The following is a 72,089-nucleotide window of genomic DNA, read 5'->3' on the forward strand; positions in this document are numbered from 1 at the left end:
TGCAGTTTAGAATGTACTGTGTGTCCATCTACACAACGGCATACTGGGCATGTTCACACACTTAGCAGTTGCAAAGGGCCGTCTTGCGTGCACACGGATTCTAAACACGGAAGGGCACAGTATGGTGTTACTGTCCCCACGTACAAGAAGGCCACTCACATGTACTGACCAGTACACACTCAGTAGCCATCACAGATGTCTCAGGTGCAGATCACAGAGGTACAAACCGCAGTCTACAATGTAGCCCTCAGACATCACCATGTCATTGGACCAGCAATACACAGCCATACATTGCCACAACACTGTGTGACTCATGACCAGTGGACTGTACATAGGTCTACAGCAACTGTGCAGACTACACATGTACCGGCAGGGTTCCATCATGTGTTATGCATTGCAATGATACCACTGTAATAACCAGGTCGGCTCTACACATACCAGGGGCTCTGGGTCTTACACAGCTGTGACAGATGACTGTCGCTGTACACCCAAGAACACACATGTTTGGATATGACATACATGTAATCGCAGTGGATATGTGCATGGACCACACACACAACACATATGTACATAGCATAGCTTTTGCTGTCCTTCGTGCAGACAAGTGGCTACAGCAATCATATGCACACAAATGGAAGGTGGGTCCATGGCTGTTGAATGCTAACAGTACATGAGTTAGCAATGTTGACCAAGGACATATTCCCTCTGTACTAGTTACCCATGACACCCATCTTATCATACAACAGTCCATGTGTTATGTATGTCATCACACATGTCCACCAATTGCAATGCATACAAACATGGCTACATGACAGGCATGTAGGACCAACACACATGTACAACTTGTAGTGCACATGCAGCTACCATGCATGTGCAGTAGCTGATGTTTGTAACTCATCTGTGCCTAACTACAACATGCAGTTGTAATACAGCCCCATCATTGACACCTGTATATGGTGACATACTGACAGTATGGTAGGATGTACATCAGGTATGGATGGATGTGTACATAAAGTGGTGATCCACCTGTGCAGATGGATGTTTGCCGGGGACAGATCACAGGTGTGTCACACACCGTCCTACTATTACATGTGCAAACAGTACGCTATGTTACTGTTACTTGATGGTGAAGACATAAAACCAACACAGCGGTCAGGTGTTACTGACTGTATGCCACTTGACACCTGTAACACTTACATCCTCCCATGTGCATATAGCAGCACAATTGCCGGATGTAGCGCTGGTACACATAATGCGGCCAATACTGCTGCGTGTCTGTCAGACACATCATCATATAGCAGGTGCATCATTCACAGTACTGCCATGTGTGTTTGCTTGTATGACCATATATGCCACATATGGTGGGGAATACATCCCAATTGTTACACACCCCTGTACACTGTTGTAGAGATCTGTACATACTGCAGTGTGGAAAGCATGACGTAGGCAGTGGTGGTGTGTGTATCACATGCATCAGCTATCCGTATGTGTATGACATTTGTGGTCTCCACAGTGTGTGTGTGTGTGTGTGTGTGTGTGTGTGTGTGTGTGTGTGTGTGTGTGTGTGTGTGTGTGTGTGTGTGTGTATGGCTGTCTGGTGCATAGAGTGAGGGTGTATGCTACCATACAGAACACATAGGATCCCTAACCCCTCATGGTGATGCAGTCTGATACCCTGTTGATGCCATCGGTCTCAGCCATACTGGCTACCTGTACATGTTCTTACTCTGTGTCGCATCATGTGGGTGCACAGTACTGTGAGGGTGATGACCACATAGGCAGGGGTCCTCACCTCAACACTATGGGGTGTGCATTATAGTGTTGTTGACCCCATGAGTGTGGGCATGTTCCTGTAATGTGACAGGGTAATACTGCCACACAGTGAGGCCTCATGCTATCAAGTGGCCTCTAATGTTATCATCGGCCAGACCGCTGTGTACAACCCCTGCACCATGTCAACATACCTGTGATGTTACCTGGTATGGATGTCACGTCTCTAGCCAGTGTAGCCTATTAAACTGCCCACATGCCTCTGGATCAGTATATGTGTGGACATCTGTGGTATGTTAGCCTTTCCAACAGTCAGGTTGAGGCTACGTATAGCATGCTGATATTGCCATACATGCCTGTGAGTACTCCACAGTTACACATAGGAGACTGCAAACATTGCTACCTGTAGGCACATGCAAGTAGACCATAAGGAGGGAACCAGGGTATCATTACCAACATGCTGTTACTGTTGTTACAGAGACACATACTGTGAACATATAACAATGCCTGTTAAACCTGTACTACATGGTATGTCTGGTGCGTGTTACCAGTACACAACTAATGTAATATACATTTCTCTCACTATTCTGTTCACCTTGTGCATCAGACCATTTGAGCATGTTCCTGCACCAATGGTGTGGATGACAGGGATGTGGCACAGGCTTCATCATATGCACAGGGTGATAATGTTTGCCAGGGGCATAGGCTGCACCAATGGATGACATCATGTGTGTGGGTAAGGGCCGGTGATATGATTGGACATGTCTGTTCAGTATGCATGTGGGTGTTGTGGTGCCCTACAGATGTGTTTTCTGTGTGTGTGTATGTGTGCACACAGTTCTGCCTTTTGTGAGGCCTACACAGGGGTATTATTGACAGCTCCAGATTGTACAGACCAGGTTGTACAGCTCACTGTGTCCAGCCACGGCCATGTGACCTGTGCCTGCCAGGGGTTGCATGGGCGCTACCAGGCGGAGGTACAGATTGGCTACTGTCTGACGACACATGTCCACTGGAACCATGTCCCCACTGGGAACATCCAGGGCCACGTCCACATGGCCTGCTGTGTCCAGGTGTGGACAGCGCAACACCAGCTGCACTGCTACTGCTACCGGCACTATGGGAGCGGGCATGTGAGGTGGGACACTCATGTTGACCTGCACTGGGTGGTGTAGCTGGCCTACGTCCACATGGCCTACACCTCACTCCTACCAGATGTTCCAGCACAGACAGCTCACACTCGCGGATTGCCATGCCATGGTCAAGGATTCCGACCATGTCACCCAATCGCCTGTCCAGAACATCAGCAATCTGCTGTTAAGCATTTGCCAATGCCTGGATGTTGTCGTTTACGGTACGGCTAGCAGCCCTCTGCAGCCTCTGCCCTTATCTGTTCTGCCGTTCAGCATGTATGTGCCTGTGCCGCCATTACAGTCTGGAACATGCATCTGGTGATACCAGCTGCTGCACTCTGTCCTGCAGGTGCATGTCTGCCAGAGGTCCTAATACGAGCAGCAACGGCCACATGCCTGTGTGGCACATCTGCAGTCATTACACTGACACCATGGTGTGGAGACACACCTTCTGTAGCCACCACACGTTCCTGTTCCACACTAACAGATGCTGACTGTTCTTCCTCTATGGCCACTGGTGATGCGGTATGTGTTGGCAGCAGAACTGTGTGTGGGAAAGAGGGGGACATAGCTGGGATGGCAACCATTGGCACAGATTCTGCCCCTGACAACCCTGCCTGTACCTCATGCATATGTTCATCACTGCTAGTATCTGTGGGGACACTAACATCAGATGGACCGCAGGAGGGTAACACACCTACATCACCTGTGAATGCAAAGAAAGACTCTAAATTACAATAGACACACACACACAGACACACACACAGACACGCAGACACACCATGCATGTGATTTGACAGACGGCATGCAGCATGCCTGTGATACAGCAGATGGCATGCAGCTCAGACGTTAATAGTGTTAGTTAGCATACCTCCCTGGGGTGCACACTGCAGCAAGCAGGTGTCATATCAATAGCCATGCAGTTCACACAATCATGGTAGTATGCATGCATCCTCGTGATACACCATGTGGACCAGAACAGGATAACAGTACATGTGGCTGACGTGACCTTGACATGTAATCTGCTGATGTGTGCATTAACATGCATACATGTCTGACACAATGGTGTCCTGACACATGTACAGCATCATAATGGGCATCACACTGTGGTGTTGCCTGTATGCCCTACAGATAGAATGCATGTTTAGCAAATGTGCATGAGCATGGAAGGGTAGTGTGAGCCATCTACATTGCTATACAGTGTGAGGTACAGACACTGTGCCACTGCATGGCATCATGAGGCATCTATATTGCTATACAGTGCATAATATGTACACATTGCATAGCCATAACTGCATGCATACCCATGACATAACTGTGGATTGTGACCCACGCTGCTGAGGTGTATACACACCAAACCATGCTGTGTCATGTGACAGGTCACTGGAGGACCTACAGATGACACCCCTGCACAACTACTACAGAGTCTTAGCTGTCTGGCAACCATGTCCACACAATAGCAGACCTGTCAATTCACCATGTCCCACATGACATTGATGTACCACACACACGAGGTGCACAGCTAATGGTGATGTCCTACAGCAGCAAGGGAAATGTACTGTATCTGAGGCCTGATGTGGTGTCAATGTCTGTGGAAGCTGTAGAGGTGACTACTGTCATGCTATGACACAGTCGTGATGTTCAACACATCTTATATGGTAGACTTCAGTGACACCTCCACTAACTATGCACAGGCTTTTAGGATGTCCAGTGTACCACATCAACTGTATAATCAGTCAACTAAGGCTATAATTGGACCATGTGTGGACAATGTGCAACAGGGTGTATACACATCACATCTACTTTGTGGCTACATGTCTCAGGCCATCCCCCATGGCCATGTGTGCACATGTGTTGCCCAAATGTGTGTGATGGCCATCAATCTCACATGTCTGTGTTGTCCCATATGACAAGCACCCATAGATGTTGGATATGTCACCATCCACAGGGCTATGCAGACAACGGGTTGTATGTTTGGTATGTGGGGTATGGGTTATGGGATAGTGTGGCAATATTGCAGCCAGAACACTATGTGTCTGGGACATGTCAGATGGCACATCACAATGTGTGCACCCATTGCAGGGACATATAACACAATGGTGACTCCTGTGGGCTGCCCATATCACAGCTCACTGTGTGGTACTGTTTGAGTACCACACGTGTTGTTCCAATGTATAGTACATATGCCTACATTGTACAACACCTCCACCGTTGTATGCACAGCTGTCCACACATGTAGCAATGATGAATACTGTGGTGTTATGTCGGTGTATCATTTCGTTTGTATATATTGCACATGGGTGGCCAGTGTGAATAATGGGTGATGCGACCTGTATATCGTGACTGTACCAAACATCATGTGTACAGGTGTTAACTGGCCACATGGCGAATAGATCTATGCTTTAACATGCCTGATACTGATGACAGTCTCACCTGCAACGGACTGATGTCTGTGCGGCATGCCAGAGGTACCTGTATAGAGGTGACACAGCAGTTTGAACATTATCCATGACTGTATGACAGCCACAGGGTGCATACACAGGGTAACATATTGTAGTATGCAGCATGTGTGTAAAGAGACCTTGCATATGATGTTACATTACATAATGTACAGTGACACATGCAACTAAATGGGATATAATAGCCATATGTGCAGTAGTGACTTACCAGGCAACTCCAGGCTCATTGGTTGGGAGACACCCAACTCCATGATGGCAGCTAGTGTTTGAGGATGCTGTTCTGAAGGTGTCCCCAGATTGGCCAGTAGCTCCTCAGTGTGTGTGAGTGGGGTCTGGGTTGGTGGCCCACCACCTATTCCACCTTGTTCCCTGGCGATTGCAGTGGCACGCTGTTTTGCATGTCATATCAAGTCTGTGCAGTGTCTGCGCACCTGTTGGTAGGTGCGGTTATGGCCATCCACATCATTCATCCTCCTGCAAAGATCCTGCCACAGGTCGTCACGCTGCTGGGCATGCTATGGCACATGGCTGAACAACACCTTGTAGTTCTCATGGAGGTACGGGATGAGGACATCATCCTCCTGGTGGCTGTACGCTGGCAGGCATGTATGAGGCATTACCTGTAAGACATAATGATGGTGACAAGTCACAGTATCAGAGATGTACAGAGATATTGCTGCACATACATTTCTAGGTTCATAGGTTCATACTAGGCTATCTGCCCGAGGGCATTTATAAGCCTAGCCCATAGTTTTGTGGCTTACGCCACCCCTTTTGTATGGGGAACTATACCCATTATTTTGCTGTGCCTCTGTCTAGCAGTGACACTGAGGTAATCCCTGGAGTATATCTGCGATCTCCCATCCATTGGTCAAGATTTCTCTTGAACAAGGCCAGTGAGGTGCTCTGCCTCACATATACCGGGATTTTGTTCCACAGCATAGGGAGTCTTTGGGTGATGAATCTATCCCTCCAGCATGTCCTATTAATAGCCGTGTCGAGGTTTAAGTCTCCCGCCCTTGTGGCTCTGACGGATCTAGATTTTTTGAGGTGAAGCATATTCATCAAATCTGGGTTTGACATGGCCTTGTATGTCAGGCAAAGGTCACCTCTGAGCAAGCGGTAAGTGACTGAATAGAGCTGGAGTTCTTTCAGTCGGGCAGCATAGGACAGATTTTTGAGACCCTTTATCCTTTTGGTGAGGAACTTGTGGCCTCTCCAGCTGCTGCAAGTGTCGGGTCAGATACATTCCGAATGGGGCATTGTACTCAATCATTGGTCTGATGAGTGATGAGTATAGGGAGACTATGACCTCCCTTGATCTAGATGTGAATCCCTTCATGATAAGGTGGGCAATGTAGAAGGTTTTCCTAACTACTTTAGCTACATGGGTGTCGAATGACAGGCTACTGTCAACCTGGGTCCCCAGGTCCCTGATAACTTCTTCTGTGCTCAGAGGATTACCACCTATATGGTAGCTAGGGGTAACCTTGTTTTTCCCAAAGGGTATGACTATGCATTTTTTGGCATTTAACTTTAGGCCATGGCTCTGGCACCAGTCATCCATTTCTGTGAGACCCTTCTGAAGGATATCTGTGTCAGATGTGTTTTCGACGGCGCCCAGTTTGCAGTCATCTGCAAACTTTGTCAGCCATAACCCTCCTGTGTTTGCTTGTACTTTGGAAAAGTAGATGCCAAACAAGAGTGGGCCCAGGACTGAGCCCTGTGGGACACCACTTGTGACAGGCTTTGAGTCTGACATGGCGCCAGCAACTCTGACCCTGTGGGTTCTGTCACTCAGCCAGTTTGCAACCCATCTTGTGATGTATGGGTTAACATTTAAGCTGATGAGTTTTTCAATGATACCCGAGTGGGGTATTGTATCGAAGGCCTTCGCCAGATCGAGGTAGGCTGTATGGACTGCCTTTCCCTCATCAATGGCTTTGGTGACTGTTTCGAAAAAGTCAACCAAGTTTAAAAGGCATGATCTGCCTTTGACAAAGCCAAACTGGGTTGGATCCAAAGTCTGCAAATTCCCTATGTCTTTATTTATGAAGTCCATTATGATTATCTCCATAGCTTTGCAGATAAGGCTTGTCAAGCTAATGGGCCGGTAATTTCCAGGGTCTGTGGAGGCACCGCCTTTGTGAAGTGGGACCACAGTCAGTGCCACCCCTGGGTACGTATCCAGAGGTGAGACTATGATTAAACAGCTGTCCTAGCTGTGGGTTTAATTCCTTGTTGAGTTCGTGGAGCACACAGCCTGGGACACCATCAGGTCCCATGGATGCTGTGTTTTTTGCTTTGGAGAGAGCAGTACTCACTTGGGCGTTTGAGATGTTTGTGGGGCTGCAACCATTTGGTATAGATATGTCTCCTTTTGGGGGGGAGGGGGGAGAAGTTTGCACTGAACCTGTCAGCCAGTATGTTGGCAATGTCTGTAGGATCAGTAATCTTCACATCATTTTGAACCAGTTCTGAGCATATCTGGGAGTTTCCTCCCAGGTTTCTAACATAGCTAAAGAAGGCCTTATGATTGTCTTTTGAGTCTTTAGCTATTTTTCTCTCAAAATTTGCTTTGGATGATTTTATGAGAGCTCTTAGTTTTTTACTTATAGTGATCAAAGGTGTCTTACCTTTTAAGGATTTTGCTCTATCTTGTAGTAGCTTCCTCCTTTTGTTGTAGAGTTTGTTTATGGCTGGGGTCCACCAGACTGGACGCTTGCCCTTGGTACAAAGAGTCTTTGTTTTGCTTGGGATTGCCTTATCCATGCAGTCCTGCAGGTGCTGGTAGAAGGCATTTGTAAGTGATTCAGCGGCTTGAGTACTGTTTTCCACCGTTGGACCTTAAAGGAGACCACACTAGTCTTTAGAAGTGTGAAGTCGGCTTTCGAGAAGTTTTTTACTGTGGTCTTTTTTATTTCAGGTGGGGGTGGGATGAGGACCTCCAGCAAGATTAGTTTGTGATCAGATCTCACGAGTGAGGGGTATACTTCCGGTGTTGAACATAAATCTAGTACATCTGCACAGTTATCTTTGCAACTCATCATGACACTGACATGACTGACATGTTTGTGTCACACACATGTAACAACCGTTATGCATTGGATATCATCACCATATATGTGTGTCACCTCATTACATTGTTCATACTCCATGTGAATGCTGTCTTGATGTGGGCATGTCTGTTTGCCTGCACTGGTGTTCTTACCTATCAGCACATGCCTGGATGTGTCCACGGTAATGCTGTTGACCTTGATGCTGTGTATATATCACATATCAACACATACACTGCCTTAATGTGTTTTGCCATATACATCTACACGGCACTGTACAGCTGTTAAACATCCTGCCACAGATCGCCTGTGTTGCACATGTGATAGACATGGGGCAATGGCTAGTCAGACGTCATTTGCAGGGATGGTTATCAACTACAGCATGTACGGGCAAGGTTTTCTAGCTGTATCCAACAGCCATTTTGCACCACGAGGTGCATTAGTGCCACATTACTGATCCAGACAGTTGATACTACATCTACCATGTGTCCATCACACCATGTATGACAGGGATGACATGTGCAGCTTTGATGGACAGGGCTGCATGGTATGGCGGAAGTATGTTGCAGCTTTGATGGACAGGGCTGCATGGTATGGCGGAAGTATGTCACATGTATGGTACAGGGATCTGTCCAGCATGTGGCGATCCTAGTAGTAGGACGGTGGCAGTTCATGACATATGTCTTTTAGATCAGGATATGGACATGTAGCATGTCCAACATCATAGTGTAGCACATGTCTTTTTGCAAGCTAGACAGCATGCTGCATAGTAGAGGTGAGGATTGTGAAGGCTGGTATCGCCCATCCATGCATGGCCAATACCCCTTAAAGGTGATATGTGATCCAATATTGGTCACCCAAGTGCTGTGTATGCCTGTCCAATGCTCTCCATGCTCATGGATGGCACCCTGTCATGACATGGGTACCTTGTATGACTACCTAAGAGGCCTTGAGATGTCACCAACTAAGGGAGGTGAACTGCACAGCACCATCCCTTACACAGTGTCCATAATGTTGACCGCAGCCTAGGTGGTAGTTAATGGGTACAGGGATATTCACCTAGCGGTGACAATGCTGATATCATCCGTCAGAATGTGCACATATGTCACACACCTCACTCACAAAGCCCATTCTGTATGTTGTTCACAGCACTGAGACAGCTATTGCTCATAGGTCATGGCCATTCACATCCTTACATACACAGATGCTTCACATTTGTCTGTGTGGTATGGGCTACAATGAGGGTGGAGTACAACACATTAACCCTGTTTTACTGTAGCTGGCACTGGTGTTATATGCACATGTCACTCTGGCACCTTTTGTAGTGTTGATTCTGTCAACAGGCCACTGATAGAACACTCCTGTGACATACAAAGGTATATGTAGTCAAACATCCGTACTGTCATGTACATCTGTACTGCTAACATATACATTGATAATGGTTCATGGACTTGCAGACCATACTCAGCAGGGTTATTGTGCGGTGCCACCAATTATGACTGTTGTCACCACTTGTGGGTTGATATTATCCAACACCCTATCTGTATTGTATTTCCATGCTCAGCTCTTGTTCAGAACTTGTGAGCACTTCATGAGCTACTGATTAATATAGCACCTATTCCACAACATTTCTCACAAGTACACTGTCTGTCCTTACATTTCCAGATTGCTTACAGTACAACAGCTGTTGTACACACGTAACTCACATATCTTGTGAGACATGTTTGTATATACAGGCATGTCCAACTGTCACGTACCAGTGCTATTGCCTGTCTATATGATGAATATGTCGTACATGTGGCAATAGAGCAATTGTCTCATGTACACAGTCAATGCTCACCTCCTAACATATGACACTACAGTCTGTGGGAGATGCACATATGCAGCCCTGCTGGGGGTAATGCTGTCACTAACCCTGACTGCACCTGACAATCATGTGGGGGTGTGTAACATTCACAACACACTCCACTCATCACATAGTCTCACAAGATCTCCACCACCACAGGCCACACATACAAGTACAACTTGTGCAGTACCTCTCCATACTCTGTGTAGGCACCAAAGGCAGCCCCCATCACCAAACACAACAACAATAACTTATAGCCCACAGACTCATGTGTGCCCATTACATACAGCCAATAAGGTAATATAACATACACAACACACCTGTCATAGGTGACTCTGTAGGTGGTCACACTGATGTTCCACTCAGCAGGCTACACAAGGCGATAGTCACTTACATCTTGCTGTCGGGTAACTGGTTTTGCAACATAACCTATGCACCCATGCCATACCTCACCAGGTACAATTTGACTGTCATTCTCCATGTTAGTGTGACTGCCCTGAGATGCAACTTCACAGACTACGTGTGTAGGGACAGGCAATAGCTCACCAGTTTTGTAGCCCTGAAGGTATGGGCCAAGCCCTGGGGAGCATTATGCATTCATCCGGACCTGATACCACTGTACAATGACTGACTGTGTCACTTCAACAGTTGCTTATGCTTCTGCTGTCATTCCACAGGCATCTGGTATCTGTCCGCTTTGACTGACATGGTCAACAAAACACGATGCTTTGGCACAGCTGACCTGCACCTGTCAGCCCTGGGAGTACAGATAACATGTAAGGCTCTTGCTGCTTCTATACTGCCTGTCTTGCACAGTTTCCAATAACATTCACCGCCAGAACGGGAACAGGCAAGCAGAACATGGGGTCATGTGATGCAATGCTTGACATCTTCATCTCTGATGCACGCAAGCAAGGCACTCCTTACAATGGACCACTTCAATATCTCTGCAGTGACTGGGACCTGCCTCTAGGCTCTGCAGAGCACACCTGCAATGACAGGTTATACACAGACCATACCTTTCAGTCATGTAACCTGGACCGGCACACCCACGGCTGAGGTGTTCCCATATTCCACTATGTTGTACACACATCCTGGCTAGTTACTTAGCACAATGCCTCAGAGGTGCTCCACGTGCAACTAACTGTAGCCAGAACTGCTATTCACATTGTAACAAGCTACGGATTCAACAACATACCCCACGGTTACCAGACCTCATTTCTTGGTGTACTGGACAGTAGGGCTCAGACAGGTACTACTGATGTGAGACTGACACTACCCCACACTTAACTGGGATAGCCACTCATGTACCGACACATTAGGCCAAAGCTGTCCGGGATTCATAACCTCCACTCGGCTGGATCAACCCATACACACCACCTCCAAGACCAACAATATCCTTGACATGGACACTACCAACATGTGACTGGTGTTCCACACCTGGGGTTATCCCCTCATTGGTGGATTCCGAACATATGCTAATCCCCCTTGTTATCCACATCCCGGCACCACACCCTTCACGGCATACACAGTACAAGAGTACTACAACACCTACTACAGACATCTTATGACAGCAGTAGTTAACGTCATGACACCAGTGCAGATGGACAATGCACATACAAATGCTGAAACATACCCCAGTGCACTTCATTAGCACTTACACGACTGCATGGATCATGCTATTCCACACAGAGCCATGATGGTACCCACCAGATAATGGACGCCACTCTGGGGGTCCAGTTCCATGGACATAATTTACAACAGGTGGAGGCTGTTGCAAAGTGGAGTACAATCCCATGTGTGGGGTAGCTCACTGGTCAGCCTCAGTAAGGCTACAGGATCCCTCATCACATACTCCAAAACTAGCTACATAAACATTACTGTGACACATTCCAGGGTGTACCACAAGGCATTATGGTGGTATGTCAGTAGTCAATGGCAATACCACATTTGCTCTGATATACAGCTGTTACTCAGAACATTACAGAACCAGGTGATGCTGGCAACATGCTGGCAGATGGGTTCACTGCTAACATTACAACCTCTCACTCCCTACAGGGCAACAATCCATGCATGATCATTGCGGTGTCCCTGCGGTCACACCTACACAGTACTAACCTGCACTCTATATGGCCTGGAACACTGGCCCCATGCGACCGTCCAACATCCCTGGCTGTGATTTACACAAACATCTGAATGACATATCTCCCCACTTGGCCACCATATTTAGTAATAGCCTTGTATCAGATATTGTGGCCCCTGAATGGCACACAGCAACAGTTATCACACTCCACACAGGTGGTGCCACAATGCACGAGGGCGACTACTGCCCTACACACCTGACTGGACTGTTCTGCAAGGCTATGGGGCACATCATCATGGAAGTCATTCACAGAGACATTGGTGGGCTCCGGTCCTTTGATGCCTCCCAGGTTGGACTTATTAGGGCCAGAGTATGGCTCCTACACCTGGTGGACTCCTTTCGTACAGTTACCAGGGTAGTTAATAACAGTAAGGGGACAACACAGCCTACATTGTCCTCTCATTGCCTTGCAGCATCATTCTCCATTCTGGTATAGACAACATACACATCCTCCTGCACATCGACCCCTATGTCTCGGGATGTTATGCAAAGTGGTTCATGGACAGGACACATGCAATGAGGGTAGCATACCATGGTATCTACTGTATTTCAGTTACACTTGGCGTACCACAGTCCTCAGTCATAGGGCCCTTCATGTTCAGTATATGCTTCCCTGAGGTACAGGCTAACACAGAGGGACATTCCCTGCCTAGCTTTACAGACAACTACATACAAAGCACCATGATTGATCCTCCAGCTGATACTGACCCCCTCCATAAGGGTGTCACTGTGACAGATACCTGATATCAATATCATGGCCTCAAGCTGCATGACACAAGGTGCATGAACATCCCCTTTGCATTACACCATTCACCCACTGACTATCACATAGGTGGTAGTCTCCTACATACATGTCTCATTGTACGTGCTCGTAGTACACACGTATGTTGCACCCACTGCTTTGATAACCATATTGCTACTGTAGCATGGATATCCTTCTACGTGGCCGCACTTATCTGTACTGGGTTTGTAGCTGGAACATAGGCACCCATTGTACCTCTGAACCCCAGATGTATACACACATTCAAGGGTACAACACCCCATTTAGGGTGTACATTACACAACAGCTACGGCTTTAAATACCACAACATTAACATGCCATGATGTTTATTGAGCTCCGATGGTTGAAGTATGCGGCAGACCTATGGACACCACATCTGTACACATTTGCATACTACATACTTAGGAGTGACCTCTGCTGAACAGACAGGGCCCATGTCCACAACAATATTCATGGATATACTCCACATAAGCGACGTAAGCAAAAGCCACTGTGAGCAACATGCTCATGGATATGTGCACACACACAATGATGAGTGGGATGTGCTTGAGGGTTACATTCCCAAACCAAACACTCACCATGCTTTGGAACATGATTGTTATGTACATCACGCAGGGACACTCAGTAGCAATGTTCATGTGATACCTCACTTGGTGGATGGGAGACACATGTACGCCAGGGATCACTGCAGTGGCTGTACTGTGCAGAGGTGCAGGTAACACATGGCTCTGCTGTTCACAGACAGGACACTACCCTAGAGAGGTGCCGCTGGTGTGAACACTGTAGTTGTGCTTACACAGACTTGCCAGACTGCATAGTACCCCACTATGAACCTGTGAAGCTATTACATGTCCTTTGTGCATGGTTAATTGAGTAGCCCTTCCATTTAGATTAGCTATCATGCTATTACAGTGTCCCATGACTACAAGCCATATGTATCCTGTTATTGTATATTGTACATGCCAATAGACGATACCTTTGGTATGCATGATATGCCTGTTATACTGTGTAGAATATCTGACATATCTACCTACAATACTGTACATTACACATATTTTACATAGTATCCCATAATGCAAAGCAGACTTGCACAGCGGGACCACCTTCAACATGTCATTGTCATTATATGCCTATACACATGCCTACTGTGATGGTATATCAACATATACTATCCCCTGCTATGGCACATACTTGTTGGACATACCCTACCACTGATGGCGGGTGGTATGGAATTGTTCTGTTTAAAGCCCTCATGTAGCATCCCTTGTGGTGTCTGTGATGTTTACCGTGTGGCCCACTGCAGAACACACAATTTCTATAAGCGTTACTATGCTCAGCAAGACATCACTGCATAATACCTTTTCCCACTTTATGCATTGCGGACTCTTTTAATTAATACAAAACAGGCTATACATATACTAACATAATCAATACAAAACAGGCTATACATACACTTACATACCGAGTGTTCTACATACCTTGTTATCATTCTGGACTTTCGTAACTATCTCTCTTATACTGTTTAAACAGTTCTATGGTATGAGCATACGGTTTGAATGTCTGGCAAGTCATCCTTATATACGTCGATACCTGTAACATGTAGTTTCCTGCCGCCAATTGGTGTTCCTGAGTGACTTATTACTTGCACATCAGCTGTGCAGCTACTCTATTCACCTATTACGTGGAAACAGTGGGGTATAGGTTCATAGGTTCATAGGTTGGTACTAGGTTATCAGCCCTAGGGCCTATACAAGCCTAGCCATAACAATTCCCTGGCTATTTCTTCCCACATTATTTACTTTCCTGGACCCCTGTCTAGCAGGGCGACTGACGTGATCCCTGGGGTGAATTTCCTTTCTCCCATCCAATCGTCAAGGTTCCTCTTGAAGAGGTCCAAAGAGGCACTCTGCTTGACATGTATGGGCAATCTATTCCAGAGTCTGGGGAGTCTCTGGGTCAGGAACCTATCCCTCCAGCATGTTTTGTTTATTGTGATGACAAGGTTTAGATCCCTGGAGCGTGTAGCTCTGAGGGATTGGGATTTCTTTAAGTGTAGCATGTCCAACAGCTCGGGTTTGACATGGCCTTGTATGTTAAGCAGAGATCGCCTCTGAGTAGACGATATGCGACAGAGTATAGCTGGAGTTTTTTTAAGGCGGTCAGCGTGGGGCATCTGCTTTAGGCCTGTGATTCTTTTAGTGAGGTATTTCTGAGGCCTTTCCAGTTGTTGCAGATGTCTTGAGAGGTACATATCAAATGGGGCGTTGTATTCTATAATGGGTCTAATGAGGGATGAGTACAGTGGGACAATGACCTCCTTTTTTCTGGATGAAAAGCCCTTCATGATGAGGTGTGCCACATAGAAGGATTTCCTGACTGTTGTGGCGATGTGGTTATCGAAGGTGAGACCACTGTCCACCTGTGTCCCTAAGTCTCTTATCACACTTTCTGTGTTTAGTGTACTGCCATCTATATGGTAATTCATGGATACATGTTTTTCCCAAAGGGGATAACAATACATTTCTTGGCATTGCGCTTGAGCCCATGGCTCTGGCACCAAGCATCTGTTTCTGTAAGGCCCTTTTGTAGAGTATCCACATCATTTGGGGATTCAATAATGGCTCCCAGTTTGCAGTCATCTGCAAACTTTGTTAGCCAGAGTCCCTTAGTGTTGACCTGTACTTCAGAGAAGTAGATGCCAAACAAGAGCGGCCCCAGGACTGAACCCTGAGGTACTCCACTTGTCACTTGTTTGGAGCTGGATTTGGAGTCGGCTACTTTTACAGTGTGGGTTCTATCAGTAAGCCATTTAGCAACCCATTTGGTGACATAGGGATTAATGCCCAACTTAGTAAGTTTATCTATGATTCCAGAGTGTGGGATGGTGTCAAAGACCTTGGCAAGGTCTAGATAGGCTGTGTGGACCACCTTACCCTTGTCCATGGCTCTGGAGACTGATTCAAAGAAGTCAATCAGGTTCAGGAGACAAGATCGGCCCTTCACAAACCCAAACTGGGTGGGGTCCAGTGTTTGAAGGTTGCCAATGTCTTTGTTTATAAGTTCCATGATAATACGCTCCATGGCCTTGCAGATAAGGCTTGTCAGACTGATGGGACGGTAGTTTCTGGGATCCAAGGTGGATCCCCCCTTGTGGATTGGGATAACTGTAGCTCTGCGCCACTTAGTGGGCACGAAACCTGAGGTGAGGCTATGATTAAACATGACACTTAGGTGAGGTGCCAGTTCATATTGTAGTTCATGTAGTACACAGCCCGGGATGTCATCTGGTCCCATGGATGCTGTATTCTTGGCTTTAGAGAGTGCGTTTTGTACCTGTGTGGCCGTTATTACTGGAATTTGGCAATCTTCCGGTATTGAGATGGGCCATTTAAGGGGTGAGAGGGGGATGAAGTTGGCACTGATTCGATCTGCCAGGGTATTGGCAATATCCTTTGGATCAGTATATTTAATGCCATTCTGTTTTAGCTCAGAGCAGATCTGAGCATTGCCATTTAGATTCTTGACATAGTTATAGAATGCTTTGTGGTTGTCTTTGGAATCTTTGGCAATTTTATTTTCGTAACTAGCTTTGGAGGATTTTATGAGGCATCTCAGTTTCTTACTGAGGCTAGTAAGGGAGATTTTTGCATCCTGGGATTTTCCTCTTTTCTGCAAAATTGAATAATTGTATAATTGTATAATTGAATTCTCCACTTGGGTGTTACCCATTTACCCTACCTTCGGGGAGACGGCCTGTATTGTGTTTTGTTCTGTGTAATTGCAACTGCTATGTGTAGAGACATGTATAGTTTGGATTCATGTCCCCCATGGATTGTGTGTGATGGCTAGAGTATGTGGTTCTACATGTGAGTGTACCTGTCATCCCAACCATCTGATAAGGGACTATTGCAAACAAAACCTGTAACATCGCCGTTTGTTCCATTATACAACGGCTACGATTTCACATGGTGCCTTTAAATGTGTCTCTCACAAGGCATGTTAACGCTTCTGCAGATGTAGTTGACTCACTGGATGTTTGTGCTATTATTACAGTCTGTATTGCTATAGTTACATGTGTGGGGGATGTAGGTGGGTGTACATAGCATATACAGGTTTGTGGGGCTTGCATTTCTACATATTCCATATATGTGTGTGGGCTCCTTCCCTAATTAAAGAGCTATCAGTTAGTAGACTTTTGTTATCGGATTATACATTGGGCTGTTGTTAATTGGTTTCTATATAGTATGCAGGTGAGGTTGATACTCCCATACCTCCGGAATTTCAGCGATATGTAAAGGGATGTTACTAACTGACAGCTGTCCCGTGTATTTCTGTCCCAGATATTTGCAGTCATTGCAGTTGTGTTGGTAACTGAACCTCTTTGGCATGGGTTGCCACCTTTTCAAATGGACGTTGTGGGGCACTTGCGGGACACACATCGGAGTTTATAGGCTTACACATACCCATGATCAGTATACAGGATAGCACATACTTTTATCCTCAATACATACTTATTGTTGTAGGACTTTGGCTACTTATCATATTGCATGTAACATTTATGTTTCTTACATACAGGCATAACTATTTAATGTAACTATTGCATAATATATGGGACATAATAATGTCCTACAATCTTGGACAGTTGCCCTTTGTAATGTTTTATGTCAGGACACAACTTCCCAGGGAGGGACTGTCCCTCCTAATGTGGGACAGGTGGCACCCGTATGCCTATGGCTAGCTATAACCACACCAACTGTAATGATCTACCTCTGAGTTGGCACTAGCAGACACAAGATGCAGACACACACACACACACACACACACACACACACACACACACACATTACAGTCACACGGAAATGCACACGGCACCCTCAACACACACATACACAGACTACGGAAATCACAAACACAGTTGAACACAGTACCTACGTGGACCGCAACACTGGCAGCGGTAACTAAATGTCCCTTCTTATCCTGATAATATTACTTGTGGTTCTACTGTTCCGGTACTGTGTTCTTTCTGTCTTTCAGCCTCGTGGTTACGCGTGTCGGTATGTGACACATTCCATAATTGGCGGTGTCCTATTTATTTGTACCTCAAAGGTTTTGTGAATGTCGTTGACCTGTCTATATATTTGCAGATATCGGTGAATCCGTATATACATATCTGACAGGGAAAGTGACAGGCAAACTACACCTTTCATTGTGTACTTGTCGGTGTATACTGTTTCCTGGACTCCGCATGTTTGTGTCTGAACCTGTCACATTACACACCTGCCGTAGGTACATCTTGGCTACCATAGTGTTAGATGATTGTATACATGATTGTGTGTTCTACTCCTGGTGGTTGTTTTACCCCTCAGAGCAGGCACTATTAGTACAGGGGTGAATAATGCTGGTTTCACCTGTTCTGGACATCATTGACCATGATCTGCGCGATATTCAGAGACGTTTAGCCCTGTTTTGCGCATATCCGTATACTCATATTTAAATGACGCTTACCAGCACTGAGCAACGCATATTCCCGCTAACGTGTGCTAAACATGATCTGATGACCTGCATCCGACATGCATTATTCGTGCCTTCGGGATTATGTTACATCCCTTGCAGGACGTGGGACCGGGAACATGCACGACGGTCACTGCATTTACCACTTGGCCATCTGGGATTTGTACACGTGTTATGGCATTTTATATGTGGAGTACACTATGGCTGTTACTCCATACTGCACTCACATGGGTAACTCAGTTAGTTTACATATGGATGAGTCCCATTACTGGTATGTCCATGTGATGTTTACTGGATGTGCTCCAGCATTGGGTATGTATATCACAGTGACCCACACACGATAATGTGCCACACCTTCAAACGAACGTAGGTGGAGCATGCTGGGGTGATGAATACCTGTCATGGGTACACCCCATGCCTTGACACAACATCCATGATTACATTATGTGGAGCCCCTCATTAACGCAGCAGGGAATCCGTGCAGAGTGTGTGCCGAACAGTGCTTACAAACATGTGATCCCGTGATTGCCTCTGCTCCACTGAGCGACAGTTGGTTACTCATTGTTGTGGCGACAGCAGACACTGTTTGCCTCATTTGGTGTATGGCCTCTGACAATCGGGCGTGTACCTACCGATGTACCTAGGAACCTATACACACAGCACCAACATCTGCTGATAGGCGCATGTACTGTTCAGGTGTTGACATTCCTTGTTCCAATAGCTGTTGTGTTTACAATGTTTGAAAGCTGTCTATCTAGGATTCACACAGTAGGCCACCTATACATTACAATTTACAGGTGGTCGTGTGTGTGTGCCATCCATTTTACTGTGTGTGCAGGTGGAGAGTTATGTCAGTCCATAGGGGCCTACACTGTCAGAGTATGTGCTATACGTTCCCTCTTTTCCAAGGCGTAGGCTTATTGGGCACGCCTCCGTCTACCTACTGGGGCTGGCACAGGGTGTTCGTGGTCTGAATCCCTCTGTGCCTGTGATGGCCTTGGAAATTGCGGTGGGCGATGAGTGCCTTCACCATTTTGTCCCTGCTGCAGCTGTTTCCACAGGATCATATTATGTAGCATGGCACATACTATGAAGATGTGGGCACACGTGCCTGGAGAGTACTGCAAGGCTCCACCAGATGTGTCCAAGCAATGGAACCATGATTTCAGCATCCCAAACACATGCTCTATGATGATTCTGGTCTGTGCGTGTCCTTCATTATGGCGTTCTTGCATGGGTGTGTGTGCATTTCTGATGGGTGTCATCATCCATGGCTCCAGTGCATAGCCAGCATCCCCTGCAAGGTGGCTATGTGGGATGTCCCCCCTGACAAATAAATGATACAGCTGTGAGGCATGCCAGATGTGAGAGTCATGGTAGCTTCTTGGGCTGCAAGCACACACATCCATGATAATGCCCTGGGCATTGCACACGACCTGGCAGTTGATAGAGTAGAATCCCTTGCGGTTTATGTAGTGCCTACCATGCTCAGCGGGTGGTGACTTGATATGTATGTGAGTGCAGTCTATCGCACCCAGTACCTTTGGGTAGTGTGCCACATGGTGGAAGTGACGCATATTGCTGGCCAACTCCTCCTGAGTTCGTAGGAAGTATATATGCTCATTGGCATGTAGTAATATGGCATCCAGGAACTGGTATAGTACCCTGGATGCTGATGCCTGTGAGATCCCCATTATATCTCCAGTTGGCCTTTGAAAGGTACCTGTGGCTAGTATTTGCAAGCTTACACATACCTTTGTGTCCACTGGGATGGGTTCCCCTCTGTTGTTTCCAGTTCTCAGGCGTGGCTGGCACAGCTCAACTATTTGCTGTAAGATGTCCCTGTCCACCCTGTAATGCTCTACTATCTCCAGATCATGTAGCCCCTGATAGGTTACCCTTGGTCTGAACACTCTTCTCCTCCTCCAGGGCCTGCGGTGGTTGTCAGCATCATCCTCCACAACACCGTCAGTCTCTAACACATGGTGATGAATCACAGATATGGCAGCTCCCAACATGTACATTTTAAAAGTTCCCCATGTGTTTACACCTATGATGCAGTGTTTGGGAATTCAAAGGTGTGTGTAGGGTGCTTTCACACTTTATATTATTGTGCTGTGAACACCGATGATGTCATAGGGTGTGTATGTACGATCATAGCTACAGGGTATCTTATGTGTTTTACTACAGGAACTACTAGTGTGGTGCCTTTGGTGTTGAATTACATTTGGCTGCCGTGGATTACCTCTTGCCCTTCCCTTTACATTTCTTCACGTTTCACCTACAATTTTCTGGCATGCATCCAGCAGCCTGCTTTCATTTGTACTTTCCTAGACCTGGCTTATCTTGCGTAATGTGTTCTATTGCCGGTCTACTATAGGTTTGCTTTGCTCTGCTATCACAGTTCTCCTTTCTTTGCAATCCGATGCCACCCCTATCCTGTTTTGCAGGTTTCTGCGAGCAGACTTGTCAGCTGCCGTCGATTGCCCTCTGTGAGTTAATAGGTGTTAATTGCTCAGTTGTACTCCAATTACCCTACTGCGGCATTTCCTTATTTTCTTCCCCTGACCTTCCTGTTTGTGCTATGGTTCACGGTGCATGCATCCGCTTACCGGGTTTTGGGCACGTTTTCATCCCCATACACATGTGCTTTCGGGCACCATGTGTGCTCTCAGCTAAATGATTCTATACACACCTCCCCACCCCTGTCCTGTAGCTTTGCTTAGCAATGGCCTGGCCAGATTTGCATTGCTCCAATGTGCTTACAGCTACGGTGGCACACCCCACTGCTGATGTCATGTATACCTCTGAGCCACTCCTCGGTGTTATAGTGCTGCGCCGTATGGTACATCCTTAATCCGGCAGGACATTTGTGATTCAGTATTCCCTGCCTCATTTGCATGGCACTGACTACTAATTCATAGTTACTGTGCCAAACATTGTCACAGACCCTTAGCAACCCTTGCAGCTTGGTTGTGGTGTACCATGCATACCATTGCGTATTATGGTGAAATCCTGATTTGTATTACATTGCGATTTTATGACACTTGTATATATTTTCTTTGTGTTCCAGTTTGCGCACACATGCCCTCCGGTTGTACTTTGCGTTACTGTGGACATGACATTAAATGTTTTTTTTAGGTGTTGTGCATCTTTTCTTATGCCATTGGCTGTGTATTTAGCCATTGGCATATGTTAACTTTGTAATACATGAGTCTGGTCCACTTCCATAGCTCCGATGTTCTGTTTGGAAAAATGTAAACCGTGTTTTTTAGTTTACATTTCCGTGGGCTTACGCTATGCCTGCACCACTTCATGAATCGCTATTTACCTTCATTTGCATGGTGTGGCACTGTGCATGGGGTGATTAGCATACCTAAGCCGAGGGCTGCACAGTTCTGGCGTACGCTGGTAGTGCACGTGGAATTGGATCGTACCTGAATCGCTCGACAGCCATATTTGGCATTATACCACCTACGCTACTCCTGCATCTGGCGCAAGCTTCATGAATCCCAGGGTTAGTCTAGTTTACAAACTTAGTATTAAACTAATGCCTGCTAATTAAACATTAATTGAAACATTAAAGTGTATTTATGGTATGTTTGTCTTACTACAGTACATGTTGATGATACCCTAATTACTTAATGGGAATAAAAAAGCATGGTTATCTTTCAATAATTACTGAATCATTACCACAGACCAATATGTTTTTTCTTGTACCTTTATTTTAGTCCCTTCTGAAGTACTGTTTACACAGTCAGTGTAGGATAGTGCCCTTCCCCCTGTAGTATGCAGTATTTTATTGTAGTATTGTTTATTTGCTTTATGCTGTGAGAATTGAAAAGACATTCACTACTACTAGTAGGTATTTGTACTCTCCCTTTGTTGTCAAGGTATCTGCATAATTTAACTGAGATTTTTAGTATTTACTTGGAAACAGATTATTAATGACATGTATGCACAATTGTGATGTTTTATTACAATTACCAAATAGGGTTTCTCTAGAATCTCTTGCTTTTTGCTTAGTGCTGCACGTGAATACTTAACAATTATGTTTTAGTAACAATAATGTTTTAGAAAAACATAAGCCAACCTGGCCTGGCAACCAGTATTGTTTTTGACCTTATAACTTTCAGTACCAGGAACATTTTATCTTTTCAACATTTCTTATAACTACCCATCTCTGCCTGGGAAGATTTGAGCTCACATAAAACAAAATGTCTTACTTTTTTTCCCTTTCTGCACATTTCAGACTCTGTAGACTATAGTACATTTCTTAATCCCTTCAGCACTATTTTTACCTTCAGTCATTTGCTAATATTCTTGCAACTTGATATTAGAATACAGCTGTAAAACTCTTAAGTATTTGTAATTTGCCTAACTATATTTTAAATGTGGGTTTTAGTTGTAGTATTATGTACTCAGTAGAACCTTGTATTACTAACCTTGCTTTTGAATACTGTTTTTGCTGGAGTCTCTGCTATTTCATAATGCTATTATACAATTACAAAATATTGTAAGAAACAAAATTGATATTGGCTTAACTAACACATGCTTAAAATGGATATATTTACATTTGCTGTTGTTTGCCTTTTGTTCTTGTGCATTTTAAACTGATGCAGTTTAGAAGAAAAGAAAATATATGCATGTCAGTTTTGTGACCCCATGTCTTTACTGCTTTTAATTACTTTTTTTGATTGCTATGCCCTAGAACTGTTCTGTTATTTGAAACGGTGATTTTACATTATTGTTTAACTAATAAGTGTGCTGCTTTAACTGAATGAAAGTTACATTAGATCCTGCTGTATATGCTAACCATTTTCTAGATGTAGAATAGTATGTCATAAATTATTTTTTATTTGCATAGCTAACTGCAGTTGTTTTAACTCTTTACTAACCAATTTCTTTTGTCTTGTGATTCTGCATGGGTTGTCTGATATGTCTTAGTATTCTGTTGTGCTGAATCTAAAGCTCTTATGCACTTCTGAAAAAGCATTTTCATATGTTGTCTAAACTTTCTGAACTCACTCTGTTTCTTAGAAGTTTATTAAATCTTTTTGTCAGTCCACCATGAACCTCGTCTCTGTTCATATTTGTTTTGTACGGTGTAGTGGTTTTATGCCACTTTTGTCTAACAAGATGTACAGGAGATTTTGTCAATAACTGACTTGACTGCTATTATAGCTCTGAAATTAACATTTCACATCTGGTGACAGGACAAGATGCAAGTGTATGACCCTTATCTGGTTATTTACCATTACTTTTATGACATTGCACACAGAAAGCAGTTTTATAGGATTTGCTCAATAAACATTTACTGTATACTGTCAAGTTGCCCCAATAAGGTTTTACATTTGCTAATATGCTCTTTATACAACTTCTGTAGTTTATCTAAAATTGCCACGATACTGTGTTTACTACCTTAACTCAATGCATGTACAGTTACCTGCCCTAAGATATGTTTACATTTCTTACTATACTGATTTACGACATTCATGAGAAATCAAGAATCAAGAACATTTTCTTACCAAAGTTAGACTTCAGCTGGCCAGTTATGAGCACCTGTTTTCTTAAGATGTGATTTCTGTGTGCTTTTGAAACTATCGTGTGTGTTTGTTTCTTGACTTTAGATGGCAGATGGTTCCATGCAACAATCAAACAATGAATGTAATGTGAGGAAGTATAAAAAAATAGCCATGCGCAACATGAGGTAAAGAATGTAGTTCAAAGAGATGAGATAAAGAATATAGTTCAAAGAGGCAAGTCAGCTAATGACAGCATTTTAAGTAATGCCTTATACTAAGCTATTACTAATGCCCAGCTGCTAGACTCGTATTAATAACTTATTCTAATGCTAGTATTCATGTTCATTCCTAGGCCTTAGAAATAAAAAATACACCAGCTTCAGGAATCCCCATGGGACCTGGCTAATCTCCACTTTGGCATCTATAATCCTGCTTTAACTGCTACTTTTCTGTTTCAGGGGCTCTTCAGTCTGTGTCATCACCAGCTGTTTGAATCAACACCCAAATAACCTATATGGTGTCACTCCTCTTTCCATCCCTCCAGTTTCCTTTAGCCCAACTCATTATATATAGTTTGCTTCACTAAGACATCTTTTGATGTTATGCTGACTTCTTTCCCCATTTCTGCAGTGCATGTACATACTTCTTTTGCTTACTTGTTGATGTGCAGTCAGTTCTAGCAATACTGGCTAAGATACAAGGTTACTGATCAGGCTTTTTCCCAAGTCTGAAGCATAGACTTTGGTACAATCATCCCTTATCAGCAAATAAAAAAATAAAGTAAGCTTTAGTGGCTGTTCTCTTTATATGGCTGTTTAAACTCTGCACTGTCTTCAGCCTCCCATAACCAAGGGGATAGAAATGTTTATTATTTCACTTCGTCTGGGACCTGTTAACAGCTAGGTATTGCCTATATAAATGTATTTTCACTTTACTAGTATAACACATTTCTATAGATTTCTATCTACATTAAAACTGAACTGAAACTTTGGGTCACTAATACAAAATGGATGGGAAACATTAAAAAATGTTATTATCTGAGATCTACCACAATAGCATGCCTGTATACTTGTTGGGCTTTTTTTAAACAATAAAAATAAGTGTATGTGACTGAATACTCTGCAACATTATTTTGGGTATACTGTTCTGTAATACTATGTAAGATTCCACAAACATTAATATGCTGACTTTTGCTATCTGGAAATTTTGGTGGGTATAGAGTACAATGAAAATAAAGATGTTCCTTAAGAAGGGACATTCAAAATGGGCTGTAGAAAGAAACTAAATAAACATTCTGGGTAAACAACAGGGGCACTTCTACATATCTGCACAATAATTTAATTTAAAGAAAAACAAATAAGAAATCTCATATTTAAAACAAATATAAAAATAAAGCTTTACTACATTACATACTGAAGAAAACAAAATGGTGCATACTGCCTACCTTGACCTAGCTAAGACTTTTGATACCTCATTTGGGCATTGTAAACAAACTCATGGAATTAGGCATTAACCCTTATGTAACTTGTTGGATAGCCAGCTGGCTCATAGACAGGACCCAGGAAGTTAGGATTGGAGAGACCACCTCCACAAAGAAACCAATCATTGGTGTCCCCGTGGGTTCTGTGCTGGGTCCACTCCTTTTTGGCATATATTTTTCATAGCTCAAGACCAATGTCAGGGGGCCTCTGGCTCACCAAGTTTGCAGATTATTGCAATCAGAGAAGCCCCCAAGCACGGCTGGCCTTAAGCATAGGTGAACTAGCCAACCGCCTAGGGCACCATCCAGGCCAGCCTTGTAAAGGGCGTGTTATCTATTTATTTATTTTAATCAATATAAAGTTTGGGCTCTTCTTGGCGCTACAACCAGAGAGCAGAGGGTGAAGTGCAGAGGGTGGAGGTTGGGAGGTGAGCACTCTTCCACTTACAGCTGCAGCTGCAGGTTAGCCAGGAAACTTAAAAAAATGTTTACTTTGCATTGCAAGAGTCTTCTCCTTTAAAGAGACACTTGCATGCATTATAACGCCAACATCATCCAAATGCATTCTGCAGTTCCAAAGTTAAGTCTGTGTCTCCGTGTGTGGCTGTTCATAGGTTCATAGGTAGGTACTAAGCTATCAGCCCAAGGGCCTACGTAAGCCTAGCCAACAAGATTCCCTGGCTTACTCCACCCAAGAAAGTTATTTTCCTGTGCCACTGTTGAGCAGAGACACAGAAGTGATCCTCGGGGTGTATTTCCTATTTCCCATCCACTCATTTTCTTGAAGAATGCTAATGAAGAACTTTGCTTGACATAGATGGATAGCCTGTTGCAGAGTATGGGAAGTCTCTGGGACAGGAATCTATCCCTCCGGCATGTCCTGTTTATTGTGGTGACAAGGTTTAGGTCCCTAGAGCGTGTAGCTCAGATGGATTGGGATTTCTTTAGGTGTAGCACGTCCAACAGCTCTGGGTTTGACATACCTTTATATGTTAGGCAGAGATCACCTTGGAGTAGGTGATATGCTATGTAGTAAAGCTGGAGTTTTTTGAGACGGTCAGTGTAGGGCATTTGTTGGATGCCAGTAATCCTCTTTGTGAGGTACTTCTGTGGCCTTTCCAGCTGCTGCAGATGTCTTGTGAGGTACATTCCAAAAGGGGAGTTGTACTCTTTAATGGGTCTAATGAGTGTCTAGTAGAGGGGAACAATGACCTCTTTTTTCCTGGATGAGAACCCTTTCATGATGAGGTGTGCCATGTAGAAGGACTTCCTGACTACTGTGGAGATGTGACTATCAATGGAGAGACCACTGTCCACCTGGGTCCCAAGGTCTCTTATCATTCATTCATCATTAAGTAAATTGCTGCCTATGTGGTAGTTCATGGGTACAGAATTTTTTACCAAAGGGGATGACACTGCACTTTTTGGCATTGAGCTTGAGGCCATGGCACTGACACCAGGCATCTGTCTCAGCGAGGCCCTTCTGTAGGATGTCCACATCATTTGGGGACTTGACTATGGCTCCTAGTTTGCAGTCATCTGCAAACTTCATTAGCCAGAGGCCTTCTGTGTTAGCCTGTACTTCAGAAAAGTAGACACCAAACAGGAGAGGTCCCAGGATGGAACCCTGTGGTACTCCACTTGTCACTGCTTTGAGGTCAGATTTGGAATCTGCAACTTTTACAGTATGAGTGCTGTCAGTGAGGCAGTTGGCAACCCATCTTGTGATGTAGAGATTTATACCTAGTTTAGTGAGTTTAGCTATAACTCCAGAATGGGGGATGGTGTTGAAGCCTTGGTGAGGTCAAGATAGGCTGTGTGAACCACCTTACCCTCATCTTCAGCTTTGGGGACTGCCTCAAAGAAGTCAATCTGGTTCAGGAGGCATGATCTGCCTTTCACAAACCTGAATTGGGTGGGATCCAGAGTTTGGAGGTTACCAATGTCTTTGTTTATGAGTTCAGTGATGATACATTCCATGGCCTTGCAGACCAGGCGTGTCAGGCTAATAGGTCGATAGTTCCAGGGATCAGTGGTGGCTCCCCCTTTGTGGAGTGGGATAACTGTTGCTGTGTGCCATTCACTAGGCACAAAGCCTGATACGAGGCTATTATTGAACATGGTGCTTAAGTGGGGAGCCAGTTCGTTCTGAAGTTCATGCAAAACGCAGCCTGGGATGTTGTCCAATCCCATGGATGCTGTGTTTTTGGCTTTAGAGAGTGCAGCTTTTACCTGCATAGTTGCGATTACAGGGACTCTGCATTCTTCTTGTATAGATATGGGCCCTTTAGGGGGTCAGAGGGGGGTAAAGTTAGTACTGAACCTATCTGCCAGGATGTTGGCAATATCAGTTGGTTCTGTAATTATCGTGCCTTTGTGTTGTAACTCAGAGCAGATCTGGGTGTTGCCATCAAGATTCTTGACATAGCTATAGAATGCTTTGTGGTTGTCCTTGGAATTAGTGGTGATTTTGTTTTCGTAGCTAGCTTTAGAGGATCTTATAAGGGATCTCAGCTTCTTACTGAGGCTGGCCAGGGAGCTCCTCCCCTCATGGGATCTTTTGCAACAGTTTCTTCCTTCTGTTGTACAGTTTGTTTATGGCAGGGGACCACCAGATTGGCCTCCTTTTTTTTGGAGGATAGCGTCTTGGTTCTGTTTGGGATAGCATAATCCATGCACTTGTATAAGTGCTTATAGAGTGCTTTTGTGTAGTATTCAGCAGTTGTAACTGTATTGTCCATCTGCATGTGTGTCATGAAGTTCACCACTTCTGTCTTAAGAAGCATGAAGTTGGCTTTGGAGAAATGTTTTACTGTGGTTTCCTTAATGGGGTGGGGGTGGGGGCAGGATGTGGATATCAAGGGTGATTAGCTTATGGTCAGATCAGACCAACGAAGAGTTGACTTAAGGTGTGGAACACCAGTCACTCATGTCTGTAATGACTAGGTCTAGGATATTGTTGCCCCTGGTGGGGGTGTGGATAAGTTGATCCAGGGCATTGGAGTTTAGGAATTCCAGAAAGCGTTGAGCTAAGGAGTTGGTACATGAGTAGTTTTCCCAGTTAATGGTGGGGTAGTTGAAGTCGATCATTATTAGGGTGTTTGGTTGAACCCTAATATTTTCCAGTATATCAAGAAAAGAGGAGTTGGAATCCTGGGGCATGGTGGGGGATCTGTAGCAAGCTACAATCTGGATTGCAGTTTTGCCCAGAGTTAGTTGCACTTGGATAACCTTGGATGCATTGTGCTGAGCAACTAGCCTGGAGGTGTGGATATCCTTAATGAATATGGACACACCTCTGCCTTTGGTGTTTCGGTCCAGGTTACATGGCCGAAAAGTTTGGTATGAGTTATAGCTTGGTAGTGCAGGGGTGCTCTCTGGAGCCTTGAACCAGGTCTCAGTCACTGCACAGATATCGATGTTCTCCATTTTAAGGAGTGCCTCAAGTGAGTGCATTTTGAGATTTAGACTTCTAGCATTAAGTAGCATTACCATCAGTTTTTTCTTGCCTGTTTCTGTTATGGTGGTGAATGTGTTATTTGAACCTTGCCTAAAAGGCACTATAAGGGCAGCAAGAGCCTTAGCCAGTATCCGGAATGCCAGGGGTGACAGGTGCAGGCCATATGTGGCAAAGCATCGTGGTCTGTCGTCCGTGGCATCTCAAGCAGACAGATACTGGATCCCCTTAGAATGACACCAGAAGCTTAGCCAATTGTTGAAGTCAATCATTTTGTCCTTGTACTGCGGTATCATTCAGGGCAATGGCAGAATGGTACTCAGGGCTAGAGTCATACCTGCTTGGGCTACAAGATCGGAGAACTCTTCCATGTCTCTTTTCATGTAGTCCAGAGAGGTACATCTCAGGTCATTCACACCAATGTGGACAATGACAGAGTCATATTGGTACTTGTTGTGGAGTGACCTGAGTGCATGGGTTATGTGGCAGATCCTGGCACCCAACAGGCAGCTGACAGTAACCTTCTCCTTGTTTAGCCTGGTGAGTGGGACATCAGTGTGCCTGACTATAGAGTCACTTATGACTAGTGTGTTGGGTACATTGTTTTGCCTTATTGGCTGTGGTTGAGTGGCACACTGAGTCTGTGGGCTATGTGTCATTTTGGTTGTGTTGGGGGATGGAGGTTGCATGTGTTTCTGCTTTGGAGGTCTCTGTTGCTTAAACAGATTATTATTGAGAGCCTCTGCGAATGTTTTTGTGTTACTATGTGTGGATTTTGGTGGTGTAGATTTAGTGAGACTATGTGATGAGTGTGGTGTGGTGCAAATGTTTACCTTCTCCTCATGACTGTCAAGTTCAGTCTTGTTTTGAGAGAGCTTTGCCTCCAGTTTGGCTAGATAAGTGCATCTCTCACAGGTTGTAGTGTTAGGTGGTAGGAGAAGAGGGCTGTCTGTGTACATGAGGCAATTTCTAAATTGCCTCAAGATGCCCAGATTCATCAGATAGACAGGAGAGAACACTGGGAGCTGACCCTTGGACATCCATCAATAAAAAGCTATTTTCCTCTAGATAAGTGAGGAAAGTGAGTACAAGAGCTGTTTTTCTCTAAGCAAGTGAGAAAAGTAAGTACAAAAACTGTTTTCCCCTAGGTAATGAGGAAGGTTGAGTGCTATAGTAATTAGTAGCTTATTTAGTGCTTACAAGTTCTGAACAAGTGCTGAGCATGAATAAGCAAATTTAAGTGCTAAAACTAAGAAGCTGTATCTGCACTAGACGAGTTACAGGAAAGAAACAAGTGCAAATGCAGGCTTTCAAATCAGAAAGTTGAGAGAGATGGAAGAGATTGCCCAAACGGCCAATAACTACAATTTCTGGGCCAGAACCACTCCTTATGTGGTAGACAGGTTACCTAGTGCTTACCACTCCCACTGATAAGCTAGAAGACTTCCCTCCAACACAGAAAGGCTTGGGGAGCTCAGAAGCTTACATACAGTCCTGGATACAGCAAATCTGTATCTCGAACACTAGTTACAGAAAAGGTAGGAAACAGGATACAGTTTTTTTTTAACCTTAAGCTTTTGACTTAAGAATATAAGTGTATGTGTGTCTCTATGTGTAACTTAAACTGTTCATTTTTGTATGAGAGAGAATGTGTGTGGGTATGTATGTATGTGTATGACATTTAAATTTGCTGTTCTGTTTGCATGAGATATAAAATATGTGTGTGTGTTACTGTGTGAGAGTAGGTGCGTGTATGGAATTTAAACTAGCCATTTGTTCCTTTGAAAGAGACTGACTTTGTGTTGCTGTGCAAGAGAATCAGTGTGTGTACGTGTGTGTGTTGCTTTATAAGAGAGTCACTGTATGCATGTGCTGCTGATGCTGTGGCAGAACAGAGAGAAGGAAGGTGTGTGTGTGTGTGTGTGTGTGTGTGTGTGTGTGTGTGTGTGTGTGTGTGTGTGTGTGTGTGTGTGTGTGTGCATAATTTAAACTAGCTGTTTTGCTAATTTCTGTATGAGAGAGAAAAGTGCGTGTCTGTGTGTTGTATGAGAGCAAAGTTGGAGTGCGTGGAATTTAAACTAGTCGTTAGTTGCTGTATGAAAGAGAAGATGTGTATTGCTATGTGAGAGAGTAGGTGTGTGTGTGTGTGTGTGTGTGTGTGTGTGTGTGTGTGTGTGTGTGTGTGTGTGTGTGTGTGTGTGTGTGTGTGTGTGTGTGTGTGTGTGTTGTCATACCTGATACCTCTCAACCTCTTAGAGCAAGAAATCTGGACAAAGCCATAAATAAGTGGGATAAAGGCCCTAAAATAGGGACACCTTCAAAATACTGCTCTTAAAAACTTAGAAAGTTGATAGAATAACAGGTTTTGCATTAGTGCTGAATTTTATAAAGGGTACGGTCTGAAACTCAATTCTCTGACATTATTTTCTAACTTCAGTCTTGAAAGATTTACCAGTAATTTGGCAGAAAACCAGAACTGACCAAAAATATGAGGTCCCTCTCAAGTGTCCAGATTTAGCATTATAGTTCATCTGTTTCTCATAATTTGTGTTTTTCTGGCAAATCAGGGAGGACTGAAGTCACGTGTTAGAAAAATATGTACTTAAACATATATAAACTGTTAGAAAAATATGTACTTAAACATATATATAGTGCAAGTTTAGAAACAGTATAATATGTAATGCATTTGATTCTATTTAACAATATGGCAGTAGAAATGATCTTGCATGTAATTGCTTGAAACTTAGCTGCAGTGTGGTTAACCTCTGACCCTGGCAGTATCCAGCTCAGCAGGCTTATGTCTTTCAGCAATTATTATCTGCTGGGTTAGAGAGAAATAAATATGTATGCATGTATATCTTTCTTCCTTCCACCGAGAAGGATGGCCTTGTGAACACTATCAAAGATAGAGTGCAGCTGCTTACCAGAGAGACAAAGGAACATATTAAGAGATGAACTGACTATTGTATTCAAACTGGCCTGAAACCTTGGAAGAAGCAACATTTACAGGAAGACATTGTAATTGACCAGGTGCCTTGCAAGGCTGTATTATTCTCATGGGAAAGTTTTTAAAAAGTATAACCTCAGCACTTTTTATGAATAGAATATTGTAGACTGTTATGATGTAGGTGCCCTGTGACTGACCACGTCAGTAAGGTGGGCACAGCTTGAATGTATAGTGTATTTAAAGAAGTTTACTTCCTGTATCATGTCAGTCAAAACTCTATACTTGTTTTGTATAGTTTTTTGCCTCCTAATGTACATTAGTAAAAAAACGTTATTTGAACCTGAGCATCCTGTGTTATTGACTGTCATTTTGAAAAGCCTAATGATTTTTACAGTCTGATTTTAACAATTTATTTGACATTTTGGTCCTTCGGACCGGAATTCCCTTGGTAAGCTGCAGGTCAGAGTGCATGGGTGGTAATAAATCTGCACAGGGGAAGCTGCCAAAACAAATGGTTCTTCTTGAGTGAAAAAGACCTCCGACTGAATTGTTGTGTGTAAAGAGGCTGTCCACTTTCTGATCTGTGGCTGAAAAGCGGAAAACTGGATCCCAAGAAGAAAACGTGCAGTCATAAATGGGAGGCTCAGGTAAGGAGAATTTCCCTCTTTGTCTTTGTTTTAGATCAGGGACCAGGTTACACTGTACTGTTATTGAGATTTGTGACAGCAGGACGAGAACGTATTGAAGTACTGTACGTTTGGTCATAGATCAGGGGAAAAAAACAAAGCAAAGTAAACAGTCATTCTAGACACTACTGTGGATACAGGGAAGAAGATACCACGTGGTACAAGAGAAGGGTTACGTAACAGTCTTTTTAAGACATGGGAAGTCAGTGCACGAAAAGATCGCGAGATCCGCCTTTGACGGATGATGCGAAGTATATGCAATTGCAGAGAGCAGATAATGTGAGATATTTTGCAAAATGGGTTAATAAATATGAATTTGATGGTAAATTAGACAAGGTTTCGTTGGTGAAACTTTTGAAACAGTTACAATCTGATGCAGAAGGTCAGGCGAAAAAACAGCGACAGTTGGGTATTCCTCAAGCACACAGGTGGATTGAGGAAGTAAACCGAAGGGAACAAAAGGTTAAAAATGCAAAAGCATTATTCTTAGATAAAAAAGATAATAATACAGTAATAGCGACGGCCCCTCCCCCTCCACCCCCTTCGATACTTTACCCAGGATATGAAGCGGGAGGACAGGCTGGTCCCTCCCCCACGCTATCCCGAGGCAACAGGGGCATTAAAACAACCATTTGTAAGAGAACCTATTGAGACTAGATCCCGAACACGTAAAACACTTAGGGACACTCAATTGAGGGATTCACTAGAAGAGAGTGAGGAAATCTGTCCATTAATTGAAGTACCGAACCCTCAGGCAGGACAGAAAGGCCAGGACCCAACCCTCTTAGTGTATAGACCATGGACACCGGAAGATATCCGGAAGGCTACAGAGGGAATTCCCCATCCGAAAATTAATCATGAAAAGTTTATACAAGATTTACAAGGTATGCGATTGAGTTACCACTTAAATGGGGAAGAAGTAGAGAAAGTCATTAGACAAATTATAGGCCCAGACTGGCACATGGTTTGTGGCACCTGGAGTGCGCGTGACGCGCAACTTAAACCCCTCCTACATAGTGACGCAGAGTTAGACACTAGGTTAAAGGGTCTTACGGACCGAATTACTAAAAAATGGAAACCTAGAGCAGATTGGACCTGTATTAATCAGTGCATACAACAAGACAATGAAACTGTGGATGGGTACTTTGGTAGATTATTAGAATGTTTTAATAACCATAGTGGTATGCCTATTCCTGAAAGTCAGAAAAATGATAGCTCATATGAACAACAATTGAAAAATGCATTTTTGAAAGGTTGCATTGCCACTATTAGTAGCTTTATTACGAAGCATATGATAGATCATCGAACGAGTAGGCTACAAGACTTACTGGAGTATGCTAGGCATGCTGAAAGACACTTTAACAGTAAGAAGAAAAAGAAGACGCAGGTCTTCACAGCTGAAGATGGAGCAGAAGTCTTTGTAGTACAGTCAGGTAAAAAGGGGAGGAGAAACGCTCAGAGCAATAAGCGCTCTGACAGAGACTCAGAGGTTTTTGAGGAAAGAAAGAGAAAAGGTGAGTGCTTCAAGTGCGGAAAGAAGGGACATTTAGCAAGGGATTGCAGATCAAATAAAAAAACGTCTACAGAAGGGAAGGATAGGAGTGATGAGGATTGACTATATGATAGTCATAACGTTCAACAGTCATCAGGAGAAAGTAATGGGCAGGGAGAAAATGTAAGTACAGTAGTAGGAATAGAGGAAATGCAAGTAGATAATGAGGAAAGTGAAGTTTTAGATTTAGCCTTATTGAGCTTGGAGCTCTATTTGGCGGACACTAAACCAGAAGTTACACTTCTGGTGGAGGGGAGGGAAGTGAGATTTTTGTGTGATTCAGGAGCATCGTGGACTTTGATACATCCTTCAAAGTTACCGGAACACTCTGAATCACCTGATTACATATTAGTGAAATCAGCAAACGGACAGCTATACAGGGAACCACTTTCCCATGATATAGCAATAACTGACCCTGTTTCAGGTATGACCCAGAGAAGTAAAATAGTACTTTCTGCAAAATGTCCAGTGAATTTACTGGGAAGAGACCTTATGCAGCTTTTTGGCATAGCAGTATTTCCTACCATGAAGAGTATGGAGGCACAAAGACAAATGGATACTTTTGTGATGCGATCGGAGGGTGAAGCCTACTATTGGTACAGCTAGGTCCTAGTTACGACTGGTCCAGGGGCAGTAACCGAAGAACTGATAAACGTAGCCATCAGTAAGGTACCCTCCCTTCACATCGATCAACAGCATTTGTTACATTGTACTCTGTACTATTGTAGTACACCAGGACCTGATAAGGAATATGAGGAAAAATTGTTCAAAAATCCTGCAAATAGGCTAGTATTACGAACCCTGTATTGGGATACTGAGGGTAATAGTGTGGTGAGTTGTTCATTACCTCAGGAATTCACGGGACTGTATAAATCCCACTGGCTACCACATGTCAGTTTAACCAAACATAAGAATGCCAGATGGGTAGACCTAGGTAAAAAAGTGACAAGATGGAAAAGGCAAACCGACTTAGAGTTGACAGAACAAGAAATACAAAAGCAAAAACTGAATTGGTTAACGCAAGCACGTCCAGCTGTACATTTACAGCAAAGTGAGGGCAGCTGATTGATGTTCTTACTAGAAGAAGATGAAAAAGCCTTGTGTGATATACCAAGCACTCTTTGGTCAACAGGGAAATCAAATGTAGGGCTTATTCGGACAGCAGGTCCAGTAACTATCACACCGAAGTCAGCATTTAGACCACAAAAGAAACAGTACCCTTTGAGAAAAGATGCAGAGCAGGGAATTAAGCCTATAATAGCAGCATTACTAAAGAAAGGAGTACTGGTAGAATCTTTGGATTCACCATGTAATACCCCTCTATTTCCTGTTAGGAAAGCAAACGGGGAATGGCGGATGGTACAGGATTTACAAGCTGTAAATGATGCAATAATACCTAGGGCACCTACGGTGCCAGACCCGCACACTTTATTGAATGATTTAAAGCCACAACAGAAGTATTTTACCGTGGTAGATATAAGCAATGCTTTCTTTTCAATACCTATACATCCAGATAGTCAGTATTGGTTTGCTTTTACATTTCAAGGTAACAGATACACCTATACTCGACTACCACAGGGATACTGTGAAAGTCCAACAATATTCGCACAGGAGATGGCTAGCAACCTGGTGGGATTTACTCCACCAGGGGGCAGTCAAGTTCTACTTTATGTGGATGATATCCTGCTTGCGGCCCCTACCCAGCAGCAATGTAGGGAAGATACGATAGCATTATTGAGATTTTTAGCAGAACAGGGACATAAAGTAAACAAGCATAAATTGCAACTTTGGAGAACACAGGTCAAGTACCTGGGATATGTGATATCCAAGGGGGGTAGAACATTAGATGAAGATAGAAAGGCAGCAATTTTACAAGCACCCAAGCCAACTACCAAAAAGGAAATGATGTCCTTCCTGGGGACAACTAATTTTTGTCGAAGTTGGATACCAAACTATGCTTTGGAGTCAGCTCCATTGGCTGATTTAATATTTAAAACACCTATGGCAGCACAAGATATATTACATTGGACTCCAGTGGCAGAAGCAGCCTTCTGCAGGCTAAAACGATTGTTAGCTTCATCATCAGTTTTGGGGCTCCCGAATTACCATAAGAGATTTTTTCAGACTGTGGATTGTAAGCAGGGATATATGACGTCAGTCTTGACGCAACAGCATGGAAGTAAGCAACGCCCCATAGCTTACTATTCTTCACAGCTGGACCCAGTGGCACGGTCATTGCCACATTGTGTACAGGCAGTTGTTGCAGCTGCCATGGCAGTACAGGCTTCGGCCTCAATGGTATTATTCCACCCTCTCACCTTGAGGGTGCCTCATGCAGTTGCGATAATTTTCCTGCAAGAGAAAATAGCATTTTTGTCTCCTGCTAGACATCTTTCTTGTATAACCATACTGCTGAGTCAACCTCACATGGTGATTGAACGTTGTACGACATTAAATCCATCAATGTTACTTCTGACTCCTGTGGATGGCACACCACATAGTTGCCTACAGGAAATGGAACAAATAACTTTACCTAGACAGGATCTTACTGATATACCCCTGGCTGATGCAGAGGTGACATTTTATGTGGACGGATCATGTAGGAAGGGTCCTACAGGGAAAAATCTAGTAGGCTATGCAGTAGTTACTGATGTCGGGATTGTAGAAGCCTGACCTCTGCAGCCTAACTTATCTGCTCAAGCAGCAGAGTTGATAGCTTTGACACGAGCTTGCACTTTAGCAAAAGACAGATGTGTGAACATATATACTGATAGTCAGTATGCCTTCTCCACAGTGCATGTTTTTGCGCAGCAGTGGAAAAATAGGGGAATGATAACATCCACTGGTAAACCGATTAATCATGCGCAACTAATCTTGAATTTATTAGATTCCATTCAGTTACCTACTAAAGTAGCTATTTGTAAATGTGCAGCTCATACAAAGCAACAGGATAAGATTTCAAAAGGTAATGCACGAGCTGATGCAGCTGCAAAGCAAGCAGCCTCAGACTCAGAAACTTTACTTTTGAATGAGGAATTACAACCCTCTGAGATTTTAGATTTAGAAATGTTAAAAACAATGCAAACATTAACTACAAAAGCAGAAAAACAGAAGTGGGTAAGACGAGGAGCAATCCTTGAAGACGGATTGTACATCTCTAAGGAGAAAAAGCCAACATTACCGTCTAATTTATTTAGATATGCGGCTTTGTTGAGCCATGGGCAGAGCCATGTCTCAACAGGGGGGATGGTACAGTTAGTTAACAGAATATTCCAGACATACGGATTTATGAACTACACACAAAAATTTTGTGCAGCATGTCATATTTGCAGTAAACATCATGCACAGGGAGCATTCAAACCGAAGCAAGGGAGTTTCCCTACACCACCATATCTGTTCCATACTATTTGTATGGACTTCATAGAGCTGAATAAATGTGAGGGAAGGAAATACTGCTTAGTGATCATAGATATGTTTTCAAAATGGGTAGAAGCTTTTCCAACCAGGAATCCGGATGCAGCAACAGTGGCAAAGGCCCTAGTAAAGGAAATAATTCCTAGATTTGGCATACCGGAAAGAATCTATAGTGACAATGGGACACATTTTGTCAATCAGACAATTCAGCAACTTGGAAGATTTTTTGGGATTTCCTTGAGGAATCACTGTGCTTACCACCCACAGTCAGCAGGACTGGTGGAGAGGTACAATGGGATTTTGAAAAACAAGTTAAGGAAGTTGATGAGTGAGACTCAGAAGAATTGGATTTGCTGTTTACCTCTAGCATTGCTGAGCATGAGAACAGTTCCAAATGTAAAGGGTTTGACCCCCTTTAAAGTAGTATTTGGAAGGGCATATTATGTACCACAGTGGAAAGCTCTTATGCCTGCAGAGCTGGAGGTTGATGGCTCATTAGCCAGCTATATAAAAAGATTGTTAACCAATAAGACTGTTTTGCAGTTAAACTCTTTTTCAGATAAAAAACAGATGAAGCCAGACGCAGTGCTAGCCCCAGGATCCTGGGTGTGGTTAAAAGTCATCAAGAAGAAAAACTGGACAAGTCCTAAGTGGGAAAGTCCGTACCAAGTACTGTTGGCAATGCCTACTGCAGTAAAGGTTGCGGAGAGGTCGTCCTGGGTTCACCTGACCCACTGCAAGCCGGTAAAGAATTTCCAGTTAGACAAACATTTTGTAGCTGATATACCACAGAGACAAAATGACCAGGGGCAGAGTGTATAAAAGTACAAAGCAACCTCAAAGACATTGGTTTGCTGTCTTACTGATCATACACTTATTAACCATGTTGGTGGTGACTTTTCTTTTGCTGGGGGTTTTCCTGCAAATAACTACACAAATAAAAATAACGAAACGTGATGGGCTGGCCACAGATTGGCATCCAAACTTTAACACGTACCTAGCTATGAAACATGTGTATGTAGAGACTATAAACATTTCAAATTGTTGGGTATGTACAGCCATACCTACAGCATATGGAGGACTTTTGATGTCCGCTGTCCCCTTGGGGATAAATGAGACTTGGGAGAATCTACTTTTTGATACAGGTTCTGTGAGATCACAGGACAAAGTGGCACTGTACTTACCTGTTACACAAAAGGGAATTGTTTGTTTTTACAAAAATGATACGCTCCAAGTTGGTTGGAGTAATTGTAATATAACTGTGTCTTATAAGTGCTATATAAAAGCAAAAGATCAGAGTATTAGTTGTAGCACGAATTATGATTCGTATTTAAGCTTAATGAAAACAACATTGAAAGATGTACAGAAAAATCCTGAATTGTATAAACAGTTGTCTGTTATAGACAGGAAAATGTTTCATTCAGAGTTAACCCGCATCAGTACTAAAGTAGAAAATTGTTATTTTGTTTGTGGGAAAAAAGCATATAAGTGGTTACCTGAGAATTGGTCCGGCAGTTGTTTTTTGGGTTATCTGGTTCCAGCAATAAGACATACTGCAGAATTGCCTCTGGGTAAGATACGGAATGTAAGAGATATAGCTCAGAGAACTGGGAACTCAGTCAAGAAACCTGCTAATCCAGTGGGTAAAATCAAAGCTGGTTGGAAAGATCATTCATCCGTAAAAGATAAAGAAAAATTGACTCATATGGACTTGAGTGACAGTGTTATATCCTGGGCTGGAATAATCCCAGCCTATGGAGCAGTCAAATCGATCTGGAAACTGAGGAAATTGTCGAAACTTCTCGAAGTAATGAGCAATGCGACTTTTTCTGCTCTCGAACTTGTGACTAATAAACTGAATGCAATGAGAACTGTTGTACTACAAAACCGAATGGCTCTTGACTTCACCCTAGTGGCGAGAGGTGGTACGTGCATGCTTATCAAAGAAGAATGCTGTGCGTATATCCCAGATAATGAGCACAAAATCAATGACCACCTAGAGGTAATTCAGCAAGTATCAGCAATGGCGGAACCAGGCCCAAACCCACTGACGAACTTTTTCCAGAATCTTTTTGGGGGGTGGGGTTCAATCCTAATAAATATTTTGATAGCTATTTGTGTAGTTTTGCTCATATTGGGAGCATGTGTTTGTTGCGGGATACCTTGTGTGAAAAGATTAGTTAGGGACTTCGTTGATGTATCTGTAACTGAGACTATGTATCAAGACCTGGAGTTAAATATGTTGATACCAAATGAAATTCTTTCTGAAATATAAAACAAATGACTTGCCTAGTTAAAAGTTCCAGAGAGGAAGAGACTAGGGAATGAAATAATGTTGTTTATGTTTCTGAATAGAATAAAAAGCATTAAAAGGAGGGAGAATGTTAGAAAAATATGTACTTAAACATATATAAACTGTTAGAAAAATATGTACTTAAACATATATATAGTGCAAGTTTAGAAACAGTATAATATGTAATGCATTTGATTCTATTTAACAATATGGCAGTAGAAATGATCTTGCATGTAATTGCTTGAAACTTAGCTGCAGTGTGGTTAACCTCTGACCCTGGCAGTAGCCAGCTCAGCAGGCTTATGTCTTTCAGCAATTATTATCTGCTGGGTTAGAGAGAAATAAATATGTATGCATGTATATCTTTCTTCCTTCCACCGAGAAGGATGGCCTTGTGAACACTATCAAAGATAGAGTGCAGCTGCTTACCAGAGAGACAAAGGAACGTATTAAGAGATGAACTGACTATTGTATTCGAACTGGCCTGAAACCTTGGAAGAAGCAACATTTACAGGAAGACATTGTAATTGACCAGGTGCCTTGCAAGGCTGTATTATTCTCATGGGAAAGTTTTTAAAAAGTATAACCTCAGCATTTTTTATGAATAGAATATTGTAGACTGTTATGATGTAGGTGCCCTGTGACTGACCACGTCAGTAAGGTGGGCACAGCTTGAATGTATAGTGTATTTAAAGAAGTTTACTTCTTGTATCATGTCAGTCAAAACTCTATACTTGTTTTGTATAGTTTTTTGCCTCCTAATGTACATTAGTAAAAAAACGTTATTTGAACCTGAGCATCCTGTGTTATTGACTGTCATTTTGAAAAGCCTAATGATTTTTACAGTCTGATTTTAACAATTTATTTGACATCACGAAATAGCACTACAAGCCATGAAGGCATGTGTTGTTAACTTCAGTTCCATAAGTGTATCAAAAGACATTGGGAACTTCCAAACACTTGACCCGACCCAGTTCGGCTTTGTTAAGGGCAGATCATGCCTCCTAAACCAGGTTGACTTCTTTGAGACAGTCACCAAGGCCATAGATGAGGGAAAGGTAGTTCATACTGCCTACCTTGACCTCGCCAAGGCTTTTGACACCATTCCCCACTTGGGTATTACAGAAAAACTCCCCAGCCTAAACATAAACCGCTACATCATGAGATGGGTTGCCAACTGGCTTACAGACAGAACTCACACGGTAAGAATAGCGGGCTCCAGGTCCGACTCTAAACCAGTCACAAGTGGTGTCCCACAAGGTTCAGTCCTGGGACCCCTACTGTTTGGCATATACTTCTCAGAAGTACAGGCAAACACAGGAGGACTATAGCTAACCAAGTTTGCCAATGACTGCAAACTGGGAGCGATAATTGACTCTCCGGGTGACACGAACATCCTCCAAAAGGTCCTTACTGAGACGGACACCTGGTGTCAAAGTCATGGCCCCAAGCTAAATGCCAAAAAATGCATAGTCATCCCGTATGGGAAAAACAAAATACCCATGATAGGTGGCTGCCACCTTAATACAGAAGTAATAAGAGATCTAGGGACCCAGGTAGATAGTAATCTCTTCTTTGACAATCATATTGCCAAAGTAGTTAGGAACTCCTTCTATGTGGCCCATCTAATTACTAAAGGGTTCACATCTAGAAATAAAGAGGTTATAGTGCCCCTCTACTCGTCACTCATTAAACCCATCATAGAGTACAATGCCCCATTTGGGATGTACCTCACAAGACACTTCCAACAGCTGGAAAGACCACAAAAGTACCTCACCAAGAGGATTACTGGCCTCAAACATATGTCCTATGCAGCCTGACCGAAAAAACTCCGGCTGTACTCAGTGGCATATCGCTTACTCAGAGGTAATGTCTGCTTGACTTACAAAGCCATGTCCAACTCAGAATTGATGGACACGTTCCACCTAAAGAAATTGAAGTCACTGCAAGCCATGCTCTCTAGTGAGCTAAACCTCGCCACAACAATAAATAGAACATGCTGGAGGGATAGGTTCCTATCACAGAGACTCCCCATACTTAGGAACAAAATTCCAAACTACATCAGGCAGCGCTCCTCACTAGCACTCTTCAAGAGAAACCTTGACGAGTTGATGGGTAACAGAAAATACACCCCTGGGATCACTTCATTGGCTCTGCTTGACAGAGGATCAGTTAATTAATCAATGGGGCAGTGAAAGCCGACACACTCTGGCTAGGTTTATGAATGCCCTTGGGCAGATAGCCTAGTACCTACCTATGAACCTAATATCTAGTCTGTGTATGCCTCACAATGTTTTATTATGCCTATAAAATTTGCCATGTGCTGTGCTTTTAAAGGGTAGTCAAAATGTACAACACAATACATCTTCCAGTAAACTAATAATGATTTTTTTTTAAATAAGTGTTATTCTAGCAACTTTCTAAGTTAAAAAGAACAATGCTTAAAACTATTCCTATTTTTTTGGCCATTGCATCCACATTATTTTAGGCTTTATCCAGATTTTTTTGCACTAAGAGGTTGAGAGGTATGCATACCTCTCAACTGTCCAGATTTTTGCCTCATATTTTTGGCTTATTCCTCTTAAAATGTACGGTATTCTGGCAAATCACTGAGCATTGAAATAACTAAATGTCATATATTTGAGTTTCAGCCGTCCTTTCCTTCAGGAAATGCATACTAAGACAAATGCTGCTGTTCTAAGTCTTAAAGAGCAATATTTTAATTTGTCCCTCTTTTTGAGGCCTGTGCCCCCCCCCCCCCCACACACACACTATTTTAGGCTTTTTCCAGCTTTCTTGTGCTAAGAGGTTGAGAAGTATGCAGGCATGGTATGTAATGCCTTAGTTGCTGATTACTTGATGCATTTTAAGGGGGGATAAGGGTTCTGCATTCCTGAGTGTCCTCTTTTGTATAATATGCCTAGTTGTCTGTTTCTCAGTCATTCCATATTGCAATATTACCAGCTTACTAGTTTTTTAATGTAGAGTAGGCAATTACTTCATCAAGGGCAGCAGGCAATGAATTTGTAGATGAAGCACTGAAATGTAAAGTTGTTTGCCAGTAACAGCCTCTTCAATATTTACAAATCTCTTTAATGTAGAAGTATTTGGATGAGTTTTACTTCTGCTGAGATTGTGCTTATTGATTTTATACTGTTGATTGCAATGACAGAAGTTTGAGTGGCCTTTTAGAGTAAAAATGTTCTGAAATGGGCAGTTTTGTCATTATTGGGTCATGCATTTTGTTTCATTGCTTGCTGGAAAAATGTTCAGAATTACAAATTTAAAACATACTAACAAACTGGTGCTGTATTATACAAATTACATAATTTATTACAATCAGGAAGGTGAATCAAAGAGCACATACACGTATGCAAGGCCATAAAAATGTGCTCAAGGAGCCTATAGTTTGAAAATAGCCCAAAGGTAAACTTAATTCTCCACTTTCCAGCTGCATTTTATTTGAACGTAGGTTTTAATGCTGTTTCAGTGAAATAGTTTCAATGCGAGGGAAGTTTACTGCTCATGCTAAGTCTGATTTCATTGTGAGGCTGTACTGTTTAGCAAATGGCTATCGGCATTTGTGCATTGTATTTCAATATCTAATCATTGTAGAAATACCTAACAGTATACACACTGACAGGTTTGAACAGTGTTCATGCAACTGGAGAGAAATAGTCAAGTAACAGAACACTGGTATGGCTGGGGCAGGGGCTGCTGCATGAGGGGCTGCTCGGGATGCCCCAATCTATTACCATGCCTAGGGTCCCATTTGACCACGATTCGGCTCAGCTCTACTAATAAAGTATGAGAGTAGTTTACATGGCCTCTTTAAATCCCAGAAAAACACTCCGTGGTACCGGCATCCTCTCCTTTAAGGAGGACCATGAGTGCTACACATGTTGACATGAGTACTGGGTCATGAAAATTGCCATTTTCAAAAGTGGGTCTTGGTCCATAAAGGTTTGGGAACCACTGCTCTACACCACCTACCAGAATGCTGACAAAAATGAGTTTGTGTTTCAGTACATTTTCAGGGAAGTAAGAGTTTTCAGTGCATTTTCAAGGGATTATGAGTTTCTGTGTATTTTCAAGAGATTGAGTTTCAAAGGAAAAGTTTACTGCTGCTCATGTTAAGCTTGTTTTCAGTCTGCAACTGTTTTATCAAATGGCACACTGTTGTAGAATTTGAAATCAGTGTTAGTAGCATAATTGCCTTTGGTGCAGAAGGCTGTGGATTCTACTCCCACGCCATGTAGATGAAGTGCTGATATCGCAGTACCCATATGACTGCAGATTATTTGGTGTATTATAAGCATGAATAGGGGTTCTACACTCCTGAGTGTTTCCTCCTTTATATAAGATGCCTAGTAACTATGAACTTATCGGTTTTAGTCATTTCCTATTGCATTATTTCCAGTTTACCAAAATTTTTAATGTAATATAGATTAATTCAAGGGCAACAGGCACTGAATTTGTAGATGAAACATTGAGGTGTAAAGTTGTTTGCCAGTAGCAACCTCCTCATTAGTTACAGATTTCTTTTAATGTGGAATTATTCCGATTTTACTTCTGTAGAGATTGTGTATCGACTGATATTTGTGGATTGTAATGACAGAAATCTGGGTAGCATTTTATGGCTGAAATTTTCTGAAATGGGTAGTTTTTTCATTGGTTTATGCATTGTTTCATTGCTTATTGAAATAATGTTTAAAACTACAAATTTAAAACACATTCTAACAAGTGGTGCTGTATTATACAAGGAATATAATTTAATACAATCAGGAAGGTGAATAAAAGAACAAATGTATGCATTGCCCTAAAATGTGTGCAAGGAGTTTATTTTGAAAACGGCCCAAAGATAAACTTAATCCTTTACTGGCCAGATGCATTTTCTATGCATGTGAGTTTTCATGCCATTTCAATGGCAGAGAAGTTTACTGCTCATGCTAAGTCTATTTTCATTGTGAGACTGTATAATTTAGCAAATGGCTATCTGTGTTTCTGCTGTTCTAGCTTAAGCTACTGTACACAGAGAGGAGAGAGGTTGCTATTCTACTTTCACTGAGCTGCAAGGCTTGCTCGCCTACCTAAAGTAAATTAAACTGTTTAGATTAACTTAAGCATCCCTTTGAAAGAAGGCACATGGGCTTCTATTTTCTGAGGACATGACTTTTACAGTAAAATATGTGAAGGAGCAACAGATACAGCAGGTTTATTAAAAAAAAATTCCACCATCCTTCACTTGCAGTTTAACTATATTACAAGGTATCTTTTCTTCCTGTGCATTTAAATAATTGAAGGAAATACTGGAGTGGCTTTCTTGGAGTGACCTACGTGTGGGTGTGGCTTATAGGAGTGTTTCATGAGTATGATGCGGGTAGGGCTTAAGGGGCACTGGAATACTACTTCGCCTAGGGCATCATTTCAGCTAAGGCTGGCCCTGCTCCCAAGATACTAATATTGTACAGGAAGGTTTAACACAGACAAATGACTGGTGCCAAAGCCATGTCTTAAAACTCAGTGCCATAAATTCTTGATAGTACCGTTTGGGAAGTCAGCAATGCAAGGAAACTACTTAATTGATAAAACTCTCTTAAAATTAGACAGCAGTCAGGGATTTGGGAACTCATGTAGATAGTAACCTGGATTTTGATCACTGTGTGTCTAAGGCAGTAAGAAAATTATTCTAGGCCTCTCAACTAATAATTAAGGCCATGGCATCTAGATCCAGAGAAGTCATCTTACAAGTGTACTCATCCCTCATCAGACCCATCATTGAGTATAATATCCTCTTTGGTATGTACTGAACAGGGACATGCAACAACTGGAACATCAGAGAAGCTCCTCACAAAAAGAATACAGAGCTTAAACACAAAGTGCTATACAGATCATCTCAAAGCCTTATCTTTATATTCTGTTTCCTACAAACTGCTGAGAGGCGATTTATGCCCAGTATACAAGGCATTCTTAGATCTCTCTCTCTCTCTCTCTGATAGGCCTTTTGCATATCTACAAAATAAACAGTACCAGAAGTGCTAGATCTAATGATTTAAATTTTGCTTGCGACTTCAGTAAGACCTGTAGGAGGGAGAGGTATGTCTCTCGGAATTCTCATTCTCTGGCATAGGCTTCCCATCCATGTGAACCAGAGGCCTTCCTAACCTTTAAGCACAACACAGACCAATAGATGGGAAACTGGAAATTCATCCCTTGTCTGACACCTATGTCTCTGATGGACAAGGGCAGCTATTAAAGCCTGCCTTAACCAACACAGACCTCTTAAAATAACATCTAAGGTACAATAACTTTGACATAGCCAAACTGCTGTATGTCTAGCCTTATGAGATTTTCAATTGCATCATTTTTGGCTCAGTATAGTATGTTCCCTGACTCTGCAACTAAAACTTGTCAGGCTGAAAGGGCTTATAATTGCCATTGTTAACAATGGGCCATTCTTGTGGAGAAGCATCACTATTGTTATGTGCCAAGCCATAGGAACAAACCAGTGGCTTAACTCAGGTTAAATACATTCAGCAGGGCTTATTTAGTATGGTTTATTAAACAGGCAGGGATATTGTCAGGTTCCATGCAGGAAGTATGTTTAGTCCTGGAGAGCACCTTCAGTACATATTCTTTCATGGTGATATGGGGTCTGAGATATTAAAGGATACGTGGGCTTTGGATAGTTAGATCTGTGGTACAATTCACACTGAATTTGTTTGCTAGTATATTTGCAATGTCTACAGGATCAGAGTAGGTAGTACCATTATTAAAAAAATCAGAGTAATGCTGGGTGTTATTTTTTTAGTTTCCTAATGTTGATAAAGAAAGCTTTGTAATGGTCCTTGGCTTCAGATTTTAACCTAAATTCAAGTACTGTTTTAAAAGACCTAATATTATTTTTCAAGTATTTTGTAAATTTTCTAATGTAATTCCTGATGTGAAGTTAGTTTGAACTGCAGGGTTTTTTTTTCAGTTACAGAGTTTATTTTTGTTGGTGGACCATCCTGTTTTTTTTTTTTTTATTTTTCTATTATATTTAGATCTGTTTGGGCCCACCAGTTCAATACCCTGATCTAAGTGGGCATTGAATTACATTGTGAATCTAAGTGGGCATTGAATTACATTGCGAATCTACCTGCCACAGCAATATTTGGGGTGATGCTGATTTGAATTTTTATCGCAGAATTTTGAGAGAATAGTATATTTGAAATCACTGAATTTTGAGATTAGGTCAAAAATATTACGTCCTCTTGTGGGTTTTTTAACAGTCTGGTCCAGGGAATTTTTGTTGATTAAATCAATAAACTTTTGGGTATATCCTATATTACAAATATAGGTACTCCAGTTTCTTCTAAGATAATTAAAGTCTTCTAAAATAATGGAATTCTTGTTTATAGGGAGTACATCAAGTACATTTTGGAATCTTACATGATTTTCAGGGGACACAGAGGGTCTCCTGTAAAATGTTAAAAACTCATAGTTGATCCTACTTAGTTTAACATAGAGTTCATTAAGTTCCATTTCTGGGGTCTTTGGAGATCAGCCAAGAGATTATTTGGTCCTTAAATTTGGAGATGCCATCACTGTTGCCATCAGGTCTAAAAGTATGATAAGTGCAAAACCTACATTTAAACAGGTTTCAGTAATTATACAGACACAGATACATTCCAAATGTAGAAGAGGTCAAGGTCGGGTTGTTTGTTGTTGAGACTTCTGACATTAAGCAGAGCCAGCTTAATGTGACCCTATTTTGAATTTGATAGGTTAGTTACAACAGGATATTCATTAGATGATCTATGTTTAAAACAGGCAGTATGAGAGTAATATAGGATTTTGCCAGTATGCAGAAGCTTTGGAAGGAGGGGTGCGGCCCACCCTTTGCAAATCAAATAGGATTGTCAATCATCTTGTCCAATGCTGACACATACTACACCCCCTCGACTGACACCAACTATTTAGCCAGTTGTTGACTCCAGCTATCTTTTATTTCTTAAAATAATCCAACAGTGAATAGAACAAAGCAAACACATAGAAGGACCATAAAAGTAAACTTCAAGCACATTTATTAAAACGATCCCAGTGCACAAGAACAGGTAAGTGCTTTCACAGTTAGTTTCATCTGACCAAAATATTGCATACCCCATAAATAAGTTTAAATACAGCAACCTGGCCAATCGAACTGCATGATGAAAGTCACATGGTAAAATAATCACATGGTAAAAAAAAAAAATCACATGATAAAACATCACATGATAAAAAGCATTGGGTTGAACCTTAAACAGATATTAAGTAGAATATAAAACATGAATTTATAAGTAACTTTTGCCATGAAAGCAAATATGCAATATATATATATATATATATATATATATATATATATATATATATATATATATGTGTGTGTATATATATATATATATATATATATATATATATATATATATATATATATATATATATATATATACATATATATATATATATATATATATATATGCATAGATATATGTACATATGATCATGAAACAATCAAAAATTCATTACACTTTTAAATGCCTAGATTTCAATATAAGTTTAAGGGAGGCATTTTCCTTTAAGCCTTTCCCCATATCTGCCCTAAGTCAAATAATCCATCTCATAGGTTCATAGGCTCATACTAGGCTATCTGCCCTAGGGCATTTATAAGCCTAGCCAGAGTGTGTTTGGCTTTCGCCACCCATTTTAAATTAATTTTGCTATGCCCTTTTTTGAGGTTAGTATACTGTGCCTCTGTCTAACAGTGACACAGAAGTGATACCCGGGGTAAACATACGATCTCCCATCCACTCATCAAGATTCCTTTTGAAGAGAGTCAATGATGGACTCTGCCTAACCTGGACTGGGATTTTATTCCAGAGTGAAGGGAGCCTCTGGGTTATGAATCTGTCCCTCCAGCATGTCCTATTTATTTCAGTGCTGAGGTTCAAGTCTCTCAAGCACGTAGCTCGATGGGATTTGGATTTTCTGAGGTGCAGCATGTACATTAATTCTGGGTTGGACATGGCTTTATACATCAGGCACAGATCGCCTCTGAGCAGGCGGTATGCCACTGAGTAGAGCTGGAGTTTCTTTAACCAGGCAGCATATGGCATCTGTTTGAGCCCTTTGATCCTCTTGGTGAAGTACTTTTGGGGTCTTTCCAGTTACTGCAGGTGTCTGGTAAGGTACATCCCAAAAGGGGTATTGTACTCAATTATGGGCCTGATAAGGGATGAGTAAAGAGGCACGATGACCTCCCCTGATCTAGATGTGAATCCCTTCATGATTAGGTGGGCTATATAAAATGTTTTTCTAACCACTTTGGCCACGTGGTTGTCAAATGAGAGATTGCCATCAACTTGGGTCCCCAGGTCCTAATTACTTCTTTTGTACTTAATGGATTACCACCTATGTGGTAATTGGTGGGCACTTTGTTTTTGCCAAAGGGGATGACTATACACGATTTGGCGTTTAGCTTGAGGCCATGGCTCTGGCACCAGTTGTCTGTTTCTATGAGGCCCTTTTGGAGGATGCTTGTGTTGGCTGGAGAGTCGATTATGGTACCCAGTTTGCAGTCATCTGTGAACTTGGTCAGCCACAGTCCTTCTGTGTTGGCCTGTACCTCTGAGAAATATATACCGAACAAAAGAGGTCACAGGACTGAGCCTTGTGGGACACCACTTGTAACTGGTTTGGAGTCTGACATGGCTCCAGCAATTCTAACCATGTGGGTTCTGTCCTTGAGCCATTTTGCAACCCATCTAATGACATAGGGGTTTATATTTAAGCTGGTGAGCTTATCTATAATGCCCGAGTGGGGTATTGTATCGAAGGCTTTTGCGAGGTCCAGGTAGGCTGTGTGGACCACCTTCCCCTCGTCAATGGCCTTGGTGACTGTTTCAAAGAAATCAACCAGGTTTAAGAGGCAGGATCTGCCCTTAACAAAGCCAAAGTGGGTAGGATCCAGTGTCTGTAGGTCCCCAATATCTTTATTTATGAGGTCCATGATGATCCTTTCCATAGCTTTGCAGACCAAGCTAGTCAGGCTTATGGGGCGATAGTTTCCAGGATCTGTTGAGGCACCACCTTTGTGGAGAGCGATCACTGTTGCTGTAAGCCACTCTTTGGGTACATATCCTGTAGTAAGGCTGAGATTGAACAGTAGTTTTATGGTTGGGTTTAGCTCTTCTTGGAGTTCATGTAGGACGCAGCCTGGGACACTGTCTGGTCCCATTGATGCTGTGTTTTTTGCTTTGGAGAGGGCGGCTCTTACCTGAGCATCTGAGATGTCAGGGGGGCAGCACTCTAATGGGATAGACATTTGCCCTTTTGGTGGGGAGGGGGAGGGAAGTTTGTGGTGAACCTGTCAGCTAGGATGTTGGCAATGTCTGTGGGTTCGGTGTATTTTTTGTCATTTTGGACTAATTTTGAGCATATCTGGGAATTCTCACCCAGGTTCCTAACATAACTAAAGAAAGCCTTGTGATTATCCTTAGTGTCCTGTGCAATTTTTCTCTCGAAGCTGGCCTTAGACGATTTTATGAGTGCCCATAGCTTTTTGCTAATACTGATCAGAGATGCCTTCCCTTTTTGGGATTTTGCTCTATCATGTAGTAGCTTCCTCCTTCTATTGTATAGTTTGTTTATGGCTGGGGTCCACCAGACAGGACATCTGCCTTTGGAGGATTGGGTCTTGGTTTTATTTGGGATTGCATGATCCATGCATTCCTGAAGGTGTTCATACAATGCGTTTATAAAGGATTCTGCAGTCTGGGCCGTATTTTCCACAGGCCCGGGGGCTTTGAAGGATTCCACCTCGGTTTTGAGGAGTGTGAAATTTGCTTTAGAGAAGTTTTTCACTGTGGTTTTCTTGGCAGGGGGTGGGGTCGGGATGTGAATATCCAGTGAGATTAGTTTATGGTCTGATCTTACCAGTGAGGGATACACTTCTGGTCTGGAGCATAGAGTCCCCATGTTGGTGATGATCAGGTCCAGTATGTTTTCCTCTCTTGTGGGAGTGGTAACAAGTTGTTCCATAGCATTTGAGTTTATAAATTCTAAGAACCTTTGGGCTAGGGTGTTGGAGCTAGAGTAATGCTCCCAGTCTATGTTTGGGTAGTTGAAGTCACCCAATATAATGGTGTTTGGAGAGACCTTCATATTTTCCAGTGTTCTCAGAAAGGCCGAGTGGGGTTCCTGGGTTTGGGAGGGTGGTCTGTAGCAGGCTATAAACTGGAAGGCAGTTTGACCCACTGTTAGTTGCACATGGATAGTCTCTGATACGTCGTGCTGTGCCACCAACCTGGAGGTGTGGATATCTTTGACGAATATTGATACTCCCCCTCCTTTTGTGGTTCGGTCCAAGTTTTAGGGGCTGAAAAGCATGGTATGAGGTATAACCTGATAGTGCTGGGGTGCTCTCGGGAGCCTTGAACCAGGTTTCTGTTACTGCACAGATATTGATGTTCTCCATGCTAAGGAGAGTTTCGAGTGAGTGCATCTTGAGGTTTAGACTTCTGGCGTTGAGTAGCATTACTCTTAGTTTCTTATCCCTTGTGATACCTATGGAGTTGGGTTTGTCTTTTGAGCCTTGCCTAAAAAAGGCACTATGGGGGTAGAAAGAGCCTTTGCCAATATTCGAAAGCCCAGGGGTGACAGGTGCAAGCCGTCCCTAGCAAAGCATCATGGCTTGTCGAGCATGTCATCCCAGGCTGACAGGCATTGGATCCCCTTTGAATGACACCAATACTTAAGCCAGTTGTTGAAATTGATCATCTTGTCTTCATATTGTGGCATCATTCTTGGTGAGGGTAAGATGCTACTCAAGGTCAGGGACATACCGGCCTGGGCTACATGCTCAGAGAGCTCCTCTATGTCTCTTTTTATGTAGTCCAGGGAGGTATGTCTCAGGTCATTCACACCAGCATGGACAATGACTAAGTCATATTTGTACTTGCCTTGGAGTGACCTGAGTGCTTGTGTTATGTGGCGGATCCTAGTGCCCAACAGGCAGCTTACCATGACCTTCTCCTTGTTCAGCCTGGTGAGTGGGACGTCAGTGTGCCTGACGATAGAGTCACCTATTACAAGTGTATCAGGTGTGTTGTTTAGCCTTAAGGGCTGTGACTGTTTGGCACACTGGCTTTGTGAGCTATGTGTTGCATGTGTTTTGTTTTGGGGCAGCGGTTGCTTGGGTGTTTGCTTTGGAAGTCTCTGCTGCTTAGGCAGATTTTTATTTAGAGCCTCCAAGTATGTTTTTGTGTGTTCATGTGTTTGGTTTGCTGTCGTGGTAGGTCTATGTGAGACGGGAATTGTAGTGAGTGTGGTTTCCTTCTCCTCCTGACTGGTTACACCAGTACTGAGCTGAGAGAGCTTAGCCTCCAGTTTGGCTATATGGTTGCATCTCTCACATGTGTTGGAATCTCCCTTCTTTACTCTCAGTGCAGTTCCTGATATCACCTTCTCTTATACTAGGAAAGGCACAGTCAATGACAAAAAAAGAAAGGTATGGCTAATCCCTTCTTAACCACTGGCATGAGACTATTCTATTTTATAAAATCTGGATAATGGGATAGTCAGTACTGGTGTCCATAGGAGACCATGCTACAGAAATACTTTACTTCATAAATGTAGCATGCACCCTCAATATGTTCTTAAGAATGTGGTAAAAGGACAAGTTATGAGGGTGTCTACATTGAATGCCTCTGATGATGGCTTTCACTCTGAGTTAGTTAACTTGAAAGCTAGGCTTTTAGCCACGGGTTACACCCTGGGGAAATTGACACCATTTTTGAATGAGATGCCTGATCAGCGAAGAAGTAGGGCCCATCCATATTTTTCTAATGGAGGTGGGACTGCAGATGATAGTAAGGCCAATGAGCTTGTTAATAAGGTAAAGGTATCCCTGTACTATACCATTGACATTAGTTCCATCATGGGCATAGTCAGGAAGCACTGGGACATCCTCACTACAGATTAAGTTATTATCGGGATTATAGGAGACACACCTACATTTTTGTTTAAAAATAAAATGAATTTGAAAAGAGTCCTGTGTAGACTGAAGGATAGTCTTGTGCCAATGGTTAATAAGGATTTTTGCATTAGGCCATGTGGTATGTGCAGTTATTGCAATAACACATGGATTATGTGGACTATGATGTTTGCAGATGACATTGTTATATGTAGTGAGAGTAGGGACCAGGTTGAGGAGACCCTGGAAAGGTGGAGATATGCTTTAGAGAGGAGATGAATGAATGTCAGCAGGGCTAAAACAGAATATATGTGTGTAAATGAGAGGGAAGGTAGAGGAATGGTGAGGATGCAGGGAGTAGAGTTGGTAAAGGTGGATGAGTTTAAGTACTTGGGATCAACAGTTCAGAGTAATGGTGAGTGTGGAAGAGAGGTGAAGAAGAGAGTACAGGCAGGGTGGAGAAGAGTGTCAGGAGTGATTTGTGACAGACAGGTACCAATAAGAGTGAAAGGGAAGGTCTACAAGAGGCTAGTGAGACCAGCTATGTTATATAGGTTGGAAACGGTAGCATTGTCGAAAAGGCAGGAGTCAGAGCTGGAAGTGGCAGAGTTAAAGATGTTAAGATTTGCACTGGGTGTGACTAGAATTGACAGGATTAGAAATCAGTATATTATAGGGTCAGCTCAGGTTGGACAGTTTGGAGACAAAGCAAGAGAGGCGAGATTGCGTTGGTTTGGACATGTGCTGAGAAGGGATGCTGGGTATATTGGGAAAAGGATGCTAAGGATGGAGCTGCCAGGTAAGAGGAAAAGAGGAAGGCCTATGATGAGGTTTATGGATGTGGTGGAGAGAGGACATGCAGGCAGTTGGTGTGAAAGAGCATGATGCAGAGGACAGGAAGAAATGGAAACAGATGATCCTCTGTGGCGACCCCTAACGGGAACAGCCGAAAGAAGATGATGATGATTGATAATAGTGGTTTCTTTATTCACTCAGATATGGGTAGTAAGTATGTGTTTAAGGTGTCTGCTAAGTGCATTACCCAGCATGTGGTTTACCTCACTTATTGTGTAGTGTGTGCCTCTTATTATGTGGGTAAAACTGATAGGATGTTCTAAGACAGAATTAGGGAACATCTGTACAACATAAAGATAGGTTCTAGCAACAATGTCCTATCTAAGCATGTTATGCATGAAGGGGTTAGCCATACCTTTTGTTTTTTTTTTGTCATTGACCATACCTTTCCTAGTATAAGAGAAGGTGATATCAGGAACTGCACTGAGAATAAAGTAGGGAGATGGATTATTCGGCTTAGGGCAGATAGGGGGAAATGCTTAAATGAAAAAGCCTCCCTTAAACCTGTATTTAAATCTAGGCATTTAAAAGTGTAATGACTTTTTAATTGATGGTTTTATGATTTTATATATATATATATATATATATATATATATATATATATATATATATATATATATATATATATATAGATAGATATATAGATATATAGATATAGATAGATATATATAGATATATATATATATTTTATTTTTTTTTGTCATAGAATGTTGTTTTTGTTATTTGCATATTTGCTTTCCTGGTGAATGTTATAAATCATGTTTTATATTCTACTTAATATGTGTTTAAGGTACAACCCAATGCTTTTTATCATGTGATTTTTTTTTACCATGTGATTTTTTTATCATGCAGTTTGATTGGTCAGTTTGCTGTATTTAAACTTGATTATGGGGTGTGCTATATTTTAATCTGATGAAGCTAACTGTGAAAGCGCTTACTTGTTCTTGTGCACTGGGTTTGTTTTAATAAACATGCTTGAAGTTTACTTTTATGGTCTTTTTATGTGTTTGCTTCATTGTATACACTGTTGGATTATTTTATTTAAGCTTCTTTTCATTCAACGAGGCATTTATCCTTTGGAGTGCTGTTTTGTTTTTGTTTTATCTTTTCTTTCTATTTGTCAGTCTTGGAGAAAGCAGGATTCCATTCAGTATCAGAGTCTGGGACATGCATGATGAGTTCTGACATGTCTCCCTGCATATCCCTCTGGGTTTTGATTATCACATCATTCACCTTCACATGGGCTACTGCCATGTTGTAGTCATATTTATTACTTGAAAGGGTCTTAAGAACCCTTGTGATATCAGAACTCCTGGCAACTGAAAGACATCTCACCATTACCCTGGTCTTTGTCCAGCCTAGTAAAAGGAGAAAGGGTGTTCCTGACTATAGTCACTGTTCCCTAAAACATTTCTGTTTGCAGAATGGTCTGGTATACTGTAAATTTTTGTGACTCTGCTGAGATTGTTCCTGAAGGTGATATGGTGTTAAATTTTTCTGAAAAATACAACAAAAAAACTAGGCTTAAATAGTGGGAAGTATACTTGCTGTGTTCAATTCAAGTCAGTCACAAAAGGTAACCAAATGTTCCACAAAAAGAAACGAAGCTGTAACCTACAAACCGCTTTACTTTGCGAGCTCTTAATCCAATAAAAAAGAGTCAAAATCACCATAGAGTGTTCATTCGAACCTACTCATCCACTGGGCAATAGCTTGTAGAAAAACACAGCCAGCATGTAAAAATAAATCCAAGCGTCCAGTAGAAACCACGTTTATTAAAATAATTAGAACACAGGGCTAGCGCTTTCAACGAATCTTCATCAGGCCACTAACAAACAAACATACTAGCATCCATTTTATAGCAAAATGCTAGAGTCAACTACTGATGTCACATCCTGTTTGGACATACTGAAGTCAACTCTGATGTCACATCCTGTTATACATAAAATATTTAAACTGACATCACTTCTGTAGTAAAATGCTACAAACAACTCTGATGCCACATCCTACTAAATGTAAAATCTTATAAAATGTTTTAAATTATTTAAAATATTTAAAATATTTAAAATATATATGCAAACATTTTGTAAACCGTGTACAATAAAAATGTTCTAAAATAACATTTCACCCTACTTTAACTGCTGCTGCATGTAACATTCAAAATGTTTTAAAATAATTTAAATATCTATGTAACCATCTCATAGACAGTATGCAGCAAATAAGGTGTTTCACAATTACATACTATCTTCCTATAAATACTGCACTCATATGCATACTAATAACAAAAATGGCACGCATGTTTAGTATTTAATAATAGGCGATATAATCCCATTTGAAATACTTGTATGTATAAATACATGTTTAAAATAGGGATCAAATTAATAAAGATATTAATATCTACACATGAGCTATTTAGCATAATTATAACTGTACAAAAATGATCATTCAAAAGACTGCATCTAAACTTTGTACAGCGTGTGCTTCTGAATATCATAATATCTGTAACAGCATAAATCATTCAAAACAGATATGTGCACACGCAAAGATGTTGATAACAGCTGATATTATAAACGTAAAAATATATAAGACTAAATGTGCAAAATCAGGTGAAATGTGTGTACTGGATGAAAGAGGAACACAAGGTATATCAGCATCTTTCATAACAATTGGCCCCTAACAAGCCTGCAGAGTAAAATACAGAGACAACAATGGAGACAGAAATGGAAAAATGTGAGGTATGAAAATGTTATAAATATAAAAGTAAAACCAGCCAGAAGTTAATAAAGGGTGGCAAAGGGGTGAAAAGCTTCAATGAAGTTTCCTAGCTTTAAGTATAGGTTTGATGGAGACTCTGTCATTGAGGCCTGGGTACAAATCAGCCCTAAGCCTGATGATCCATTTGGCCTCTATCTGTTCCGTGGTGTTAAAAATATCTCCTCTTCTACGAGATAGAACATTGTTTTGAATTACTTGAAACAAAAAGCTATGTTGTGTAGATGTATTAATTACATGCCTAGACAGAGCATTTGAAGAACATCTGACTTTGATTTTATATAAGTGTTCCCTAATTCGGTCTTTAAACTTTCTGTCTGTCTTCCCTACATAAAACGCAGGGCAGTGTACACAGGTTGCCAGGTACACCACATGGCAGGTCTCACAAGTGGCAGAAACTGTAAAATGAAATTCTTGTCCTGTAATAGGATGATTGAATTTATCAGTTTCTTTAATGAATTTGCAATAATTGCATTTTTGACATTTTTTAGTCATTTTATGATTACTAGTTGTATTTATGTCAAACCTATTCGGACCACATAACATTCTGTGTAAATTCAACTTATTTTTATATGTAAATTTTGGTTCTTGGCTCAATATCTCAGAAATAACTGGATCTGTTAGCAAGATGTCCCAATGTTTTCGATATATGCTTTCAATACTATTTACATCTTGTGTAAAATGTATCGGTATTCTGATAACTCCACTGCTAGTTTTGGTGATGCTACTATCATCTCGTTTACTAGAGAAGTAGGGAAAAGCCCTGCCTTCTATCAATTCACCTATGATACCTAAAGAAGCATCAACTTCTGTTACCGTGTAAGACCTGTCTATAAATTTATTCCTCAAGTCTTCTATGCCTGTTTTAAAGCATGAGTCTTCAGAAAACAGCCTAGATACCCTCATGGCTTGACTTTTGACGATGTTACCAAAGACATGCTTAGGATGCATGCTGCTTCGATGGAGAAAGTTATTTCTATAGCAATCCTTTCGAAAAACTCCAGTGTTAAGTATACCATTTGGTAGTTGTTCAACATATACGTCTAAATAGGGTATGACATCTTTGGAATTAACCATAGAAAATCTTAAGAAACTGGTGTCTTGATTTATTTTATCATAGAAAGACCTCAATTGTTCTTCATCACCTTTCCAAATAAGGAAGAGGTCATCTACAAACCTAGTGTAGAAAGAAACATTCTGACAAAATTCCTCCATCTGAAATAGAGAAGAAACTTCCCAGTAAGCCATAACCGGTTGGTAGCTATTGGCACAAGAAGTGCCCATAGCTCCATCCCTCTGAAGATATACTTGACCATTAAACAAGAAAATATTATTTGTTAATACAATTTCCATCAATTCCGTGATAACTTCTATCCTTCCTTCAGAGAATGTGCCATCTCTAGTAAGAATCCTACTTATGCTATTGAGTCCCTCATGATTAGGAATAACAGTAAAAAGAGAATTGACATCAAGTGTCACAAACAATTTATGCTGGAAACCATCACTCACCGAGGTATTCTCATATAGTTTAATTAGGAATTGTTTAGTATCTTTCAGTATGTGTGTGTACTTGTCCACTATGGGTCTTAATAAGGACTCTAAATAGATGGAAATTGGCTCGGTGATCCAGCCCTTCCCTGCAACAATTGGCCTCATAGGTGGATCCAAGCCATTTTTATGAATCTTTGGTATTCCCTGTATAATGGGTATCGTTGGATGTTCCACTATAAGGTATGTGAATAATTCTTGATTAATCTTACCCTCATTCAACATAACATTTAATCTACTAGAAACATCTGATATAATCCTATTCACTCTATTATCATTGATTTTCAAATAAAAGACAGAATCATCCAGCATATTGCACATTTTATCAATATAAAACTCCATATCCATAATAACTACAAGACCACCTTTGTCGGCTGGTCTTATCATAATGGTCCTATCATCTTTCAGGCCATTAAGTGCTTTCCTTTGTACTGGTTTCAGATTGCCTAACCATCTCTTTTTTCTATTATTTGCATCATTTTCATATAATCCTTGCTCAACCAATTTCGAATAAGCCTCGATAAGTGGGTGGTTGCATGGAGTGTAAGTACTTGGTTTTCTAAACGGATGGGGTAAACTAGTGCTATTACGAAAATCAACCTTCATTTGGAGGTTCCGTATAAACATTTTCAAATCAATAATGCTATTTGTGATATCGCTTCTACTAGAGGGAATAAATGTTAGACCCTTCTCCAAGACATATTTTTCTTCTTCCGTTAAAAGCTTACTTGATATGTTCCACACTATTGATTCTTGGTCCCTTGCCAAATCTTTTTTAGTGTAGGACCAGCCTGTACTGGTCCTGCTGGTCTCTTTTTCTGCCTTCCCCTGCTCATAGACCGTTCCCTTGCCCCCCCACCCCCTCTCCATTGATTGGCGATGGGGAAAGGGACTGATTCAGTACTCATACTATTGAATCTAGTTTTGGCGTCCATGCCTAGGCTAATCTTATCTACTGTTTTCAGATTTTTATTCATAATCTTATTAACATTATCGTCCTCATTCTCTATATGCTCACATATATCTATCCTTGTATTGGCATCTTCAAATACAGATATATTGTGAACATTACCAGCGGGGGAAGAGCATGTATCATTAGTACCATCCTGGTGTATTATTGCTGTGGTAACAATGGTATTTTTCTTACCCCCTGTCTGTTTATCTATGACAATAACATTAGAACCATCAGCATTGGTGTCTGGCCCATCTCTGGCCAGACCAATATTGGTATTGTCTTTCATTTCATTTTGGAGGCGTGTGTTCTTCCATCCCTTGGCTCCATTCTCCACTCTGGGCCAAGTAAAGACATGGCCTTTTTTAAAATCGTCTATGTCCCTTCTAAGTTTATCACGTTTTTGCTGTAACAGTTTTTTCTCATAAATGAAAACGCTGTCTAACATTTGGTCAATAGATGCTTCTACCACTGGTCTAGGGTACATGGTAGATAAGCTTTGCTGTTGCTTCTGTAGTTTCTCCCTCAATGATGTTTCATGAGGTAAGAAGTAATTGTTCATTAGCTCCATGTACTTCAGGCTAGTATCTAAGTTTAACTGTTGCCATGAATATAACAAATCTTTATACACAGTACCTGTAGTTGGCATCTTCAGGATCCTTAAACCCCTTGGAACGATTTTGCGAGTAATGCATGCTTCGAAGTGTTGCCTCTGCAACTGGAGGCGTTTCAGTTTAAGGAAATCTCCTTCCATTTCTTGTACTAGAGTTTCAAGCCCTCGATAATCTTCTTTGCAACTCTGTTCATCATATGTCTCAGCCAATGGACTGAAAGATAACAGTGGATTAATGTCACTAGTAACAGCATCTTCAAATCTGCTCTTAATATTAGATGTACCTGACTTGGCACTTCTAAGCATATTAGGATTGTAGGGTAGTTCAACTGTTGAATTTTGACTGCTTCCCTCAGCCATGAGTGCGTGAGCAAAAAATAAGTCACGTAGTTTAAAAACAAAGAATAATGCTCACTACACTCTGTTAGCCTGATAATAAATAAGACTTGTAAAATACAACAAAAAAAAACAGGCTTAAATAGTGGGAAGTATACTTGCTGTGTTCAATTCAAGTCAGTCACAAAAGGTAACCAAATGTTCCACAAAAAGAAACGAAGCTGTAACCTACAAACCGCTTTATTGAGCTCTTAATCCAATAAAAGAGTCAAAATCACCATAGAGTGTTCATTCGAACCTACTCATCCACTGGGCAAGCTTGTAGAAAAACACGCAGCCAGCATGTAAAATAAATCCAAGCGTCCAGTAGAAACCACGTTTATTAAAATAATTAGAACACAGGGCTAGCGCTTTCAATCTTCATCAGGCCACTAACAAACAAACATACTAGCATCCATTTTATAGCAAAATGCTAGAGTCAACTACTGATGTCACATCCTGTTTGGACATACTGAAGTCAACTCTGATGTCACATCCTGTTATACATAAAATATTTAAACTGACATCACTTCTGTAGTAAAATGCTACAAACAACTCTGATGCCACATCCTACTAAATGTAAAATCTTATAAAATGTTTTAAATTATTTAAAATATTTAAAATATTTAAAATATATATGCAAACATTTTGTAAACAGTGTACAATAAAAATGTTCTAAAATAACATTTCACCCTACTTTAACTGCTGCTGCATGTAACATTCAAAATGTTTTAAAATAATTTAAATATCTATGTAATATCTATGTAACCATCTCATAGACAGTATGCAGCAAATAAGGTGTTTCACAATTACATACTATCTTCCTATAAATACTGCACTTATATGCATACTAATAACAAAAATGGCACGCATGCTAATCTTATCTACTGTTTTCAGATTTTTATTCATAATCTTATTAACATTATCGTCCTTATGAAAGATGCTGATATACCTTGTATTCCTCTTTCATCCAGTACACACATTTCACCTGATTTTGCACATTTAGTCTTATATATTTTTACGTTTATAATATCAGCTGTTATCAACATCTTTGCGTGTGCACATATCTGTTTTGAATGATTTATGCTGTTACAGATATTATGATATTCAGAAGCACACGCTGTACAAATTTTAGATGCAGTCTTTTGAATGATCATTTTTGTACAGTTATAATTATGCTAAATAGCTCATGTGTAGATATTAATATCTTTATTAATTTGATCCCTATTTTAAACATGTATTTATACATACAAGTATTTCAAATGGGATTATATCGCCTATTATTAAATACTAAACATGCGTGCCATTTTTGTTATTAGTATGCATATAAGTGCAGTATTTATAGGAAGATAGTATGTAATTGTGAAACACCTTATTTGCTGCATACTGTCTATGAGATGGTTACATAGATATTTAAATTATTTTAAAACATTTGAATGTTACATGCAGCAGCAGTTAAAGTAGGGTGAAATGTTATTTTAGAACATTTTTATTGTACACTGTTTACAAAATGTTTGCATATATATTTTAAATATTTTAAATAATTTAAATAATTTAAAACATTTTATAAGATTTTACATTTAGTAGGATGTGGCATCAGAGTTGTTTGTAGCATTTTACTACAGAAGTGATGTCAGTTTAAATATTTTATGTATAACAGGATGTGACATCAGAGTTGACTTCAGTATGTCCAAACAGGATGTGACATCAGTAGTTGACTCTAGCATTTTGCTATAAAATGGATGCTAGTATGCTTGTTTGTTAGTGGCCTGATGGAGATTCGTGAAAGCTAGCCCTGTGTTCTAATTATTTTAATAAACGTGGTTTCTACTGGACGCTTGGATTTATTTTACATGCTGGCTGCGTGTTTTTTCTACAAGCTATTGCCCAGTGGATGAGTAGGTTCGAATGAACACTCTATGGTGATTTTGACTCTTTTTTATTGGATTAAGAGCTCGCAAAGTAAAGCGGTTTGTAGGTTACAGCTTCGTTTCTTTTTGTGGAACATTTGGTTACCTTTTGTGACTGACTTGAATTGAACACAGCAAGTATACTTCCCACTATTCAAGCCTGGTTTTTTTGTTGTCTTTTACAAGTCTTATTTATTATCAGGCTAACAGAGTGTAGTGAGCATTATTCTTTGTTTTTTAATTTTTCTGAGACCTTGTCCAATCTATGATATGTTGGCAAAGATTTTCTTCATAGCCACAGCATAAGCCATTCTGGTGTGGATATAGAATGTGGCAGTTGAGTGCGTTGCTCACAGTTAATGTTTTTTTTTTATTTGTGAGAGTGATACCTCAAAATTTCTTAAAAATATGCATCTCTATCAAACAGACTTTCTTATGTTGAGAAAGAGTTCAGCATCTGTGAGAAAGAAATGTTGCACTGCCTAAGGATACCAAGTGCAGACAACAGAAGGGAAACAAGCAGGCTACCTTTTCATCTTTATATTGGACTGTTCACTAAACAGACGAGAAGATATGAAGGGGGGACACAAACTTTAGCAGTTTGAGGAGAGGAATTTTCCATTTGAACTTTTCATGCTCACTAATATGAGCAGATGAGATGAAACTGGGACTAGCTTCCAAATAAAATTTATAGTAAGAGCAGATAGGCATCCAAGAGCACACTGGTTGGTTTGGTGGAAATTCTGTATTCAGGATCTAGGGAAAACAAGGGGGTGGTAGTATTTAGTTAAAAAGGAGGGACTTCAGAAAATGCTACTTCTGTACTTATTGATATCAACCAATGAAGGAGGAGAGGTAGGGAGTTTCATGGTGAAATTAACACAAGGGGCAGAAAACAAGAGTGGCAAAGAGTTTAAAAACACAACAGGGACCCGGGTAGAAGGTAAGATTTTTCAGCTAATTAGCTCTTTTAATGGATAGCTTGAAACTGACACAAACATAATTTGAAGACCTAACTAGGAACTAATCTAATGGGGTGGTGAAAGCCAACACATTCTGGCTAGGCTTATAAATGCCTTTGGGCAAATAGCCCAGTACCTACCTATGAACCTGTGAACCTATGAACAAAAAAATCTCTTGGGCCTTAGACAACAATAGACTTAACTACAATCCTACACCCACCCAGAAGTAATCAGAGTTTACACTACTCAGCATGGTCCCCAATTTCTGTCATAGATTGACAACAAGGATTTAATTCAATGTCTGTGAGGCTATTTACAGGAATTACTGAATAATGGCTTAAAAAGCTTACAAAGCTTACAACACTTTATCCTTATGCATTTGAGTCAGAAACAACAAAACACTGATTTAAAATAACTTAACTTAAACAGCTAAAACAAATGCAAACTATTAACAAAGAGAAAACAAGAAAACAGCTGAAGCAGATGCTGATTGTTAAAACAAACTCAAAAACAGATACAATGAACCAATACTTTGCAGCCACTATCCTACAAATCTCCCACTACAACCTCTCTGCCTTATCTTTACTCACTACTAATCTTTTTTTTTCCAGTTATTGTAATCTCTATTACCACATTTTATACATGTGCATTTTATTTTGAACTAATTCATTTATATTGTAAATGTCTATATTTTCTTCTGTATTTGCTTTATTCTTAGTGCTTTGTTTCATTTCACTTTTATTATAACTTTTGGGTCTTTATTGTCTTATATTTGTGGAGCTTATTTCCCTGGGCCTCCACTGCTTAGAAAATTTGCTGCCTACTTGGACTTTATCAGTAAACAATTATGAAATTAAATATATAAAATAAATTAGAAAACTATTAAAAAGTCCCAGAGAATCCTGTATCATAATCTCCCACCTTAAGTATAATACTCTACAGTAGAATGCTTTGTTTTAGCCAGAATACAGGACAATCAACCAGAAATGCTGGTGTCGAATAGGCAAAGCAAAAGAAACAAACAAAAAAAAATAGAATGATAGTTTGACATTAGGATATTTTGAACGATGCACTGTAGTTTACGATTACATAAGAATAGTATGTCAGCCTACGCATACTAATACTGGATGCAATTAAAGATATTATTACCTACCAGACACTTAGGGTCATCCATGTCACATAATGCGTATATGTTATAAGTTTGTCTTTGAAAAGCCATCCTTATTTTAAAGATCAAGTGGGTAAATATCTGATAATCATTAAAACTGGCCTAAAATCCAATATATGATCGTGCCACACTTCCAAATGTAATGTGGCAGCAAAACTTAAGTTTGTATGTTTGGAAGTGAAACGATGCAGACAGAAATGCATGATAACTGGAAAGGGCAGCAGCCTATTGGCACCGGAAGCTGCACTGCCTGAATTTCAATCAGCATGGACAGAAGAAAACATTCCAGGTTCAACATTATTTGGTGGGATGATGAAATCTCATTATGTGCACCACTGAACAGTAGGGTTAATCAGATTCTTAATAAGAGAAGGCTGTTAGTGCTGTGGCTACAATTAACTGGAAGGGAAATAAGAGCAAGGGTTAAGTAGTAAGCATTTCTGTATGTAAGTAAGCTATTACAGTAATGATGCTGTTAACACAGCACATTCTGAGACTGGATTAGTAGGTGGAAAGCAGGCTTATCTTTTTCAAACCATGAAAGTAGCTGAAAGAATTAAAATTCCAAAGGAGAACAAAACACCATTCAATGAACATTTTGAAATCATCCTTGACAAAGGGTTAGTCAATAACTGGAGAAGGCTCAGCAATTTTGCTTTGTAAATTTAGTTTCATGAAAAATTACTTTTATATACTTCAATAAAAAGAGGTTAGATGAGTGTTAGACATAATCTGCAATCTCTTCTTTTTTGATGGCAAATTTTAACTGGATTTGTTTAAGAGCTCCAGTACTGAAGCTGGTTAATTTTTTTCTGTTTTTGATGTTTACCCTAGTGGCAGTTCCCTCATCTCCTGGGATACTTTTTTTCTTGTAATCAGCATCCCAGTCTCTTTTGTTTACTCTCATGCTGCAACCAGAACACAGCTATTTAAATTCTAATTACCAGCTCCTGGCATGAATTGTTACTTACATCACAAATGATATTTCCCCATAGGCTGCATTTTGACCAGTCTGTACTTTCTGTATATATAGTCAGTATTACTTGTATATTTTTGGCAGACTTGTACTATACTGATTTGTCTAACAGCCGTCGTACTAACTGTAGACCTTCAGTATATATCAAAATGCATGCCACTTAGCTAAATTTGATGTACTTATGTCACTCATGCTCAGAAATGTTAAACTTACTTTTCCAGCACATAAATATAGGAGCATGTTGTTTCTATACAGCCACTTTCAAATACTAAGTGTGGTACAAATTTTACTAATTAAAAGATATAATTTATTAGGTATAAGAAATCTAATTTATCATTTAGTCAAGAGCAATCTGCACCATTAGTGAACTGTATGGTGTTGCTAAATTTCCCAGGATATGCAACTGTGAAGTAAACTATGAAAAGCGTAGAGGTAAAAACCACCAAATATGAGTGTGTACATGTGTGTGTGTGGGGGGGGGGGGTACAAGACTGCATAATCCCCCTGCAAAAGATACTGGTTGAATGATATACTAATTGATTTTGTTTCATTTTACTTAGGGTTTCAGTCTATGTGTCATTTTGTGTGATATTTTCTGTGTTGTGACTTCTTCCACTGGAGGCAGTTCTAGATTAATGGACTTCATTTCTGTGAAATTAATCCAAAAAACTTGAGTAAAATAGTGCATTTTATATAGCATGGACATGAAATATCCAGTTTTGGTGCTTGTACTTGCTAAGTTTAAAGAACCATGGTGTGTGGCCCTCAAGTGTACTATGACTGTGTGTTCAGTTTCTATAAAAACTGAAGTAACATGCATTTCTACAATAACACCAAGAAAATAGCTGTAAAAGCCTGTCCAGCTTTAATAATGTAAGTAATGTTACACACACTTTCACATATACATGCACACATGCCTGTGCATATACAAACATGTACGGGTGCACGCACAAAAAACATATGCATACAGAAAGAAAGAACTGATACAAAACTATAAGAACTGTTGCAAAAAAAGAGTAAAATCCCATGATTGGAGGAATTCCATGATCAGCCTCAGTAAGAAGCTGAGATCCCTCATAAAATCCTCCAAAGCTAGTTACGAAAACAAAATTGCCACTGATTCTAAAGACAACCACAAAGCATTCTATAGCTATGTCAAGAATCTCAATGGCAACATTGAGAGCTGCTCTGAGTTACAGCACAATGCCACTAAATATACAGAACCAACTGACATTGCCAACATCCTGGCAGATAGGTTCAGTGCTAACTTTACCCCTCTCTCACCCACTAAAGGGCCTATTTCTATACCGGAAGAATGCAATGTTCCTGTAATCACAGCTGCATAATTAAAAAACACACTATCAAAAACCAAGAACACAGTATCCATGGGACCTGACAACATCCCAGGATGTGTTCTACATGAACTACAGAACGAACTGGCACCCCACCTAAGTACCATGTTCAATCATAGCCTCACCTCAGGCTTTGTGCCCACTGAATGCCACACAGCAATGGTTATCCCACTCCACAAAGGGGGAGCTACCACGGACCCTAAGAACTACCGCCCCATCAGCCTGACGAGCCTGGTCTGCAAGTCTATGGAACATATCATCATGGAACTTATAAACAATAACATTGGTAATCTCCAAACTCTGGACCTTACCCAGTTTGAGTTTGTAAAAGGCAGATCATGTCTCCTAAACCTGATAGACTTCTTTGAAGCGGTCACCAAAGCTGTAGATGAGGGTAAGGTGGATCACACAGCCTATCTAGATCTCACCAAGGCTTTTGACACCATCCCCCACTGTGGAATTATAGAGAAACTCACTAAACTGGGTATAAATCCCTATGTCACAAGATGGGTTGCCAACTGGCTCACTGACAGAACCCACACTGTGAAAGAAGCAGACTCTAAATCCAACTTCAGACCAGTGACAAGTGGAGTGCCACAGGGTTCAGTCCTGGGTCCTCTCCTGTTTGGAATCTACTTCCCTGAAGTACAGGCTAACACAGAAGGTCTTTGGCTAACAAAGTTTGCAGATGACTGCAAACTAGGAGCCATAATCAAAACTCCTAATGATGTGGACATCCTACAAAAGGGCCTCACTGAGACAGATACCTGGTGTCAAAGCCATGGCTTCAAGCTCAATGCCAAAAAGTGCATTGTCATCTCTTTTGGTAAAATCTCTGTACCCATGAACTACCACATAGGCGGTATTCTACTTAACACCAAAAGTGTGATAAGAGACCTTGGGACACAGGTGGACAGTAGTCCCTCCTTTGATAATCACATCGCCACAGTAGTCAGGAAATCCTTCTACTTGGCACACCTCATCACAAAAGGTTTCTCATCCAGGAAAAAAAAGGTCATTGTTCCCCTCTACTCATCACTCATTAGACCCATTATAGAGTATAACGCCCCTTTTGGTATGTACCTCACAAGACATCTACAACAACTGGAAAGGCCACAGAAATACCTCACAAAGAGGATTACCGGCCACAAACAGATGCCCTACGCAGAACATCTCAAAAAACTCCAGCTTTACTCTGTTGCATATCACCTACTCAGAGACTATCTCTGCCTAACCTACAAAGCTATGTCAAACCCAGAACTGTTGGACATGCTCCACTTAAAGAAATCCCAATCCCTCTGAGCTACATGCTCTAGGGACCTAAACCTTGTCACCACAATAAACAGAACATGCTGGAGGGATAGATTCCTGTCCCAGAGACTTCCCATACTCTAGAACAAACTATCTATCTGTCTCAAACAAAGCTCCTCATTAGCACTCTTCAAGAAAAATCTTGATGATTGGATGGGAGATAGGAAATTCACCCCGGGGATCACTTCTGTGGCACTGCTTGACAGGGGCACAGGAAAATAATTTTCTTGGATGGCAAAACCAGGGTACTGTTTGGCTAGGCTTATATAGGCCCTAGAGCCAGTAGCCTAGTACCTACCTATGAACCTATGAACAAACACAGACACACACAAAAGCATATATGCATGTACATGTACACACACACACACACACACACACACACACACACACACACACACACACATTTACAATATACACATACACACCTGTATATGCTTGCACACACACATGCATATGTGCACATTCATGCATGCTCGCACAAACACTGCCTGTATAAGGAGAGTTGTAGTTTGACTATCTCTTCTGCCTGGTGGTTGTAGCTGGCACCCTATAACTGCACACTTCATTTACTGACCCTTCTGTTCTACTTCTCCCAAGCCCTGCTGAATGTCTCAGTGGATTTGCTTATACCACTCATTCAGGATAATCATATACCTTATATACCTCAATATTTGGAAATCTTCTCTTATCCAGTCAAAACTTGTTCTTATAGAATTTATGCCTTTTCTCCCCTCCTGTCCCCTTTTGTCTCAATCTGATTGTCAGATACCTTCATGACTTTGGTTCCCATTAAGTATTCTCACCCCTTCCCTTCTACAGAATATAGCCCCATGATACCAGTTGTTCCCATATGTCATTCCTTTCAGTCCTGAATCATCCTTGTGATTTTCCACAGCATTATTTCTGTCATTTTAATCTCCCCTTCCCTTTATTTCCTACTAAACTGCATATGCTTTCACTGGTGCCTTGTATAGCAGCTGTAAGATTGCCACCCTATCCTCCTGGAGATTCTCTCTCATATTCAGCATCACAGCATTCTTTTGGCCCTGTTGATGTATTTCTCATGTTCTTCTTTGTAGCCTATTGCACAGCAAGATTATTCCTTGTTACTTTTTGCTGATGTTTCATTGGAGCTTGGCTCATCCCAGCTCATATCTGTCTTGTGAGAAACTGTTTACCATCCAACATTTTGAAGGTGCAAGCTGCTAGTTCCACCATTACACTTTTCAGACTGTTTCTCCAAATATAAGTTTTCCCCCAATTTAATATCATTAGGAAAATGTGTACCACGATAGTCAGGAACCAGACTCCACTGTATACAGTTAAATACTTTAATTTTTGATAAAACATAAAAAAAGTCGATAAAAACACCAGATTAAGTGCTTTTGTATTACAAACTAATGGACTTCATCAGAATCATTAATCCCAATACAAACTTCCTTTTATACCACTGTGGCCACTGGTTAATTGATTACTAAAAGCACAAACTTCCATTTAAAGGAACATTGACACATATTTAAAAAAAATACCCAAACCAAATAAACTAGCATTAGAAAATAGGCGTACCTTACTCTCTGCAGTAAGCATTATATCCACTAACTATACCAAGGTTGTGCATCAGGGCTGGTAACTCGGCACGTAAAAATCAACTACCAATCATTAGTGGACCGGAGTTCCGCTGCGGCGACCCCTAACTGGGAAAAGCCGAAAGACACAACAACAAAAAAATACCTAGAAGAAAGCATGCCCCTGAACTAAGCCTTGCAACACACCTCATTTTTCTAACATTTTTTCCTCACTATTACTGTCTGTGTTAATCATTTCAGTAATTCCACTTGCCATGTTTTCAGTTTCTACCACCTTCTGTTACTCTCAGCCTTAATAGCAGCTTCTACATGTGACAGAGCTGAAGACATGGCTGAAGTCCATATAGACGCTCCCCGGGATTCATGAAGCTCGGCGCAAGAACGGCATTAGCCTTGTGCCAAATGTGCGGCGTAGAGATGGCGCAGCAGCACCACATGCATATTAATGAAGGTGCACTGCCACAACGTCCACATGCATAGGAAATGTGCGCAAATGCAGGGGGCATGTCTAAGAGCTGCATGGAGGCGTGAATATGCCGACTGCAGACACGCAACTTAAAATGCTGACTAGTACAGCCTGCCTCTAATAGTAATCACTCCTGTCAGTGTCCGTGGATACTGAAATATATGCAAAGCATACAAGACAGCTTCATGAACACCCAAAATAAAAAGTAAACACAAAGGCATGTAGCTGAATATTGAGCCCCCGTCCCTCAAACAAATTACATTTAAAATCCCGTGCCCGTATTCCATTGTAGTGTTGATTGTTATACCAAGAGGAAGCGAAATGCAGCGTGTTTGCACGCCACCGCCCTTTGCTAAGCCTAGCCCAATGGTTAGGGTTACCATCTGTCCCACTTTGTGAGGGACAGTCCCACTCTGGGCAGTTGTGTCCTTACCAAAAATATTAAAAATGGCAAATGTCCTGCAATTGTAGGACATAATTATGTCCCATATTTTATGTAATAGTGCCATAAAATAGTTATTTCTGTATCTAAAATACCTAAATGTTACAAGAAACAGAATAAGCAACTAAACTGCTACAAGAATAAGCTTTCACTTAGGCATAAAAGTAAAGCACTATACTTTGTATTGACCGTGGGTATGTGTCGGCCTGTAAAATCTGATGTGTGTCCAGAAAATGTCCCACTTTGGCCAATTGAAAAGGTGGCAACCCTACCAATGGTCAGAGCATTCACTCAGTAACTGCCCAATTCGTGGTCCAAGTCATCCTTGTCTGTATGGCCCAAAGATTAATGGGTATTACCCGGGTCTACCTACCATGTCATGAAAGATAAGTATTTGCGTGTACCTATGTGCGTGAAGTACAGCATGTGGAAGATCAAATATGCTAGGGCTGTCCTCACAACCATATTGGTACCAGAGATATGTAGAGTATGCAATGTGTTCTGTTGTCTGTGCCATGGGCCATCAACCAGAGAAGGGATGGATGGTGTGTGTGTGGAATATGGGAGGGGGTGACGGGTAATGTAATAATTCGCCAAGGGGAGACTGGGTGGATGTACAATAGGTGAACTGGAGGTGTACGAGGGAGCAGTGGGTGAATCAGAAAGGAAATCAAAGAACATACATTCACATCTGCAATACACCCTGACAGGCCATACTGCAGAACACAATCACACAAACATATGAACATTAAAATGTGCGATACACATATACAGAAACATTACTGGCTCACACCCACATAATGGTCTGGCCTGAACTGAGCCATCCAACCCCAACACACCTGGATACATAATTGAATACCCATCATCCCCTCCACAGCACACCACCCCCCTTGCTGAAAGTCCACCAAAACCACCCATACATGGGCTGCTAGCTTGGAACAGCCATATCTGCACATAGTGCCCTCGACCCATATCTAGTAGGCAGTCTCACCCTAGGCAGTCTCAGGCTTGCAAACTAGGTATCCCTTGCATGTATAACCCTCCCTCATTTTTGTAAAGCCAAAAGAATTGGAGTCATTGGTGTCCACAATTTTTGACCATCCCTCATGGGATGTGTCTGTTCTAAAGATTAGACTTGGTGGCACGACACGATGTCCAGCCCCATAGACAACCGGACACAAGTTGCATTAGCAGTAGTTGTCCACAACCCTACTCAGCCTCCAGCCGGTCCTGCAGAACCTACGACCCGGGATTAAACACCTGACCATGGTGCACGTCTCCCCATGTGCATTATTGGGAATATATACTTTTCACATGTTCCCTAGAAGCTTCCCCATAGCCATCGTCCAGATAGTACACGTCCACACATTGTATACCCTGTCGAGGTTCCTCGTCGTAATGATGCACACAACCCCTGTATACAAACGGTACAGGTACCTCCCGTATGCAGTTGTTCATATACATGGCCATGTATAACTCCAGATATGTAGTCATATATCTATAAATGTACATACTTATATTCGCATAGCTACACATCACAAATACATGCATATAAGTAGTTGTCAAGTATGTGTCCATTTCATAAATATGTATACTTGCAAATGTATACATATGTCTCTCAGAAACATATGAATAGTAACATGTACTATACATATGTACACCACCCAACTGTCACATTTGTTGCCAGTACTGTGGAATGGCTGTAGTAAAGTCATATATCCTAATTACCATCCAAACATAATGTATCACAGATG

This window comes from Protopterus annectens, chromosome 2.part1, assembly GCF_019279795.1.
Source record: "Protopterus annectens isolate FY-2018-M chromosome 2.part1, PAN1.0, whole genome shotgun sequence".
Lineage (NCBI taxonomy): Eukaryota > Metazoa > Chordata > Ceratodontiformes > Protopteridae > Protopterus > Protopterus annectens.